At 30.8% G+C, this 72,089-nt stretch overlaps 2 protein-coding genes across 2 annotated transcripts; both read left to right on the forward strand.

Moving 5' to 3' along the window:
- Positions 1-11,418: 11,418 nt before the first annotated feature.
- On the forward strand, positions 11,419-22,018 carry LOC129985125 (uncharacterized). Its single transcript, XM_056095044.1, has 5 exons — positions 11,419-11,576; positions 15,751-15,859; positions 17,040-17,179; positions 18,245-18,395; positions 21,629-22,018. Exons 1-5 carry the CDS (start codon positions 11,537-11,539, stop codon positions 21,861-21,863), a joined length of 675 nt encoding a protein of 224 aa, XP_055951019.1. The 5' UTR covers positions 11,419-11,536; the 3' UTR covers positions 21,864-22,018.
- Positions 22,019-29,330: 7,312 nt separating this feature from the next.
- Positions 29,331-49,472, forward strand: LOC129984761 (uncharacterized). Its single transcript, XM_056094713.1, has 5 exons — positions 29,331-29,454; positions 36,863-36,971; positions 40,371-40,516; positions 42,905-43,055; positions 49,122-49,472. The coding sequence occupies exons 1-5, from the start codon at positions 29,415-29,417 to the stop codon at positions 49,363-49,365; spliced, it is 690 nt and encodes a 229-aa protein (XP_055950688.1). The 5' UTR covers positions 29,331-29,414; the 3' UTR covers positions 49,366-49,472.
- The last annotated feature ends 22,617 nt before the right edge of the window (positions 49,473-72,089 follow it).

The following is a 72,089-nucleotide window of genomic DNA, read 5'->3' on the forward strand; positions in this document are numbered from 1 at the left end:
ATAGAACTTCATAAGCATAATATTTTTGTTCTGATACTGGATTGTGTAAGCAAACTTTATAATAATGTTTAGGATAATAAAGAAAAAAAAAACTCATACTAATGGGAGTAAAATTTATGTTACTGTTATATGAAATGCGAAATACTTTGAAACTATTCATATAAGAGAACTCAAAAGTGCCTGCATAATCTCAAGTTTTAAAGTTTTTTTTTTTTTTGAAGTTTAAAATAAATACATTCTGCTAAACTTTTTTTAGCCTCATGTCAAAATAAAAATAATTACACAAATGTTATTTCAATACCAAAATATAAAAATGTTATTTAATACTTTATTAAACTTCTTTCATAGAAAAATTGTAAATGAAAAGGAAAATTAACTAAGCTAAATAGAATTAAAATCACTTGAATTGTCAGTCTGAAAAAATAATGAGGTTGCCATTAAAAAAATTTATTCAAATTATATAGAAAAATAAAATTTGTACAAAACAAAATTTATGCCTTTCTAATTAAGGCAAATAAGTTTTCAGATAAAAAAAATCAGAAATTAAAATTTACCTACTTGTCATTCAAGCCTATCACATTGCAACATTTTGAAGTTTTACTACATTTTTCACGAAAAGACATTACATATTTTGGCACTTAAACACATACATCTGATAAATCCTTGATTGCTTCCACTGCTCTGAGTAATTGCAACTGACCAGAGAGAAATTTTCTGATTTGGAATATCTTCAATTCTAAACAAGTTCTTAGGATATAAAGTGAATTGGGACATATAATTGTTTTAAATTTCCTTCTGATGTTCCAAGTAGGTAGAAACCATACTCCGTCACATTAATTATAACGTCCAATATTTTGCTCTTTCTTGAAGTCAGGAATAGAAACTTGCACAGTAGTTTCCAAAAAAAATATTGGGAAATTTTTTTTTGTTTATATTTATAGATCAATTTTAAAATTTATTTTATCTTTAATTGCATTTTCAGTTTTGAAACAAAGGTTGCACAAAATTTTTATTTCATTGAATGAGAGATGTATTTCATACTTTGCCAGGTTGTCATTTGGCATTCTATAGAATGCTTAGAAAATGTATGAAATACAAATTGTTTCATACATTACTGGCTTGTTTTAGGCATTATATACAATGCTTGGGCATTCTATAGAATACTGGATTTCAAATTTTGCAGGTAATACATATAAAGAATTATACATATACTTTTCTTCAAGTTCACTCTTCTTTTTGCAGATTTGATGAACCTAAAAAACATATTCCTTAATTAGAATAATGATTGAGCTTTCACTTTTTTTAAAAGTACAAATAAAATATTTGTTGACAATTGGAGATATGTAATTAAGGAGTAAAATAGATATATAGAACTTAATAAGCTTGATAATGTTTTCAATCTGATAAAACTATATAGGCAAATATTATAATAATGTTTAGGACAATAGAGAAAAATAATATAAACTAATGGGTGTAAAATTTATGTTACTATTTTATGAAAGGTGAAATAATTATAAACTATTCACATAAGAGTATTCAAATATAACTACATAATTGCAAGTTTTAAAGATTTTTTTTTTTTGAAATTTACAATAAATATATTCTGCTAATCTATTTTTTTAGCTTTATGTCGAAATAAAAATAATAATACAAATGTTATTGCAAAACCAAAACATAAGAACGTAATTTAATATTTTTTTTAAACTTTTTTCATTAGAAATTGTTGTTAACAAAAGGAAAGGCATTGTAAATGAAATGGAAAAATATCTGCAATAATTTAAGAACAGACACACACACAAAAAAAGATAGGAAATAAAATCACTTGAAAAGAATACAAACAAGAAAAGAAATGATAATCGTAGCTTACGCCTAACGCTAATAATATCACGTGCAACTCCATGTTAAGCAACGAGTTCTTACGGCTACAACAAAAATAATCTTTTTTATTCACTATTTAGAATAAATAATATATTATTTACAAATATATAATAATAAAAACTTTACACTTACCAAGTTTCTTGAAATGACAGTATGCGTTGCTGGTTGAATTTCAAAATCCAATACACGCCAGGTGATTCATGGGAAATTTCTAAAATATGTTCGCATAGCGCCACCTAGGAAAAGCAACTTTCCCGACATCGAGGCGATTATGGGCCGATTGCTTTGAGCCGGTCTTTTTCACTAAGTCGCCGTAGGAGTTCGCCCCGATGAAAAAGCGATCTTGAGAGGCGACAGAAAAAAATATGGTCAAAATCCGATGTCGCGCCAATGCAAAGGTGACATTGGCAAAATACGGGCGGCGTATATCAGATGGCTGCGATGCTTGGCCAATCGTTTAGCGACTTCTCTTGCTGCTTGGGGTACTAACGAACAACAGCACACAAGCAGCAAATCGACAGTAAAAAACTGTAGTAGTACAAAGCGCTCAGGCAGAGCTCCGCAGGAAGGGAGACTTCACACAATTATTTACGTTCCTCTAAAAACGTCTGCAATTCTTCAGTCTACTCGCTTTAGCTGAACACGATTGTCGACTCATCACTAAAGAAATACTCATCTCAACACTAGCTGGTTGTTCACCTCATGATTTAATGTTGTCTCAATAATGTCGTTTCTACTCGACAACACGATTTAGCACACAATCCAATACTCGTCTTACTAATCGCTTCAGCTCAAATCAGTTGATCCAAGTTTACTCTCTTCATTCAAGTAATTCCCTCCAGCTTTCTCTTCCAGTTTTTTATACCTAGTTTTCGAAGCAAGATACAGAAGAATAGATATGTCTTGTTTTGGATTGGCATAATTCTTGACCGTATAGTCCTATCATCAACATTTCGGTCGAATATGGAAATGTCTATTTTATGCCGAAGGAGCAAAATTCGTCGTGAAACTGCCAAATGGTCACCAAGCTCGTCGCTAAATCCGGGGATGATTGAAATCTGATGGTACTCCCCCCCCCTTCCATACATCCATCAGAACTGTCCGTAATTCTGTCTTCTCTATAATGGAGCAAATTGTCCCGAGAAGAAATATTATAAATTCGTAATAGTATGTTTCTTGAATGTAACAACTTTTAATTATTTAAAAAGAGACAAATAGCGCTATAGTGTAATTTTATACATATATTTGCTACTGCAGTTTTAATTACTAGAAGCTAGGAAATATAGGATGCTTATCTATTATTTCGATAAAATGATTTATTTGAAATAACCATTGGGATACCAATATTCAAAAATAGCATACATCACTGCTTTGAAGTGATATCACTCCCCCTCCCCCCATTTTTTGCAATTTATTACAGTTGAACAATATGATGGAAATCCGTCCTAGTACAGTAACAATCACATTATTTCTGCGATTAAATGCAATTAAATGCAGAAAACAGTTTTTTGATTTGTAAATATATCGTCTTACATCTGTAGTAGCTGAAATATTGGTCAGCAATTAATAAATTTAATGCCGATTCTTACTGTAGGTTTTATTTTTATCGCAAATTGACCACCAAGTGGCAATCCTTGTATGGAAGGAAACTGATTAATAGAAAAGTGTAGAAAATTTGCACATTAGGAAATGAATAAAAAATTAATTACAAAATTTCATCCTTGCATACAAGAAACAAGTTAATTAAATAAATAAATGAATTCCAAAACCGCTTGACATGTGAAATATAAATTGACTCCATCAAATATATCATAAATGAGTAAAATCATACGGCGTGGATAAATTATCAATTAAACTAGATTGCCCTATAAGATAGCATGAAATAATTTTCGAGAATTCGCACTTTGAAATATATAGCACGGTCATATTTTGATTCAGTGAGATTCCGAAGATAAGGGAAGAAGGCGATAAAGATTCAAGCATCGAAAGCTATCGATTTAAGTTCTTGTTCCTGGGTTATTTAAAAACCTGCCTCATGCGTTGAGGAGGAATTTCCCAACAGCGAACTGTCAAAATCAATTCCCGCCGGTGTGAGGGGATAAACGCAAAATCGGAAGCAACGGCGGCGAGGAGCAAAAAGCTTTTGACATTCCCGAAAGCTTGTTTACTTCTTTTTTTTCATAATTTAGCTGATTTTGGAAGGGAAACAAGTGAATAAAAAAAAAAAAAAAATAGAAGGCAGGAAACACTTTCGGGTTTTACGTGTAAATATATTTGGGGTGTATCTATTCTGAAACAGCTTCCGAGGCCCAAATATCGATTGAAATCTTACATCAAAAATATTTTTGTTAATGTTTGAAAAGATCGGAAAACGATATCAACCTCTAGAGATAAGGCTTTGAATTCTTTTATTCCAATAAAGCGAAGATTTCTGTGCAAAAAGCTGTCATAAAAAAATTGGATGGTAAATATTTTTAAAGACAGGAGGGGGGGGGGGTTAACGGATACTCCCTCACGAAAGTCAATACTCAAATGCCGGGTTTCGCTCTATGCTGCTATTAAGTATCGATTATTTCCAATAAAATATATTTGGTATATAATTATGATAACTATATATTTTTTGCTTTCATTTAGTGCTTCTAAAGAAGGAAATTTGCAATTGATTTCCCATTCGCTGCTTGTCGTTCCAAATTTCATCTATTTGTGTGCCCCCTATTTTGGTACACGGTTTTTGTATTTTAAGAAGTTAATAATTGATTCATCTTTTTTAAATTTTGATCATTGACTTTTGATGTCATCTGCTAATAAATTGAGTAAAATCGATTTTATGATATTTATAATAATAAATTATAAATTAAAGACTGGTGAGTGGTAAATGATTCAGATAAAAACAATTCTATCCTTTAGTCTCTATTTCTATTCATAATAAAGTTAAACGTGATTGTGTTGCCATTCTAGATTTGATTTAGAGTTACTTCTTTTTTTACCCAGATATACTTTGGAGGGTGGAAATGTGCACCTTCGTGCAATTGTATCTGAAATTTTAATTAGAATTTTAATTATTTAAGAAATAAACTAGATTTTGATGTTTTTTGCGATAGTTTCCGAAAATATACCCACACAAAAATGATTTTTACATTTTTTTCAAGTCCGAATAATTTTCTTTCCAATGATGCCAATTTGGTTGCTGTAAATTTCTCTAATCTAAATTTAATTTTGTGACATTGCTTAATAAACCGATTTAAAAATATCCACATTGAAAGAAAGTAATAAATGAAGTTTAATCAACTATCAAATTGAATGCTTTCAGCGTTATATAAACAATAACCCATTAGTTGATCAGATTATGCTTTAAAGGGGCCCAATTTTGACATGAAATAAATGCAAAATTTTTATTTCAAAATATTTACTAAAATACCTAAAGAAGTATATAATTTAACAGTTGCAAATAATATGCATCAACGCTTATAATAACAGGAAATTTTATGAGACCAATTATATAATAAATGCATGCATGTGTACTTGATATTTTATTTAATTCATGCAGATAATAGAAAGTAGTTAGTTACAATTATTTCTCAACTAAATGTAACTGTCTATTTTGAATCAATAGTTTAAGAAAAATATCTTAACATTCATTTCAAGTTGAATCAAGTAAACAATTCAAAATTTTAAAAAAGTCGTCATCGATCAAGACTTTTTATGCATACATTTATTTAGAGAAAAATAAATTTAAATTTCATCTTCAGAGAGAAAACAAGTTCAGAGGGTTTGCACCGCAGATGGCCACGACATGGGAAAGGGCAATCGTCTTCCAAAAGCACTTGCAAGGCTCAGAGATGAGAGATGCGTGTTTTTATCATCAATGGAGCTTCAGATACACAGCCAGGATATACCTATAACTCAGTCTCAGATCTTCTTCAATCATAATAAGGTCTTCACAATCAGAAAGAATATCTTCCATAAAAAGAAAAATCTCAGTAATTGATATTAAAATCGATAATAAAATAATCGTAATCGATATTAAAATAACATGGCTTTAATGTTTGACAAGTTGAAGAAATCGTGTATCTCAAGTTTTCTCTAAAGAATTTAATTGAAATTAACTATAACCAATATATCCTATAAACCAACTGGCAACTAAAAGCGACTAATACACAAATAAAAACGAACTTTAAAACTATTCTTATTAACTAAATTATACCAGTTAAATAAACAGTTATTGGACTTTTTTCAGTCAGAGAGTGGATTTCTTCTTGTGTTTTTTTTTTTTTTCACTTCCGTGCCATGGCGTGGAAAAATTTCCTTCTTTGAGACCTTACATGTTTAGAATCTTTTTATTTCGATTGTTAAAAATCCTATTTTCTCAAAAAATACTTTTTCTTCGACCCCACTGTTGCCATCTTAAATCACATAGCCTCTAGGATGACCACCTATTGTACTGGACAAGGGTTGCTGCCGAAGCATATGTCTTCATCAAAATGTTCTATAGAGTTCTGCTCCGCAATTAACTTTTAAACACATTCTTAAGTATATTTCACAATAATATTTTGATTGCTGTGAATGAAACCGTTTTCATTGTTTCCTCAAATATTTGATTCCGTGATTATTTTTTTCCATTATTAAAAGACACAAAAGAAGGTTTGTGCTTAATATCTGTGACGCTTACATGATGAATGGAAATGTAATGTTGCAATATCTCTAAATTTAGAAGATAGATGAAGCGGACATAATAGCACTTTGATGTCACGTAGCTATGGAAATGTTCATATGCGCAAGAATACACGCACGTCAATTAAAGTAGCATCGCTTTAATGCTGACGGTTTGACGAAATAATAGACCTGCTTTATTTAAATGATTTAATCGAAAGTTAAATATAACCAATATCTCCGCCGAAGGCAAATAGTTGACAAATAAAAACTACTTAAAATATTATTTTTCTTAAAATCATTTATTCCAATAAAATAAAGAATTAAGTACAAAAAAAGTGCAACAAAAGTTAACATAAACTTTCGTAAATATCTTTAAAAGCAGGACGTAGAAAGCTTAAAGAATTTTTCAATACTTGTATGTAGTATGAAAATCGTCACCTTTACTTCCATGCTACTGTGAAATATGTTGATGGATTTAAAAAAATGGACATATGGGGCACAATTGTTTATATAATGTTTATTTTAAAGGATAATATTTTATTTCCTAGTCTTATCTTTTAGTTTCTATCATTAACATGCAAATTAACTAATTACATATAATTGTAGGAAATGTATTCCAAAAATTCTGAACGTAAGAAAAAATTACATTTCTGTCTAAAATTTTACTTGTACCTTTCTCTGAATAAGTAATTTTACAAAGCCTTTTGAAGAATAAGGTCAATAAATTAAATTTAGCTATTATCTGTTCTGTTTTTTAAAAAAATCAACCATTAGCAGCTATACGAAATTTTTGTTTCAGAAGGGAAAAGATTTTTCTAGTTTATTGTAAGAAAGAAGAAAGAAAAAGCTATTATGAAGTATTTTACAATGCTGTTATATAATTGTGATTTGCATGATAATGCAATAATACTGTGAATCATCTACACTAAATGAATGAAAATCTACAAACTTGCGCTTTCAAAAAATTCTAAATACGGCAAATCTGAAAATTAGAATATTAGTAAAGAATAATTAATCTTTTCAAAGTATCCAAGTTTGCCAGATTAAAAAAATCAATAAACAATAAAACTAAAACTAAAACTGGTTTACTATGTCAATTTCAGATAGAAGTTGCTTTCTGAAATGCTTCGCTTTTTCTAAGAGAAAGAAACTGTGCTAAGTGAAATATTCATAATTCTGTTGGTTCACACGAAACATCTGACACGCTACAATCGTAAATGTATTGTTATTTAGATAAGAAATACCTTGCAATCCAGCACTGTTGAAAACCGCAATTACAAAGGTGTTGGAGTGGAAAGGAATCTCTCTCAGTGATCACGTTCCAAGTAGGATGTTTGAATGGTATAAGATCCTAAATCCATAAGTCTACCCATATGCAACTGATATTAGTAATGATTTTCTTCTGATGGACGACAATGCGCGACAGTAATGAGCTCGATTTATTGAAGATTATCTTGAAATTCACCGTATGAAGGGAATGGAATGGCCAGCTTGCCCCCCCAGACCTGAATCCGATATAGCATCCTTGGAACTACCTTGGGCAACAGGGCTGCTTTAAGGGCTTCTCCAAGATTGTTAGGTTATATGGAACTAAGATTAATCAGTGCCTTGTTTTCACTTCCCATTTCGGTGTCCGACAACTTAATTCTCAGCATGAAAAGTCGATGCCGCCAATGCATTACATCTAGGGGTGGACACATTCATTATTAGAACCCATTTTTGAAATAATCTGCTTTTACACTATCAAAAGAAAACATTGACAGTAAACTACCATGATCAATATTCTATTCAACTCACATTTATAAATATTTTAAAGTCTTTCTTAGCAGCACATTAAAAAACAATGCTTAGTAATGTTTCGCTTCATAGCTAAGAGTCGTGTCAAAGTAATGGCTTTGCTGCAATGTATTAAAAGAAGCTCATTTTTCTAGAAAACAAATTTCTTCATATTAAAATTAAAAAGATGAAAAAAAATGATCAAAATTCAAAATCTTTTATAAAAAAAAAACACCAGAAATAATCTGTAAAGGAACAATTCCTTGTCCGTTCGCTCACCCTTAGCGGTTTTAATGACTTTGAAAAAATACGTTACAGGTGTTGTTAGCATTTTCTCAGAACAAATTTTCATATCTTTGAATGAAACTTTGAAACTTTTTCACACCCTGAGTCAGCATTATTGATAGAATTTTGCAATCTTCTTCAAAACGAAAAGCAGAAATGATTCAAGTGTCCCCTCAAAAAAAATCGAAGCACTGTTTTCCATATTAAAAAGCACAATGAACACTGCACTGTGAAAAGTGCCTGATGTAAGAAATTGAGAAGAGCGCTTGAAGTGGGGTCAAATGAACACATTTCTGCCGTTAGTGCGAAGCGCTTTCTGCGATTTCACAAAACATTAGCTGTGCGGACGACTTTTAGTTCTGGTGAACATTTTGCATTTTTGTATTAAGATTTTTATTAATGAATTGATTTTTTGGAAATGTTTGGAGAAAAATCCAGCAATTCTGGATTTGTGTCAAAAACTATAATTTCAGTGATATTAAATGTGCAAAATACTGTTTAGAACTAAAATAATTATCTCAAAAATTCTGGAAAATTGTTATATATTATATTTTAAGCAAAGCCAGGGAGCGATATGAAATTTTACAATAATTTACTGCATTTCCTTAATTTCTTACAAAAAAAAACCTATAAACTTAGTTACCTATAAACTTTATCGAACATTTTTTTACAGTAATATTCTTATAAAGATTTATAACAATAACTCAGATACTAAAAATTTGGGTTTGATCATCTATTACATTCTTAAATTTATAACTAACCATTAGCAACTTTAATGGGCAACCATATTCTAATGTTTCAAAAGATAAAAGTTTCAATTCTCATCAGATATGTAAATAGAAAGAAAAGTACTGAGGATAACAAATCCTTTTGAGAGAAAAAGAAAACGTTTGTCTTATTTTTATTCAAAAATAAGACGAGGATATCATACCAGATGAGAAAACGTCGTGCGGCAATTTTTACTTTTTTTTTTTTTATGGCTACCGGATGGATCCACACCAGTCCACAAAGAAGTTGGTCAAATTCTGAGAAAGCAAATGTTCTTGTAAATGCATCCGGCCTTTATTTACTGCCTTATTTTTGATGGATTCTTGGCATCTTGCTGTGAAAAATTCAAAAGGTAAAGGTGCTTCACCCAACAGTATATTGATTGTTCCACATGGAAAGTCTTCCATGTAATCGTATTCTGTTTCCCTTTTTTTGTTCCTTTCTCGTTTTATACGTATAACTGCATCCATCTTTTAGGCTTTGTCGAAAAATTCGAAATCGCGACTTTGATGAAACTCCGGTGGGCGGATTTGGACGTTTTCCGAGCATTGGCAGGGCATATTGCATCCCTCTTTCAAATTCAGCTAATTTATTTTTACATTTTTAAGATGGCAAGAAGTTTGATGATGATTCATTTTATTTTTATTCTTTTTTATTTTAGAAATTTTGTGGAAATATATACGATATTATTATATTCACTTGAATATTGAGAAAAAAAAAACGCAAAGTAATACATCTAAGAAATTTAATCTGAGTATTAGTGATTGATCTCTTAACGAACAAATAACAGCATTTTGTTATCATGACATATTATAAGGGCATAATAAACTACAAGCAAACATAAAATTAAAAATTACTGTTTTAAAGTCTTATCAAGTGGCATATAGCATAATCAGTTTAATGAATACTTAATACTGAAATATATTGTATATTTAAGAATGAGTTTAATAAATCAGTATAAACATATATTGTAATCTTTATATAACTTGTATTTTTTACAAATTGGTTAGGCAGTTTGGTTTAAATTTTTTAATCGACCTACAGATCAACGTCTCTATTCATCTAGATACCTAGTTCGAAATCCGTCATTGCATCTCCATGTTTTGGATTTCTTTGAATCTGAAAGAACCATTCTTGAAACTATGTCAGTCTACATTGAATGGAAACATTTGTCTTCACTTGTGACAACTCCAAATATAAAGCTAGTAATTTTATGAGAAATGTTTTTATAAAAAAGAAAAAAAAACATTTCCTGTGTAGTTTTTATTCCTAATATATTGGGAAAACAAAATCTAAGTTTAATAAACCAACGGGGAAAAAATCAAAAGCGTGTTCTTTATTTTCGAGTATACGCAGTATAGAGAAAAGATGGTAATCGTCAAAAAATTTGAACTCTATATTTCGACGCATCTTCACGTTTCAGATATCCCTGAACACACTTTTGTCTGTATGTCCCTAATAGAGATAATTCAAAGCGTTTTGAGCTAGACGGATGAAGTGTGGTATATCGCCTTTACACCAAATTTGTAAATTTTTACAATTTTTGAGTAAAATCTATTTAGACGAAATCTGTCTGCTCGACTGCTCGAATATAAGTTAGCCTGATAACAAAGAAACGAAGAGAACAAAATGAATAAAATTCGACACACAGGTTTAACATCTGTATCGTAGACACCCATCCAATTTTCAGCCAAATCGAACAAGGGATTGATCCTCTGTCGGTCCGTACTTTCAGAAGATTGCATGCGCAATAATTCATAAATAAATGACTGAAATGTATCAAATTTGATGTGTTATTTTGTGGCTGCAACTATAGTTCTGTGTCAAATTTTGATTCCAATCGGGTGGGAAAAAACGCCTTTACATCACAAATTAATCTTTATTGCAGAATATACGAGAAAGTTTTCAGGAGACTATTCCCACTACAGTTTCTTTTCAATGTTTTGTTTTGTTTTTTCCATTGATGTCAACCAACTAATTAGGCAGAACGCGTGCCTATGCTTGATAGTATACCGTATCAGCATTTTCATTCTTATCATCACATGAAAGGAAATCCTTTCGGAAATAATGGCAATTAATTTAATTTGATTTCGAAGTATAAATCAGCGCTAATGCGTGGATTACATTAATTACCAATATATATATCCTAACGAAAAATTGAAAAGCAAGATTCAAGATGTGGATTTTTCTGTTTTATTCTTTCACACTTGCCCAAGGTAAGTATATTTATTATTCCCATGAATTCATATCGTTCATGTTAACATCACCCACGCCTTTGTAATTTCACATTCAAATATCCGTTTTAATATACAATTTCGGCCTAAAAATTTATATATTATCAAAAGTTATTTGAATTTTGAAACAATTCAAGTAATTTTTTTTTTCGAATTCGCCAGCTTTTTTTTTTTTTTTTTTTGAATTAATGAATTTTCATTCGCGAATAATCTATTTTCAATTTTAAAATTAATTTCCGAGATTCATTCTTATGATTTTTTTTTTTATATTTTTCGAAAAAACTTTCGAAAAGTTGTATCGAGCCAATTTAAATTGATAGTTAATTCTGCTTAGTAACAGCAGTTTGAATAACATTTTCCGTAAAATAAATCGGCTAACAGTCCTGTAGTTTTAAGGACTTAATCATCTTTTTTAAATACAGGCTTTGAATGTCATCGTTTTAAAATTGTAAATTATGACCGAAGTCTTCTATTCTATTTTTCAGTTTGTGATTCAATTTTCATTTCATAACTTATTTTTCTATTTTCGGTTTTCTTAAAAATATTTCTTTTTGATACACAAGATAAATTTTTAGCAGTTGTTTAATTATTAATTTTGAACTTTGATCAGATAAAGAAAATAATGTTTTCAGCCGACATTCAGTTTTAAAAATGATCTGATTGAATGTTTAGAAAGCAGGGTAATTTAAATTCTGAAGGTGTTTAATAGTGATCAAATATGGCGCAAAATGAGAAAAAAAAAAGGACAGTTTTTTTCCAGTCTATTCAAGCTCACAAATATGTTGTTTACGATAACAAGATAATTGCTCTTCATTGGCATCCATAAAAATTCTCAAAAAATATTCTCAAGCTCTTTTTTTTAATTGATGGTTTGTCTCCGCTTCCCCAATTTCATGATTTTTTTTGTTTCCTTCAATAATTTTGGAAATTATAATAAAATGCAAACCACGTCTAAACTAATAATAAACTGTTCTGTCCAAAACCTCAACTTATAATCAATAATGCTGCTTTGATTGTCGAATTACTTTTTTCCTCTAATTTCCTAATTTCTTTGAAAATTATTTTTAATAGTTGCCATAATAACTTGAAGATAAATATATTTATTTTTAAAGCTCGGTATATAAAATAGCAAAAATCTTTTAAACAAGCCTAATAATTAAACAAGATACTTAGAACAGAAACTATATCATGTAATGAATATTATCCTCTCTCATATAAAAATCCATTTCTGAGCAGAAAATGCATTATTTAAGCTCATTTGATGTCAATATCATCTAATTCAAATCATAATTATTCTCATTTAATTTATTTTAGTATGAAAACTGACGTCACATAAACAGTATTCCATGTTACCAATTTCAGTTGTTCGATCTGCCAATTCTAATTTTGAAAAACTCTATTTTAGTAATTGAATGAATATTTTTTTTTAAGTTTCCTAATTGAACAAAAGCAAAAAAGACTTTATCTTTCATTTTATTTTTTATAGTTTAAAGAACAATGTTTCTGTAAGATTATAAGTAATACAGTTCATAACAAAATTATGAGGTTTTCAATGAGTAAATTGTTTGGACGCAATTAATAATATCATTGTAGCTTTCTTGTTGTTTTAAATATTTAATAGAAAGGTATAAAATGGATATTCAGCTTGTAATATGCATATATTGCTTACATAAAAAATATCAGAAAAATAACAGTTTGCAGTTAACAGTAAAAAACTGGATGAAAAAAACTGAATCATTTCAATTCAAAATGATTATTTAAAATATGATTATAATTTTATAAACTTGAAATAAAATTATGAAATTATTATAAATTTTGCTCGAAATCCCTTTCTTTCTTTAAAATTCTGTATTCACTGTTATTGAAGTTGCATGTCATTATGAAATCTGCTATATTTATGATTTCCCTTTCACAGATTTTGCTTTTTAAAAAAAAGTTCAAATGAAATAATCTAATAGACTTGTATCTGGAAATCGCGAGGCCTACTCAAAGACCTGCCGTCCCTATGATATTATATCAAAATATATTACAAATGAAAATATTTAACTGAAAAGAGTGTGCATTGGAGACCCATCATGCTGATTTTTAACTATACCATAGGCAAAGAAACTCCTCCAATTATCAGATTATGGACCAGAGAAACATTTAGTATACAAGAAAGTATGATCGAAAAATAATGGTCCAAATAATGTATTCTTCCGAATTTCATAACCAATATTCACAGACCAATGCACGTTTCGCTTATTTGGTTGTCTGCTACCAAGATTTTCTTGCATCTCAAAGAGTTTATATTATTAATTTAATTTTCATTGTTTTTGATGGAAAATATTTATTTATTTTTAAATCATTTTAAATTTAAATTCTTAATTTTTTAATCACAAATATTGTCAGGGGCGAAGGCTGTTCTTCAATTTAAAAAAATTTGTAATTAACTTTTACTTGATTTTAAATGTACTGAATACTTAAAAATTGAAGTTTTTAGTTTTCCAATTTATTTCACACATAAAGAATGGATAAAATGCCATTAATCAAACTATATAAGATTGCAAGACGGTTTCTTGTGTATTGTTACCTTTCTTATGACTATTTTATTGAAAAAATAAGGTTTTCGAAATTTAATCGTTAAATATGTATTTTCAGTTATTTATTTTCAAATATTTATTTTTAATCAATAAAAAAATATCAGTAATTTGCTTTAATTTCATCAAATTCAATTGAATGTATGCTTTACTGCAAATATTCTAATATAATCTTGTACTTAAGTGATAAGTAATCTTAGAACTTCCAGTTAGCTTGACAGATCGTTGGTAAGAATATCTGTTACCTTTAATTTCACAAATAAGCGAAATAGCTATCAAAATTTCTGCGTTTGTTATTTTACAGGATCAGTTTATCAGAGCCTCTCCCCCACCTTCAAAAAATATTTGAAAGTGTTCCAGAGCTATGCCCTACAAAGAGTTGACAAAGTGACTAAAAATATTGTTATTTGAGCATCTAGCACATAATTAAATATTTAAATCTTCCCCAAGCATTACCAATACCTTTTCCTATTAAGTAATGGAGAAAAGAATTAAGCCTATTGGCCCATTAATGCATTATTTCAGTTTGAAACGTTCCCTTATTATTGTTCTCGAAGATATGGAATACAGCTATTAAAATGTCTAAAACATTGATATTTTAATCGTAGAAGAAAACTTTTTTTTTCATTTAAAATTCTAGTGAGAGGAATTATTTTTTTTAATTCTATCATTAATAGAGTCCGGGTATTATGTAAAGATTTAGATGTACTGTTCCAGTATTACATTTATTGATTCAAACAACATGAAATATAACTCTCTGTGTTGTTTAAAACTTTTTTTTCAGCTAGAGGTAATTGCCTATTTCTAATGGATTAGAAATCAACTTTGGACACTCATTATCTGCATCGTCGTGAGTATTTTGTGAAAAAAAAAAAACGAATATTTTTCAATTTAAATACAATTTTTTAAAATGAGAATTCACAAAAATGCGTTTTTATAAATACGGTATTCTTTTGGTCGGATGCATGCGGGATTGTTTCGATTCGTCATTTGAATGCAGTGTCAATGTATCCAACAAATCCTGTCGATACTGCTACGTTCAGTGGTGGCGGGGTGGTCGGCTGTACGCAAGAAGAAGAAATGTCAATGTATCACCAATTACTAGACTTACAATGTAACGTAAGATCAATTATACATTTTTGACTTTGTAAAGATGAAAGTTTTACTCACTTATGAACTCAAAGTGATGTAATTAAAAAAATTATGTACAATTAATAAAATAATGTATTGTGGGTGAATATGCAACATGATTGTCAGCAAATTTAATTTAATTTTTTTTTCTATAATCTACATAATAATGATTTATAACTTAAAGATTAAAAAATAGGGAATAAACAAAATAATAAAAAAACGTTTGTATTTCAACGAATGAATACAAGTTTGTTTTAAATACTGTTTAAGCTTTGATACTTTTTGTAGTAAATAAATAATACTGAATTCAAAATTTTCAAAGTCGGGCTTCTAATTTCTGAAAAGATAACAGAGTATACAAGCTGGGAAAATCAAGTATAATTTTATATATTTTGTTATATATTTAAAAAGCTAAATTTTGTATTCACTTTCACTTTTTTTTCCAGGAATTTTAGCAGAAGTTGACTGCTCTAAAAGCGGTTTCGATGAGTGCGAAACCCCGGCTATGTTTTATTTCATTCCCACTGAAATCTCAACTTACAACAGATTATGCCCGTGAGCACCAAATTCTGTTATTGAATTTATTTATTACACATTTTTCATTGATTTTGGTTTATTTCACAATTGTAAAGATGAAATTTCGTAACTGATTTCAACTCCGCTTCGTGTTGTGGAAGAATGCTTGCATCTTGTATGCTTGACGAAACACTCATTAGACATTTTCTGAACAAAATTATCAGTTAATCGATTCATTTTAATAAGATCTTGATTCAATATTCCATCTGGCAATGAATTTTAGAAAAAATGTTTACAGTATTCCGTTATATTAACAGCAATGAATTACAAAATATATTTGAACAAAGTACACTGCTTTTGTTAAACTTTAAACTAAAATTTTGCCATAAAAAAAGGAGAGTAAGGAGTGAAAAATATCAAAACAAAAAAACATAAAGCTACAGTGAATATTATGAGAAAGAATGTTTAAATATTGATTTCAAAATGCAAGTGAATGTGATTAAAATAACAATTGAATTTGAACACCTTTATCAAAACTTCAGTTTTTTTTTATTTTGTTTTTTTAGAATTTTTGTTTTAAAAATTAGTTTTTACCTGTCAGTGCATTAAAAAAAGTGTATTTTTAAAAGATTTTTCAAAATAAATATGTCATTATTTAAGCACATTTAAAAGTAAATATTAAAGTTTCTTAAATAAATATTAAAGTTTCTTACGTCTCCACTCTTACTTTGATTATATTGCTCTTCATAAATTGAGTCCTGCTTCATAGTTACTCAGGTTAATCACTACAAAGTAAAGTATGAAGTAACTCTCACCACAAAATCACTACTTTGTAGCGAGAAATAGTAAACTTTATAGTATGATTAACTACAATAATCTAGCGTGAATATTTAATGGAAGTCTACATACAAAATTATTAGTTACGTATCCCAAGTATGTGTTCGTTATTATTAAAAATTAAGTACGGATTATCTCACGTCTTATCGCCGGATGGATTTATGTCTATTAAGAATTTCGCCTAAAATTCCATCATGAATCACTTCCAGCAGTCAGTTCATGAACAGTTTATGATACAAACCGGTAAGTTATTTGACCACTTTCACATCTTGGACAATACTTGAAAAAGTCTGAATAAAAGTTATACATATTTCTTATAAGAATTTTGCAATTTGGCCCTTCAGAAATGACGCTTCAATTAAAGTAACTTTCATGTTTTCAGACAGCTGACAGCTTTTTTCAAATGCCTGAAAAGTTTTCAAGACAAATGTGATGAACACATTTTTGATTCCAAGGCAGAGTACGAAGGAATGTACGGCGCATTCAGCGATCTTTGCGAAGAAGGAACCTTCTTGAATACAGGTGAATAGAAGTGTAATAAAAAAAAAATCTTATTTTTAATACCGAATTAATAAAATCTAGATTGTTTACAACAATTAATGCTTGCAGCGTACCAAAATTAAATAAGTTCAATAGCTAAATTAATTTTTTTTTGAAATTCTTACATTTAATTTAATGGACGAAATACATCACCGAAGGCTGCTGCTTTTAATAATGGAGTCATATAAATAAAAAAAATACATATTTCATTATTTAGATATCATTGCAATTTTAGTATTAGCTCTACCTGGCATTAAATTTCAGGGTGAAAAATACAGATTGCAGTTTTAGAAAACCGGAAGGGCAGTTGTTTTTCCATGCATATGTCTCTAATTCTATCCCCAGAACCAGGTTTTGTTGGCACTCGTAAGATCTTATCCGGAGGCTACAGCAACTTTCGCTGCTTTTTCCAGTTTCATGCGAATCCCTAGAAGTTGTTAATTCACCTTTCGTTATCATCAGAATTTCTGGAATCTTTTTTAATTATTCAGACCTAAGCAAAAGCAGAGAATTTTATTTGTGTGAACTTATTTTAATATTTATGTAAAATATTTGATATATAATAAAAGTATAACATGGTTATATGTTTTAGATATTTTTAGTATTTAATAATTCTTATTTAATATTTTTTATTCCTCGTTTTATTTTTATATTATACTTGTATTCCACATTCTCATAGAGATGTCAAAAATGATTTCATTTTGTTAATTTGTAAATAATCGAACACGAATTTGTTTATTATGTTACAACTAAATTTTTTATAAAAAAATGTCACTGATTTTTTTTATAATATATTATCTTAATTTTGTTTCTATTTGCTATAGCATTTGTAATATATTGATGTAATTATTAATATATTGTCTTCATTGGTATTTAAAAGTTTTGAACATCCAGGAAAGACAGCTCAACTCTTTGGTTTTATAATATTAAAGAATCGATTTTTGTCAGAATTCAATGAATTTTATAAAGAAAAGAATTATATATACGTTAATTTTAGCATATGCTTATCCTTTATCTCCAAATAACTCAGTTTTTCTTTCTTTTCAGTTGCGACAGCAAACTTGAGGTGTTTCAACGACACTTTTAGTACAACAGATTGTCCCGAAAATATGAAGGCCATCACAGGTCCGTACCGAAGTTCGATAGATGAGACCGAGAATGAAGATGATTATAGGCTTCCTATTGAAGTTATGTGTTTGTAAGTTCTCGGGTACTTTCTCCTTTTATTTTTTTAACTCATTTCACTTTCACTTTTAAAATATTTACTTTAGAAATATAACAGTGTGCAGAAAGTGTGTCAAAACTTTCGACCTATGATAAATGAATATGCAGCAACGAGGGACTTTAATTGGAACAATTAGAATGAGGATAAATCGCTATTCCCATATTCTTATTAGAATGCAAAAGCACTCCCGATTGACTCCCAGAGAATTCCCAACATCACAGACCTCTAAGATCTAAAAAAAGGGTTGAATCACCAAAAATAAAAGGCTTTGCTAATATTTAAAAATGAGCCGATACATTTCAAACAAACAAACAAAAAATATTTAAATGTGTTGACAACACAGCACTAGAGATTGCGCCATCAAGAATTAAGCTGAAAACATTCTTGCGTCGATCACAAATCCCTTCAGTAACACAGAAAATTTTACCAGCTCAATCCAAGATAAAAAGTTAATCCTACTTATCCTATGCTAAAGTAGCTAGAAAGAATATCTTTTCCCAGACACCAAATTTGACTCATCAATAGCCGCCACTTACATCCATCATCTGCAAAATTATTCCAGCAATTTAAACTCTTTCTAACGCATAAATGAAATGGCAGAAATTTAAAGGACAACTATTAGAATAAGGACTAGTCATCTATTTGAGTACTGTCTTTTTTAACACTTTTTTTTCAATTTTTTACAGTAACTTCCTCGAGAATCTTTCTCTAGACTGGCTATTCCTTCTCCACTCCCCTTCCACTTTTTGCATCTTCGATTTTCTTTCAGTTCAATTCAAACCACATCTCGTCAAGCATTTACCAATTTCTTAATAATGTGTAATGACACTTCGGTTCTAATCATATTTTCATCATTTATAATATTTAGACAGAGCTATACCAGCGAAGAGTGGACATGGACTCTCTTCCCCACATACGCATGCACATAAATTTATTAGTAAATCATTGACTTTGTTAGTAATATTTACGTCTCCACACATATTTTTGTATTTTGTGAATGTAATTAATTTGACTGACTTTTAAAGAGCTAGTTGGTGTCATAAGCTCATACGACAGTAGTAAGCAGCACTTTTAGAAGAACAACTCCTTCCGCACCTCGATAAGCATAGGATAGGTTCTTAATTATAAAGGAAACTTGGGTAATCGAAATTTTTTGCTTCTATAAAATTTGTTCACAAGTTCAAAAATATCTTACAGATAATGATTTTCTAATGCACAGTAGAGATATATCCGTATATCAGCGGTGAAATTGTTTTTGTATGTTTTTGTTTTCATACTCGAAAACCGAAATGGACGATCATTTTATGACAATGGCAAAGATGTTTGAAATCTTTCGCTTTATCAACTGAAATGAATAAATAGGCTGTTATTTTTAAGTTGAGATTAAATTCCAATAAAATTCATTTATTATGATGATAATTTTCTGACTTTTATAAATTTAAATCCTTTTTTTTTTACTTCTTGAATATAAATGATTTTCTTTGGAAGCCTATATAAGTAAATGCACTTTGTTTATAAGTAGCATTTCATCATGAATAACTAGTACGTACCGATGCGGCTTTCTAAAGAATATATTGATTTTCTAGTAAAATAATAAATTCTGATTTATAATTGTACGAAAGGAATGAATTTCATAAATATATGTTATAGTAACAGATCAACATACGTCGGCAACAAATGTCGACATTCTCCCGTGAATGTCAGCGTTCACGCAGTCGTCATTACGGTGATTGTCAACATTCGCCGGATAAGAGCGTCGAGACTTACCGGAAAATGTTGACATTCTCTAATTTCGGTCTTTCACAGTGACATATATATTAATTATTAAGCATACGTTTGCAATTTTAAGATTATGCAAACGTTAAATATTTAGATTTTTTTTCTTTTTACGGATTATTTTCCACAATATTAATCCTCTAACTGGGCATTAAGAGATCTAACTTGAAATTTTACTATCATTAATATCTGCTATAACATTGTCTGTCTATTGGCCCTATATGGAGCAGACTGCTTTATTTATAATTACTAAACTTTGCACAAATTTATTTTGGAACAATGAAATTGTATGCATGGAAGCGATTATTTTTCTTATTTTAATTAGAATTAATTTTTAAAAAATTTGGCATTTCTTGGCGATAAAATTCGAAAATATGAAATTCATTTTTATATAATATTAAAATGCAATATATATATATATATATATATATATATATATATATATATATATATATATATATATATATATATATATATATATATATATATATCTTATCCATAATTTCTTTCAAAATTGCCATTCTTCTTTAATTTCAACAATTTAAAAAAACATTTTTAATTATAATATAATTTTACATATACATCAATAATTTAAACATTGGCAATTTTGTATTATAATAAATTTAAATTCTTCAATTTTTTTTATTTCCTTTGGTAAAATTGTAACCAGTTTTATTCTATTAAATTTTTTGTAGAATTTGAAAATGAAACTCTTTATTATGCATATTAGGAAATATATCAGAATTCTTAATTGTCATTTTTTTGAATATTTCTTAGAATGTTTGAATTAAGTATAGAACTGTGAGACTTAAAATATTTTGGATATCAAATTATACTTAAGAGATGCAGGTGAAATGAAATTCTGTCATTTTTACTTGCAAACAAGTTGCCAACAAAAAGTGAGGTGTACACAAGGTGTGAATAAAGCGTGTTAAAATAAACAATGCTTCATTCAAATCGTATTCTGAATTTAACCTATTCAAGTGATTAAACACACGCACGCACGCACATTCTTGATGGGAAAAAAAGAATTTTAATTTTTTGGAATAACATACATTACGAACGATGTTCCTTTTAGTGAATATCCGGGTAGATGGGGCTTCGGTGGCCTTAATGGTAAGAGCCCGGTTTCGGAATCGGTTTGATACCCGATTTCACCGAAGAACGGTCGTATAAGCGGGCCTAGTGCACGTTCAATCCGTCTGAGCCAAATGTCCTCCCGATGGTGTGATGTGGAGGTTTGGAAAGAAGGGTACTAGCTCATATGATTGCGGTCCAGAATTACAATGTCCGTCCCAAAATAACCATAGTGTTGCTTTAAAACGGGATGTTAATATAATTAAACGAAAAGAAACCGGGTAGATGGTTAAATACATGTTCTTATAGCCACTATGAAATATTTGGTAAATGAATTGTGGATTTCTTTGTAGGCAAGATATCCTTGAATCAGACTGCCTTGCAGCCGATATTGGAAAGAATTGCGGCCAAGCTGCCTTGGAAGCCACGCTGGAATTCTTTCGCAGGACCTTCTACGTCGAAGACACTTGTGGAGTTGAAAACTCCAAACATGTCTTGAAAAGTCTGGATATGTACAAATTGGATGAAGAACAAAAAGAACTCGTCATCGCTACTTTGGAGAAAATTATCATATCCGGTGGAGATTGAAGAACCTGCTGTCTGTTAATATCGTAGTGATGAATGTCTTCCTTGACATTATGGTTCAATAACGAAAAGTTCAATCAAAAATTTCACATCCGATTTTCTTGTACTAACACAATGTGGTATGCTCTTTGATTTCAAATAAAATGAATAAAACCGAATGCTGATTTGGAACCTTCTTTTCTACTGATAGGATTTAAGGTTTGATTCTGATCTTCGATACTGTTTTTATTGTAATCTATGGTTATTATAATCTATGACGACCTCCGATTCCTTCCAGCACACAAGTTCATTGCTTTTTTGAGTTATCGTATCCATATACTTGCAAATATATAGATTTAAAGCCGGTAAATACTGGAATTACCATAATTCAAAATGAGGTAATAGTTGCAATTCTAGTTTCACCATATCCTATCCAAACAATTAAGCTAAGTTAAATTATATTTATTCAGCTAAATTATATTTATTTAAGATGTTTTTTTAAATTATAAATCTTTTTTTTTATCGAAAATTGGCCTTTGAAGACAAATGTATTTTAATATAGCCATATCTCTTTATCTTTCACGCATTTTTCTATAGAATCTATGACTCATTTTAGACACTTTTCGACAGCTAGGATATCGGAAACTTTTTTTAAAATATCACACTCAAGTAAATTTTTAGTTTGCAGAACCAACTAAATAATCTCTTTGGATAAGATTTCTAATTATGAACAGACGACAACATGAATTTTATCAAATCGTTTACTCGATTAGTATGTAGCTTCATGATTTATAAATGGGGTTTCTTAAAATAATCTTATAAAACTGGATTTTATTTTCTTACATTTGTCACCCTCTTGTAACTCAATTCCAGTGTGTGTTGTCGCTTATCCTTTATCATAATCACCCACATGTTTCCTGGGTGACAGAAGAACGAATTTCACTTTATCATAAGATCAATAATTTTTATAATGCCTCATTATAAGAATTGTCCTAATGTCCCATTAGGTAGACTCGACAAGTATGCCTCCAAAACATATTTAGAATATCATCCCACAAACTGATGTCTATGGTTGTGCTGATTTTCTATATATCCATATACAGAAAAAAAATTGGTATTTCGAAAATACTGATTTACGATATCATGATGATGCATCAAGACCTGCGATGAATCACGATTCAGTGAATCAATGAGCGCAATTACTTTTCGTTTTCAATGCTTAAAAGGCATTTACTCGAACTTTTATCATTGGTGCATTTCCAGACTCTTACAATTGTATTTTTCACTTTTACATTGCCGCTCTAAAATCCACTTCGATTTAAATTTCCTGTAAGAAACCAATTCGAAATTATACGTTTTGAAACAATGAAATAAATAAATAAAACAGTGAAATATGGGCGCAAAATTGCATATATGTTTTATTATTTTATTGCGTCATGATAAGTTTGTTGTGCAGCGAAGCAGCTTTCTGCGGCAATCTACACATTTCTCCCTAATGACACTAAAATCCAATAAATTGTTAATTGTTCCTTATTATAAAGTTCCATTCAATATATATCAAGCATTTAAGTGGACGTTTTATACTGATTTTTTATTTGGTTTTAAATTTGTAAAGTTATTTGAGTCAAACATTTTTTTCTGGCTATACTATTGATTGATAAGAATTATTCAAACTGATAAAGTACTTCATTATGGAAGGATATGAAAAAAGATAGAATATTAACGGCTGTAAGGAAAGTCAAAAGAAGTAAGGATATAAAAAGGGAACATCAACAAAACAAAAGTAAAGCCCAAAATAAATCATGTTTTCCATAAAAATGAAGGGAATATGATTTGGAAACCTTCTAGCTGCACTCTAATAGCATTTTTGAACAAAACACTTTTTCAAAGAATACACTAACCTTCAACCTGCTACTCCGACCCGCCCGAAAGCATACGGAATAATCTGAATGACCTGACTGCCGCAACAGCAACACTGGCGGGAACTGTGGTTGAGTCCTAAGGGCCATCACCGGCCACGGTACAACACTTCCCTAAGGAAGTACGTCCCGTCATCGATGGGAGGAGCCAGACACCCACTTCTTCATGTTCTCTCAAGGGTGGCGAGAACCAACCACCAAACCGGAAGCTTTTCATCTTCAATTATGAAGTACTTCACCCCACCCCACCCCCACCTCCCCAGTGAAAGCAAAGAATACAATAAAAAATCTTCAAAACTTGCACAATGTGATTTGGTAGACAACGCAACACATGAATCAAGCGTTACAGAGGAAGGAATATGTCGATTGGAAAAAGTAATTTTCTTTTTATAAATTTAAAATATATGCTGTGTTTGTTTAAATTGAGATTTTCATTAAGTAAAATATTATTATAGATTATTTGGGTATAAAAATTTTTCCATTAAAGTAAAGAGAAAGGCCATCTTACTATTCACAAGATGCTACTATAGTATTAATCCTGAGATATAACAATATGAATATTTATATGTATTGTAAATATTATATATCTAGAACATATATTGCTGAAATGACAATACTTCCCTAATAACTGAGAAAAACCATGAACATTTATCAAAGAGAATATTTCTCAGAACTTAGAGACTAGATTTTCCAAGTAGTTTTTGCAGTTTTCCCTAAAAAGTTGAAATGATGGAGCTGTCTTTTTTGCAAAAAACATCAATTATTAATAATGTAAATATGTAAAAATTTTCCAATGAAACAACATTAAATATAAAATAAAAATAAAAAAATATTCTCAAATCTAAAAGGGAACTATTTAAAAAAAAACATACGCTTATCGTTATATCTATATGAATAGTTAGTGCTGCAATTCGTCATCGGAGTCCTGGAATAGGAAAACCGGTAGACAGACTCATGATATAAATTTTGTAAATATTTGTGTGTTCAATTGAGATTTCTTTTAACAACAGAAGGAATTTTATACCTATGTTTAAATCTGATAAGATTAAGCAAATTAAATAAAGTTAACTGTTAACCATGCTTCTGTAACGAGCATATTTTTATGTCTTAGTAACATGAATAAAATCGTAAAATTAATTTTCTTTTCTCAAATAATGTATTTAATTTAATTTGCAATCTTTTGTTAGCTACAAGGATTGTAGAAAAAGCAGAAATAAAATTTTAACTCTGCAGTAAAAAATTTTAAAAATTCAATCAAAACAAGTGATTTTAAAAATTTCCGAAAAGAATGATTATTTACACAGCTATTTCAACATTTTTTAATTTTTTTCTGAAATAGATATTTGTTCTAAAAAAATTACAGACACCTCTGGAAGGCGTTTGCTATTTTCTATTTATATTTGACTTAAGGATGCTTTCCCGATTTTTTTTTCTTTTTTAATCAAAGATTGAAATACAGTGAAACAAAATATATACAAAAAATAACTTTCTCACAAAATTTACTTTGTGAAGAAAAAGAAAAAGACCTTTTTACCGAGCCTTTTCTTGAAGAAGTTTGAAAACCAATTAAAGATTAAGTCTTCTACTTTGATCAAAAAGAAAGAGATTAGAAATACGCAAGTTTAAAAAAGAAAAAGTGCTTCGCTTTTCTGCAAGCTCAGAGTTGATTTTTTGCTTCTGTTTCAATAACATATAATATGTGGATAAAGAAATAACTTTCTCTTTTTTTTTACACCATTAGAAAAATGTACATCTTCTCAACAAAAGCCTTTGCATCGATAGATAATAAGAATATTTTTTCCAAGTTTCAGAAATCTTTTACAGAAACGTGACTTTTTTCAGTATGAATTTATTTTTCAGCTGTCTTTTTTTTTTTTTTTTTTTTTTTTTTTTTTTTTTTAAGAAATTCAACATTATATATATTAAACATGTTAATAGATAAGCATTTAAAAAAGCTGCTCAAAAAAGTGATGCCAGGCATGCAATTAATTTTTCTTTTGCCTGATGAATATACTTTTAATCCAACCTAATTTTCAAAAAAATATTAAGTTCCCACACTGCTACTTTCTTCCGTTTGCTTTCCCATTTCTCTGTAAACAAAGAATAAAATTTAATGCATATCACAAATGGAATACTTCAACCAGCCTTGGGGCACAAGGAAAATTTAAATTGAATGTATATGTAAAAAGGCACAACAACAACCACAAAAATAAATTTTATTTTAGAATAAATATTGCTGTCTAGCTATCTTATGAAAAATCACAATCGCAATAATTTATTAGAGACTCAATTTACTATAAAAATGTTTAAAAGAAGTTAAGTTTAATTTTAATAAAATCAATGCTTGGCTTTGAAGGAACACAGGGATGGAATTAAGCATCCATCCTCCCTCCAAACTTCTCTCTTCTCCAGCAATTGGGGGTATTTTGGTTTACAATACTGGATTTGGAGCTTACTAAGCTTCCATTTTCGAACGATCATTTCGGAAGTCATATTGTAATCCTTTTCGAACGTGGAACCATCTGATTCTAAGACCAAGCCCACGCTCCACTAGGCAAGAAAGTGGCTGAAAAAAATAATCTAACAAAAAATATTGAGTTGGTTATATCTAATGAACATAATCTATATATGAACGCAAACTCCAAAAGAATATACCCATCAAAACATCTTTAATTTTCTTAAAGATACAGGCATTGATAAATTCATTTGAGTGCTTTTTAGCATTTCTTTAGAAGTTCATTTAAAACATATTTCATACAATTCGTTACTCCTTTTAACTGACAGTTAAAGAATGAAGTGGTTCTATTATCTTGTGTTTGGCGCAGCATGGTAAAATATGGCTCTTGCGACAGAAAAACAACTCAACCAATCAAAAGAATGCTGATGAATTGCATTATTATTCTTTTAACATATTTTTATTAAACTCGTATCTTCTGTAACGGCAGAATTTCGAGAAGATTTTAGAATTTTTCACACTCATATGTTCTCCATGATAAAATATTATCGAAATACTTTTAATAATTAATAATCAGTTATTAAAGTAATATTTTGATCTCATTCGTGTATCTGACGCAAGAGTATGAATTCCAGAAAATGTAGATTTCAAGATTCAATGATTTTTATAATAATGAATTATAAATGAAAGATTTAAATTTAATTGAAAATAATTAAAACTAATTTTTTTCATTTAATGCATTGATAAAAAAAATGGTTTAAAAATGGATTTTATGAGATTCCTTTATCATCCTTTCTTGCTATGATGTGCAGAATCCAATCCTTGTGAAAAGAGCCATCACAGCAGCTTAAGATTTCGAAATTTTTTTATCATAAATGAAACAATGGGCAAATGAATACCTTCAAATAAGGAACACTGCAGCTGGACATGTAACACTAATAGACTTAGTGGTTCTCCGATGAATTAAAAAAAACTTTGAATAAGCTGTAAATGGATGAAAATTATTTTTATTGAAAGGTTTCTTAGAGAAAATAAGAAATATGAAAACTAAGTAAAAAAGAACCGAACCAATGTATAATGTAATAAATTATACCAAATATGCAGTATTTCGCGATTAGGTACTTTTTGAAGTATATTTAAAAAGAACTGCTGAGAAAACGTCCTATTGAAATGTTTTATGCAATCTAGGTAAACACAAAGAGAAATGAAATAGAATATAATAGCACCATTCCGTGTCTTTATTCTAAAGTAAAAATTATTCAGCGTGTCCGCCACAAGGTATTAGTGAAAGTAAGGTGCATCGTTTCGGCTCTTATAGGTGAGTGTATCACATCAGTATTGTTGCCATCGATGGTCCGTCTTTGGCAGCAATGGCATCTTTCACTTTCTGGAGAACTCCTGTACACACGAGATTTTAAGTATCCTCACATCCAAAATGAGTCGAGACCCATTTTGATGACCATGAGGGCCACTTAAACTTACATCCTCGACTTATCACTCTGTTTTCAACGGAATTACCTCCCAGAAACGTTTTGACTTCTCAAGCTAGGTAGGACGATCCACTAGCTTACATGAAGATGACGAAAGATAATGCGCGCCTTTTCAGGCAATACCGACATGATTTGGTCACTCCAAAGTGTAACATATCTTACATCACTGATTGTACAGATTTTCCAGAAGGTACAGGATAATAGTGTACAGATATAGGACAACTGTTTTAAAAAAAGACCGAGAATCGAAAACGTAATAAACCGCACTTAACAGTCACGTTATAGGCGTTGTTTGATATCCACAGGGATTTGGAACCGCCCAGATTTTTTTGAGTTCTAACATTACCGTGCAATGAAAAGTGGACTTCATCCACTTTTTATATTACGCTCGCCGACCACTGTGGATCATGTTTCATTTAAACCTGCGTCCGTCTGGCAGTCTTTAACCTTTATCTGTTAGCAATATATTGATGAAATGCAGATCCAAAATTCCTTGGAAACTACATGAAATCGGCAATTCCGGAATCTTCGTTATTATACCAGCTTCACTGTTACACCCCATTGATGCCTCTGCTGAAAATTTTCCAATATATTTTTTTTACAATATAGGTGAGGTCCGAGTTCAAAGATGGTCGGCCACTTCGTGGACGATCCTCTAAATTCACTGTTTCTTCAAACGCCATGCTAAATTCAGAGTCCTAGTCAATGAAATTGGTTTTGCTTTCATCTTCAATCCTTCCTCTGTGCAAAACTTTCACGATGCGATAGTTGTGGATTCATCCTTCTTGTAGAACAGTTTAACCACAAATGCTCAGCCTGGTAACTAGCATACTAACTAGATCAAATGGCGAATCTATTTCCAGCCAGCTGTTTTATTGCTAGACTGATTTGTATAAAATGCCTTCGTATGACGTATCAGCGCTCTCTGTCGGTTACTTTTAAAATCATTTTTAATGCGTGGAAAAAAATTCTACTGGTCTCAAATCAAAGTGTTTTGGGGGCATTATTTTTGCATTTTGAATTTTGCACAAATTTATGACACACCCTGTACAAGCAAAACTCATAGAGATTATATGTCCCATTTTCACTAAGTTGAATGAGAAATAACTCATACAGAGATATTGTTAATGGTTTAAAGAAACATTTTACTGATTTCAAAAATTAGAGAATACATTGAGTATTGAAATCTTAAGCCTTTCAAAAAAGCTGCAGAATCAACTGCGTTGTTTAATGGATCAGTTAAAGGAGTTTAATCTGATGTTCTAAATTAATTTATTTCTTTTAAAATTCTTTTGAAAAAATATCCCTTGTCTCATCAACTGAACAAGTTCTAATTTACAAAAAAAAAAAAAAAAATGATAGATTGTGAAGCAGGTTGTGAAGTCGTACCAGCTTTTGAGGAAAAGGTAATTATATTCACAATAAAGCAAAAGAGAGGCTTCCTTCTTGGAACTTCTAGATATGATAGCTTTATTTATTTATTTTTCGTTCTTTGACTACCATTTTTTTTTTCAAAGATATCAACCACACCAATTAGAGAGCTTACAGTAGATATAATACCGGATAAAGATATCTGTTATCACTATTCGAAAGGAAATCCTTGAGAGGAAATAAAATTCCTTTAATTAAGAATATAAATTAACACGACAGCGGGAGGATATGCATTAACTTCAATAAATAAAGAATTAAAGAACGGAGTATTAAAATCAAGATGTGGATTTTTGCTTTTTTTATTTTCGGAATAGTTCAAGGTATGTTTGACCTAATTTCTGCCTCTTTGGTTAAATTATACATTTCGTTCAACCTTTATATTAACATTCAGCTTATATGAATCTTTCTTTGAAATCTTTCTCTCCAACTGGAAGATAATTTTTGAAGTATTTTTCGATTTCACAGACACAATTTCGGCTTGAAAATCGAAGCATCTATATAATTAGACTCCTTCTTAGCTGTGTCTTAAGTATAAGAGAGAAAACATCCATAATCTATACTTATATAAAGCTCAATATGTGTGTGTGTGTGTGTATGTTTGTTTGTTTGTTTTTTTTTTTTTTTGTGTGTGTGTGTGTGTGTGTGTGTGTGTGTGTGTGTGTGTGTGTGTGTGTGTTGGCGCTCCACAGGCCAGATCGTTTGACCTACAGCTACGAAATTTGGTACATGTATACATACAGATATTAATTTTGGAAATATTAATTTTTATAATCCATCGTATATTTGTAATCATCATCTATATCTATACTTATAATAAAGATCAATGTGTGTGTGTGTGTGTGTGTGTGTGTTGGCGCTCTACAGGCCAGGTCATTTGACATACAGCTACCAAATTTGGTACATGCATACCTTAGAGGTCGGGAATGTGCACCTGGGGTCCCTTTTTTTGAAATTTTAATTAGAATTTTAATTATTAATTAAAAACTAACTTTCCCGCCAAAAAAATCTTCTATTTTCCCCACCGCCAAATTTTTCGCCAAAAAAATCTTCTATTTTCCCCACCGCCAAATGAGTACAGCTTTAATTTTTTTTTCTCCCAACAGTAAAGAGGCTAGGGTTAACATTTTTCGGCGGATTATTTCAAACGATTCTGTTTATTTTCTTAATGTTTGATGCATTTAAAATTAAACATTGTTAATTAATCCATGTTTCAGATTCATTCTGAAGTACTTTTGAATTAAAATAACACAGAATAAAGGAAATTAAAAATGTATAATCTGCATAGCGTTACCCCAACTGGCGTAGAAAAATTCACGCATTTGCGTTAGCGTAACTGGCGAAGAAAATTCACGCATGCGCATTGCGTTGCCATGACAACCATTATCAACGGATGATTTAAATTATTTTTAGGTTAGTTGCATGCTTTTGTAAGTAAATTGTATTTATGTTAGTTATATATTTTTTTGTATATGCTTATAGTTTTAAGTACATCGTTTTTTAAGTAGTTTTTTTTAACCTGTTTTCAATGATTTAAATTATTTTTAGGTTAGTTGCATGCTTTTGTAATTAAATTGTATTTATGTTAGTTATATATCTTTTTGTATATGCTTATAGTTTGAAGTACATCATTTTTTAAGTAGTTTTTTAAACCTGTTTTCGACCGATTATTTTAAACGATTCATTTTATTTTCTTAGTGTTTGATGCATTTAAAATGAAACATTGTTAATGAATCGATCTGTTCATGAAGAATCTGAGAAAATTTTGTTGACAAATTCTTGAGATATTACATAAATTAAGAAAGATATTCTTTAGTGCTCATAAAGTTTAAACGCTCAGTGACTCTATTATCGGTAATCATATTATTAAAAAAAATGCTTTGTTTCAGTAAAAAATATTATTATATTAATTGCAGATTAATCATTTACACTTTAATTTAAACCATAAATTCTACGAGGGGTAACAGAAAATGAGAGAGATACATATCACGTTATGACTGAAGGCCTTTATAATATTATGAAGGAATTATATCACTATCAAAATTTGAAGTTTTAAAATATTTTGCTGAAGAATCTATTAAAGTTGGAATTGCGTAAAATATTTAATGGTACGACCGGAGTTTAAGCCCCTGCTTTGTGCAATTTTTAAAAATCGCCAATAACGGCCTTGCGAAATGTTCAAAAGCAAAGGAGCAGATGTTCAATTATAGTGCATAATAAAGATTGCCAGCTTTGGTGCGTTATCGCAACTTGGCGAAGAAGGGGGTTAAACTCCGGTTCAACCTATTTAATTATTAAAATTTAAACGAACATTAAGATTGGCGAACCGGTTGGTCGCCAAAGGCGGCTAGTACTTATATAAAGCTCAATGTGTGTGTGTGTGTGTTGGCGCTCTACAGACCAGACCGTTTGATCTACATCTACCAAATTTGGTACATGTATACCTTGGAGGTCGGTAATGTGCACCTGGGGTCCTTTTTTTAAAATTTTTTAATTAGAATTTTAATTATTAATTAAAAACTAACTTTCCCGCCAATAAAATCTTTTTATTTTCCCCAACCGCCAAATGAGTAAGGCTTCATTTTTTTTTTTTTCTTTTTTTTCCACGCTAATCAGGCTAGGCTTAAGATTTTTCGGGCGATTATTTCAAACGATTCTGTTTATTTTTTAATGTTTGATTAATTTAAAATTAAACATTGTTAATTAATCGATCTTTCAGATTCATTTTGAAGTACTTTATAATTAAAATAAAACAGAATAAAGGAAAGTAAAAATTTCTAATCTGCATAGCATTACCCCAACTGGCTTAGAAAAATTCACGCGTTTGCGTTACCATAATTGGCATTGAAAATTCACGCATGCGCATTGTGTTCTGATAGTTGACAACTATTTTCAAAGGATGCGGACTTTATTTAAATTATCTTTAGGTAAGTTGTAAGCTTTTGTAATTAAATTGTATTTATGTTCGTTATATATTTTTTTGTATATATAGTTTTAAGTACATCGTTTTTTAAGTATTTTTTTAACCTGTTTTCGGCCGATTATTCTAAACGATTCTGTTTGTTTTCTTAGTGTTTGATGTATTTAAAATTAAACGTTGTTAATTAATCGATCTGCTCATGATGAATCTGAGAAAATTTTGTTGACAAATTCTTCAGATATTACACAAATTAAGATAGATATTCTTTATTGCCCATAAAGTTTAAACGCTCAGTGACTCTGTTTTCAGTAATAATATTATAAAAAAAGGCTTTGTTTTAGTAAATAATATAATTATATTAATTGCAAATTAATCCTTTCTACTTTAATTTAAAGCATAAATTCAACGGGAACTAAAAGAAAATTAGAGAGCTACATATTACGTTATGACTGAAGGCCTCTATAATATTATGAGTGAATTAATTATATGACTATCAAAATTTGAAATTTTAAAATGTTTTGATGAAGAAGCTATTAAAGTAGAAATTACATAAAATATTTAATTATTAAAATTTTAACAAACATTAGGATAGCCGCCAAAGGCGGCTAGTATTAAATAAAATATAGGGAATCTTAAGAAATGTATATTCATATTTAATAGCTACTATATGGACAGTTATAACATGCAATATGGCTTTATCAATTAAATGAATATAAAACAGATGATGAATATTTTTAGCTACCAAAAATTTCATGATTCTTCTTAATCTGAAATAATATATATATATAGTCAAAATGGGGAGAGAGGAAAGATAAAAGTACGAGATATTTGCATTGACAATTAGGTTAATTAGGGTTATACGCGGATGTAGGAGGTGTAAAAACTACAGGTAATAGTGTCGAAAAAAGATACTAATTTACAATAAAATAACTTTAGAGCAATTTTTATTTCTTGTTAGAGGTTTGAACACTAAATTATAATGAATAAATGAAGTTATGGTTATTAAAAATTAGAAATTCACTTTTTTACCAAGTAATAATAATTTTTTAGGTTAAAACACTTTTTTTATTTGTTATTGAATTTTTTGTAAATATTGAATTTAACAACGGTTGATAATCTCGATCACATGTAATGATAATAAAATATTTTTTACGCCAGCTCTGAATTTTTTTTTGTCACTTGACCTAGTCATATATGCAACCAATACTAAATTTTGATTTAAAATAAATAAATATGATTATGAATATGATTTTAAATAAATAAATTAAATTATTTGATTTAAAATAAATAAATTAATAAATGAATATGATTAATCCGTGTCAGAAATGACATAACACTCACACAAACGCGAAGAAGAAAAAAAAGAACGAAAAATTTTCTAAAGGATATCAAACAATGTAGAAGAATTCCGGAAATGCGCTCCGTCTTCAACATCTTACCCCTTAGCAAGGTAGAATCATCGAGAAATGATGGCCTCGGGATTCTGAAATCGGATATTTTCTTTTATTTGGATGCAACAAGTAAAAGAGTGTAAGAATGATTTTAAAACATGATAGCAAATTTTTAATTCAGAATTGTTCAAAAACGCATTCAAAATTTAAATAACTGTTACAAAAATAATTAATACCATAAATAATAAAGAAAATTGGAAAATTATTGTCTATAGACCAAAATCGTGAAACTCATGCGTTCAATTATTTTCCGATATATTTTTTCACATTTCAATTTTTCTGTCATTCCTTTTGAATTTTAATATTATTTCATATGTGCCACAAATACAATGTTATACAATGCCCTCAATTATTGAGTCAATGAACCGAAACAAATAGTGAAACGGAGGAATGGGGTTTCAGATTTTAATAGAAAAAGCTTCTGGATCATATGTAATATCAGAAAACCAACAAGCTTTTTCTTCTATCACTCTTTGGTCTCTTTACGCGGCGTTTGGTGGAAGATTTCGATATCATTAAATTCGCTGAACTCTCATCATCGACACACAGCGGCCGCCAGATTAAAGTAAGTTCAGCAGAATGAAACAACATTACATATTCAATTGAATTAATATGATTTGATGAAGACTTCAAAATTCGTTATGTAAGTGCCCTTCAAACAATTTGTCGGCAGTGGCTCTTTAGGTTTGTCATCCCATTAGGGTTTCAGAATTGAAATATCCCTTGAAATTACTTTGAAAACTCTTTTTTGGATTTAAATCCTTTTTGTTTGAAATCATTCATTAAAAAGGATAAGGCAATTATTTTCTGAAATAAAATTTATCACGGCTATTTAGATCTAAAAATGTTTTTTTAAACATTCTATTCTTGGTTTAATTCTTGGTTTGCTTAATTTGAATTTTAAAAAAATTGTAATCCACGTGAAATGTTTGATTAGTTTTACAAGCTAGCCTTCTCTTTTAGTTCCCATTTGTAGAGCCTTGTTCTTAGCAATTTAATGCCTTTATCATATTTAATATTCTACTTTCAATATCGCTTAAGATTTTTCTTTTTTTATTCAAAGATTTTTAAGGCAATAATGAGAATTGAATTTGACATGAGAATTGAATAAGGCAATCATGAGAATTGATCTTGAGTTTGAAGCGATTGCACAGTTACCCTTTTGTTGTTCGATAATAAATTTAGCTTTTAACCAAACATAACTTTTTATCAATTTGGAAAGCAAATTATATTTTCCGGTTAAAGACGAGACGGACATTTTAAGGCTGTTTCAAGAGGTGTTTCCCTTTTTTTTTTAAATTCTTGTAAAAACGTTCGGCGTTCACCCCATGACACAACGTTGACCCGGTACTGGTTTTGTGCATCTTCATTGGCGACGATACAGCTTACTGAAATTCTTATGTCTAAGTTGTTGCGTTTTCGAGTGACTGCTTTCATACTGACGCAAGTAATATAGAGGAACATAGGATATTGATCCTGTTCAGATTTCATATAGATCCGTTGAAAGATCCATCGACTTCATTTCATCCACTTTATTTTTTTAATTATATTCGAATAGACATGGGTAGACGAATAGACAACCTTTCCCTAGACGTATTTCGTGCAAAATTCTATAGATATCTATAAATTCGATGATTGAGGAGATAGCATCTTTTTATGCTTTCAACTAGCGACATTTGGGAGTTATTCTGTTCACACAGTGGGAAACAAATACGATTCGTGGAGATTTCTCAAAGTTGTATATTTTGAAGGTACAATACTTTTTCTTTGTATACGAAAAAGTAAAAATAAAAAATAAAATAAACAATAGCAGAAAGATTTTGGAAACAATATGAGGTAGAAAAAGTGATTAAAATGGAAATAGAACTGTTTTCTCTATTTTTCAAAAAAAAAAAAAAAAAAAAAAAAGAAGAAGAAGAATAGGTTAGGAAGAAACGATTTGCAATATTTTACGATCCGAACTTGCATGAAATATGTCAAGTCTGATGGTAATTTCTACGCTATATGTGACATATTACCAATGAGTTAAGCGTTACTTTATCAAATAAATTAATAGATTCCTTGGTCATTCTATCAATTGGATTTCTAATTTTGGACCATAGGAATGTTTATATACCAGCTTGAATTCTGGGGTGCTATTTTACACCCCAAAAAATAGTTCGATTCTAAAAAAGAGGACGAGTTCCTTTTTCTTCCTTACATCTTTTAAATTCGAAGATATAAATGCTATTCTCAAAATGAAAATCGAAGCGAGTTATGGAATTTTTATTGTTTAAAAATTTATATAAACTAAATTTTTAAATGTCGTGATGCAGACGCATATTGCGACTCATTCAGTTTATTTTAATGAAAAGGGCAAATTAATATAGCCTTTCGCAACCTTTTCACATTTAAAATATAACTTTGCAAATCATTTTTCTGACGTAATTTTTCAGTAATTATTGTTAAATTTTACCATCTCCTCAATATATTTTTTAACATTTATATAGTACTTCTTGCAGTGCGCAGTGAACCTGCAGAGATCATATTGTACATTTCCCCAATCACTTCAAAGATGATCTGGGAAAGATGGTCTGCCTGGTTGCGGTCCATAATATGTGTGTCTAATTTCTTCTTTTAAACCAAATTGTGTACAGTTTTTACCTAGCATGGGGTTAATCTTTTATCATGATTTTGGCATAGTTTCCCTGTTCAGATAAAACAGCGTTATGAGCTCACCGAGCATTGTAAGTATCCCTGTATGCGTCAGCTTGTTGGCAAGTTCAAACACCTGTATGAAGAAGCAACATTCCGACGTTGCTTACTAAAGGTCCTCCACAAACTATGTTTTGCACATAGTGTTTTATGATTGGTGTCTCTACTTTCTATGCTGAGAATGATGCAAAGTATGCCAATGTATCTCCTCTTGATATTGCCATTTATCCTTCACAATGACCTTTGAAAAAGTTTTACGTCACCAATTTTCATCATGTGTATATCGTTCCAACGCCATGTATGGCTTTTCAATGCGCTGATCAGTTTTCTCAGGAAAAATATGGGTATAGTCATTTCAAAATTTAGAGATTTTTTTCATTGTGAACTCAGCAGTGAGGGTTCTAATGTTTTAAATCATTACAATATCAAAAGTAAATCTTCAAATAACAGTATCTGTCTTTCTTTTAACTTTTTGAACAGATAGGCTACCACGGGCTTATATATCGAGAAAATTTTTGACCATACCCTGTATTTAGAGTAAGATGAAGAACCAGTGTTTGACTGTTATGTTTCATATTTTTGGCGAACTTAAAATAGGATAACGAGAAGTATATATAGAGAGAGGATAACGAGAAATTAAAAACTTGAATTTTCTTTTTCTTACAGGTACTTTTGCGGAGGTGGACTGCTCGACAGAGCCATTCTTGGAATGCGATCGCCCGAAATTGCTTTCTTACATTCCCCAAGAAATTTCAGAATACAATAGGCTATGCCCGTAAGTATTTCTAATGAAATATAAATTTCTTTTTTGATAGATATTCGTTTAAGTTTCTAGTAAGTTTCCTATTCCTTCTTATTTAAAAGATACCATTAACCTTTACATTAAATTATCAAAATGATATTGAAATAAATAATAGAAGTTAAGGCAAAAGGATTTCAGAACTTTGTTTTGAAACACCTAACAAATGAATTTATTTAAAGTATTTAAGCTTCATTTATATATAATATGAAATGAAAGCAAGTATTGATACTCAAAAAACTTATTTCCTAACGTGGATACATTAATTCTACAACTCTTATTAGACCTTCCGTACCCTACTTTTGTCGGTGCTTGTAAAAATTACATTGCATACGCTTTTAAGTTCTCAGTTGACAAGAATAGTACCTCACGTATAATAATATCGTCCAACTCGTTATTCAAATAGTTAACTCATATTTTTAAACATCAGTTTCTACATATCTAATGGATAAAATATGAAAAAGCAGCAAAACCGAATCATTAGTGAAAGTAGGGCTACAATTATGTCCTTTTTTCTCGAAATAGTTTGTTCTACTGAATTCAATTTTACCAAAACTTTATTTTAATAATGCAGATGTTTCATGAGCTTTTAAGGATAAAATTAAAATCAGAAATTTTTAGAAGCATAGGCGCTTAAACGTGCAAAGTCAAAATGTTCAAGAAAGATTAGTGACAATTTGCTTTCTCATTAATCTTACAGGTTTTTCCATCATGTGTACAGAAACAATCCCATCTAATATAACAAATAATTCATCGAGTAAAAAAAGTTATTAATTGTAAATATAACCGAATAAAAAACTTTATTCTCCTAATTAGATAGTAGTCTTTTGGAAAGTTCATTCTTTCTTCGATTCACGTCAGAAAGGAATTGACATCCAACATACTTAAACGCATCCAAGTAAATTTTTGTGTTTCATGTAAATTGCTCTTTTGACCTGATTACAGATTGAACACAAAACCTCCGTAGAAGCTTTCAAGTCAAACATCCATCCCAGGAACGCAACAAAGGAACACATTAACCAAGATGGATGTCACTGATGATGACATAGGAGCGGAAGGAGTCTAAAGCACATTTTTGCTGTCCTTAGAGGAATTAGATTTATTTTTGTTATTAGTAATGACATTCCAAAATTAATCGTAAAACTTCTAGAAAGTAAAATACAATACATTTTTTTTTGATCTTATACAAATGCTAAATGCTGTACGATTCAATTCACAAATCTTCTAGAGTGCCAACGTCCTTAATAGAAAAAATTCCACAATAGTTATCATTTCATAAATAGGTAAATGCTGGACAGGATAATCCAAATTAACTATGTCTGATCCATTTTATGCTTTCAAATACACATTAAAAATAAAATTGGATGGATCTTTAAAAAAACCTTTAAAAAACCATGCATCACTAACCACCACATCCCCAAACCACTGTTGCACCTTACAAAAGCTAACATGATTGTCAGAGTTTCCCCTTGGTGCTCTCGACTTTAAAATAATATGTCCGGACATCTTTACTCTCTGCAGCAATAAAAGTGAATCTATAATTGGTTTGGCAATCACTAGCGATGTTCCTTATGCATAGATAATAAAAAAATTCCTTGAATTATAAAACATTTGTCTTCAAATCAAAGTCATGTTCAAAAGGAACAGCCGATTGAACGAAACTATCTAAATTCAGGATTGCAAGGAATTCAAGAGCAACCTATATATGATTGAATGGTCTCTCTTCCAAATAGAATCTGATAATAAAATAGATACTGAAATAAGCAGATTATTCAGAAGTTAAAAGCATTTTTCAAACCCGCTTTGAAATAAATTAATTCTCTAAAATCAGAACCAAGAAACCATCATAATCAGCTCTACCAAGGAATGCTTCAGTTTGAACAAGATTTGGCAAGCCAATAGATCCGAGCAATAAAAGGCTATTTAACAATTGTTGATAGAGCTGTCAATAACATGTGACAATAATTGTATTAGAAAGCGCCAGTTATTGAATTACTGACACTCCTCATTGTGTTCAGCACCTCATATTCTGAGCAGAACCAGTTACTGATAACTGTAAAGATATATTAGACACGTTCAGCACAAATCACCCGAAGGAATTAATACCTCATTACCAAGCCTCTTCAAGAGATCACTTACTTGGATTAAGCTTCATGAAAGACCATCAAGAAACATAACAGAGAAGTTTTGCCAAGCTTAGTCGCTCCAAATGAGCATAAAAATTATCTTAAAAAGAAGATCGAAAATAAAACAGTTAAAATATGAAAGAAACAAAAGCAAGAGGAACAGAGCGAGTTCAAGAAAAAGTAGAAAATACAGAGGACTAAAATACAAAAAGCAGCAGAGAAAGAGGAAAAAAAGGCAAAGTCATAAGAAAGCCAAGAAATCGAAGAAATTACCTCCAAACTCCAGAGAGGAGTGGAAATCACAAGATCATTCCGATGAGAACAGCGAGATGGAATATAATCATAAAGAGAGCAACACTGAAGAAGCACATAGACAAAAAAGCATGAAAGAAGCCGAAATTTCAACAGAAATGAACACAGATCGAGCAGCAATAAATTCTGACATCCTAATATCTTTTGCCTTTTTCACCTTTGCCTTTTTTACAGGTAAAAAAGCCAACCGAGACTGAGAATGAACCGGATTTTGAGGATTTCAGAATGAAAGGCGGCTGCTAACGTTTTCTCAAAGTTTGCAACAGACAGTAGTTTATTTTTTCAAATTAATGTGGATGAGATAGCAGTCAAAGAGCAGAACCTAGTTACCAAATTATCAAAGCCTATAGTATTTGGGAATAAGAAAAGCCAAACTCTTATTTTTTATTCTTAAAATATAGGTTGAAATGAGTGAAAATGTGATTATCAGTTTAAAAATTGGGTAGGTAATTTTCTTTCTTAGACCATGTTAAAATATCTATATACTGGAAGTAGCTTTTAAATTGTTGAAAAATTTTTGCTTGAAAATTTTGTACCAATAAATAAAGATATTTTGATTAAAATAAATTTATTTGATGGATGAATAAGATATCAATAACTAGTTCCTTTCCCGGTCGATACTTAGTTTCTGCATAACAATAATTTGAATATAAACTTGGCATCCATTTCGGCACAAAAAAAAAAATAGAAAACTAGTATTTTGGCTAAAATTATAAACGAAATCTATTAAAAAAAGACATGGAAAATGATGAAAAACTTCAAAGGGAAGGAAGGAGGAAAGTTCAGAGGAAAATAATACAAACATTTCGTTACAGTGTAAATAACTGGTGCCTTTACCCTATCAATCGAAGAAAGAGACTATTTTGCACTGTATTTTCAGGCTTCTGTGCTTAAATGCCTTATTATTATGGTTTCAATTAGAGCAATTTTTTTTCAGGAAGGTGCCAGCCTTTTTGAGGTGTCTGAAAGAGTTTCAAGACGAATGTGCAGGAATGGCACATATTTTTGAATCACAAGAGTATTACGATGGAATATATGGTGCATTCAGTGACCTTTGTGAAAAAGGAACATTGTTTAACACTGGTAAATATTATATTTATTAAACAAGTTCCTCGCTTGCTTTCTTTAGTATGCGGTGTTGATTCAGTTTTTCTCCCATCTAAATTTCTTTTAGTTGAATTCTAAGTATGTAAATACTTGAATGCTTGTGTTTATTTTAGCTTATTATAAGCTCATAGTATTTATTAGAATAATTAGCATGAAAATGCATAAAAAATAATAGCATAAATAATTAAAATGACTAAATTTTTAGCATCACATATTTTATTAAACATATTTGTATCAAACTACATTCAGACGAGTTCTGATCGTAACCAATAATAAACTCTCATTCCAAGTTTATTATATATTTGTAAAATAAGGAAATTTCTGATATGGTTCGCAATACAGTAAGCAAAACAGACTACATAATTTGAATTTATTTTGACAAACCAATTCACAAAGTGCATAAGTTCATACAGATTTACAGTTTTGATATCCATAATCATATAGAATATTTATTTTACTTTGCTTGTAACGCTTTCGAGCTATCAAGCTCATGTTACACGAAGAGATTCAAAAATACAGATAGATTCTGTCCAAAATTAAATATCCAAATAGATATAAAACCTATATACTTAAAAATTTGCTTCCAGCTTGCTGCATCTTTAATATGCACACAGATTTATGGATCGACTTACTGTTGGCAAATATATGGAATGCCGAGTGAAAACAAATTTTGAATCATTTAGTTTGGCATTTTTTAGCAATATTTACAGACAATTATTATTTTTCTTCTAATTCAAGAAACTGAGATATGTAGAATCAGGGCAATCTCACAGTGGTTTCATGTGCAGGAAACTCATTCGTTCAGTGAAATCTGCTCTTCCTTTGCACCAGCGTCCTTCTTGCCGGAGGCTTTTCATTCCCAGATCTGAGGGAGGGCATTCAATTTGCCATCATTTTTCAAAATGCTTTGCAGTTTCTGAACTATAGAATGGCAATGTTTATAATTATTCTATAATTGTTTTAAGGCCTCATAAGGGAAAAGGTAGATATAAAAAAAATTCATATTTTTAATCAATCAAACTCCTATACTTAGTTAGAAATACAGCTTAATTTTTTCTGCAGCAACTAGGGGATGTATTTCTTAAGTTAACTGCAATTTGATAAACCTTTAAATTGGACAATTTTGCCTTTGTATCTCTTTGTAGTCATAACCTCTTTTTTACAAATTTTTGTAAAACTTTTGGTATTTAAGTGACATATTTTGTTGTCAAAGATATTTTTTCAATCTATTTAAAGTAAAAATTTAAAAATATAATCGTTTTATTGAAATTTTAAAAAATCATACCGAATGTAATCACATACCTCAGGACATAAGACTGCTTTTGTATGTTATTTTTATCTTTAGCGCCAATTTCTTTTTTCAGTTGTTGTTGTTGTACCTGTAAATTGTAGATAGCGATATCGTAAAAATGTTACGATTAATATTTCGTAGATGAAATGAAAAATGAAGTACGCCCTCATTCATTTTGAAAACCGACTTCTAATATTTCTCTCTACTTTCTCAAAATTTTAAATATTATATATTCATATAGTTATTAATAATTCTTCTGATTAAGGCTATTCCCAAAATTTTTAAGAATCCTTAATGAACTGCATGCTTATAAAGATAGTAGTGCTAGATATTGTCTGAAATCTTCTGAAATGTCCACTTGCGTCTTCTGTATAACAGTGCCTTATCTTCATGTCTTTAAATGAATAATTTGATTCAATTTTTATTCCATACGAGCGTCCGCACTTGATTATAAATTTAAGAAACAACTGATTTCGAAAGTCCGTAATTATAATGAAGTAGGAATCAAATATAATAAATGATTAATTAAAGTCTAAAATATAAAAAAAAAAAATTCAAATTTTAAAAAACTATTCTTAGCACTCTAATTAATGAATATTTTTAAAAACTGCTTTTGTCAAATTTGGATACTTTTTTATAAAGAAGGATACTTTTATACAACTATGGATATACAATTATGGATACTATACAACTATGGATATACAATTATGGATACTATACAACTATGGATATACAATTATGGATACTATACAACTATGGATATACAATTATATATACCCGGAATACAGGATATACCACTATGAATATAGGATATACAACTATGGATATTTAATTAAAGGATATACAACTAATTAAAATTAAATAATAAACTAATAAAAAATAAAGGATATACAACTAACTAATTAAAGGATATACATGGATACTGTTTTATAATAACGTTATTTAAAAACATTGCAATAAAGTGTAAATACTAGCACGAAAGAAACAGTTATAACTAGCTGTCTCGTTAAATTTATTCGTGAAGGAATTACCGTTTTATCAGTTGTTATTTACGTCTTCTTTTTTTCCAACAGTTGCAATTGAACACCTGAGGTGTTTCAATGAAACATTTACCAAAACGTCTTGCCCTGAGAAAATGAAGGCAATCACAGGTCCCTACAGGACGGTAGAAAAAAGTACCGTAGATGAATACGAGTATTCTTTACCGATTGAAATCATGTGTCTGTAAGTGTGCATTATCTTTTCATGATGACCTTTCCTTTCTGAATTCACTACTTTTTGAGCTCGGTGATTTAGTATAAACATAACAATCTCGTGTCTACTCATTCTCTCAAACGAAATGTCTTAATATTTCATCTTTGCTGCTCTCTGTAACTGCTATTCACCTTCATAATGAGCAACCAGTTGCTAAGTAATTGAAGTGTTATATTAATATCTTTATTATCTTTTATATCTGGAGGTTAAGAACTTTGAGTTCAAGTACTCCGTGACTCATCCTTCAAATAAAAAATGAGGATGAGAAGCTTTCGGCTTGGTGGTTGGTTCTAGCCATCCTGGAGGGTACACGAAAAGGTGGGGGGGGGTCTGGCTCATTCCATCGAAGACGGGACGTATTTCCTTAGGGAAGGATTGTACCGTGACCGGTGATGGCCCTAAGGACTCAACTACAGTTCCCGCCAGTGCTGCTATTGCTGTGGTCCGGTCTTCAGTTTTTTCCGTGTACCTTCGAGCTGGTCGGAGAGTCAGTGATATGACTTATGAAATCAGTAAATCGATATCTACGGAAGTTCAGCTTCTTTCATAATTTTTCAACCTAATCGTGGAATTTTTTACATTTGAGATATAACTCTATTATTAACATCACAATTTTTCTTTCCAGGCTAGAGTAAATCGCTAAATGCATATTTTGAAAATTTCAATTTCTTAGTAGATCTTTTGGTAGTAAAATTGAAATGTAGTGAAATAAATATTCTACTCATAATTTCTGGTGTTCTTGATAAGGTACTTTATATAGACTTTATATCATTTTACTTATAAGGTATTTTATTTCATTTTAATCAAAATAGCAATTACTTTATACAATGTTTGGTCTTTAATTCGATGCAGTTTCTAAAATAATATTTGTTTTCAATACAAACTAAAGTTTTAATGGTTCAAACTTGATTATTTCATTTCATTCGTTTTGATTATTTAATAACGCATCAAATATTTAAAGTATTAGATTCTTATTTTGTTAGAAATTCTATAAGTTTCACAATTATCATTTATTATTACAGAATGCGGATGCAAGTAAATTTCAAACTACCAACTAACCAATGAAAATCATGGAAGTTTTTATTTAAATTATTATCCAATGTTTGGTTTTTAATTTATAATTCAATATTATAAATATAATGGCAACCTGAAATCAATTTATCTCAAATACATTAACAGGTGTCACTACTCAACAGGAATCAAAATTTAATTAAACTAATGAATTATCTCACAGTTATGCATGGGAAATATTAAAATTGTTTATTATCGTGGAGAAAATCCAAGTGTACAGTATTTTACAACTCTAGCATATTATAAAATGATAATAATATCAATTACGTGATTCTATTTTTACAGATATGAAGCAAATCAAGTTAAATAGAAAATGAATCAGAAAAGAGCTCACAAATATTTTATGTGAATTATTATGTTTCTTAAACTGTAATTCGTGACCCAAGCGAAATCAGAGAAAAAAATTTATCTTCATTTAGAATACATTTTAACAATACATTGTTAACATTGATAACCAAAAAGTAATTTTAAAAAATCACCTTGGCTTTAAAAGATATTACTGTCAAGAAAATTTCCAATTCTTTTTATATATTTTACTTAATTTTTCTCTTTGTACGAAAGTAATCTTTTATTTGATTTTTCACTCATTTCTTGAACTGGCCATTCTTGTGACAATGCATTACATTAATATTTTCTGGGTGTAATAATTATTTATTGATTCCTTTATTAAATTTTAATTTTGTACAAGTATTGCCTCCTAGCAATGCATTGAAAACATCTGATATTAATAATCCATAATATTTATAACATAAATTGAAAATTAAAAACAAAAAACACTTCAAATAAAAAAGTTATTTCTCATAAGAAATTTCCTTTAAAAGTGCTCTTTAAAGAATTGCCTTGAATTTGTTGAAATTAGATTCCATGGAAAAAATCTTTTAATGGTGAAAGAGTCAAAGGAATTTTCCTTCCCAAAGGGAATGAAGTTTAAAAATTATATAGTGTAGCAATATATATATATATATATATATTACAGTGAAAACCCTAAATCAGTCAAAACGCGAATTAACTAGGGAAAACGTGTTTTTATTGACAACTCTAGGGAGAACTTGAATTAATTAGAAAACACGCGTTCTAATAACGCTAACGCTAAGGACGTTTTATTCGTGTTTTGACTGATCTGTTATGCAATATAAATTAATCCAAATTATTGTATTAAATTATACTTACTAATACAGTTTTTATGGAAAGAACCCATCATTAAAGAAAAAAAACTTAACTTGAATATTATTTAATACAGTATCGTTATAACAAAATACTTATTTGGACAGGTCAAACTGCTGTGACACAGCAAAGAAAACCTTTTTTCATACAGAAACATCTCTTTGAAAAAAACATATTTTTTACAAGAATAGTGAGTACGATCCCTTGTCCAATTCTTACAGTTCCTTTTCTTGCTGCTGTACTCATCGAAATGTCCTGATTCGGCACTCGTTCTTGATTCAAGAAAATTTGAGATGATGCATAGAATTCAAATCTGAAAATCAGTAAATATATTAAATTTTTGTATTAAACTTGTACGCTGGTTAGCTGTAATCTACTGTATAAATACTTAAAAAAATAATATAATTACCATTTATTTATTGAATAAATACTGAACTAATTAAGTTTAAATATCATTTCTTACTTCGAATATATTTTGTTCAGAACTCTGTCTTTCGTGCTAATTTTGCACAGGTAATCTTAATTTTTTTCAAGCACTCCACCGGTGAGATTTCGCAAATCAGCTTATACTCTATCAACATCTGGAATGGGAACAACGACATTACCTCCCATTTCAATTTCAGGATGCGTTGTATCGTAGATCTTTTTCATTCGTTTGGCTTACTTTATTAACATTTCTTTGGATTCCTCTCTAATTAGAAAAATGTTGGTCGACTTACTATTAAGCATATGCTCCCCTGATAGTGCTTAGTCAGTTTCTTGCTCTTCTGCATTCATGTCCTCGAAAATTTTCTGAAGTTCATCCTCGTCTTCGATATTTTTTATAATATCTGAAGGCAGGGTAGTGGTTGTCATTCCTTTTGGTTCAATCCCAAACATAGATTTCTTTGGTGATTGTTTTAATTCTTGGATGTAGAGCTCTGTTTCTTATGAATTGGACAAAATGAAGATCATCGAACCACGTTGTAGTTTGATTATCCTTCATCCATGAAGCCAATATATTTTCTACGTCTTTGTTGACCCTCTCAGCCGAACCCTGCGACTGGCTGTAACGAGATTTCCCATGAAAAATCTTCAGTTCTGCCCAATACGTACATAACTGCTCTATAACGGAATTTACAAACTCTCTTCCATTATCAAATTGCAATATATAAGGGGCCTCTAATATCAAAAAGATATCAAGTACTTGCTAAGCAACCTCTTTCGTTACTTTGCTCTGAAGCGGTCGTAGTAACACAAACTTTGTTAAATGTTCCTGGTAAATCATAATAAACCTAAATTCATTATCCGCTTCAGATTGCATGTCAGTCAAATCCACTTGGCAACGTCTATTCATTTCTGAGTGAATAATAGATTTAGAAACCAAATCTTTCCTTTATTTATTGATTTTTTTTACATGTTTCATTCATCGATAAAAAAAAAATTTGTATCCTCTCAGTAGTTATGTTAGCAAATTTTCTTGAGTTTTCAATTTTAATCCTCTCTTCATCCCCATGTCCGATGATCACATGTGCAAATTCGATAGCATCAAAGATTTCTCCAACTGGTAGACAATATTTTATGGGCTCATTTGAAGAAACCAACTTTTTTACTCCACTGATTTTAAGAATGTCAAATATTTTTAATCTTCTGTACTGAAATGAAGTCTTGCTAATGGCAGATTTTGCTTCTTCAACCTCAGGTAAGAGCATTGTATTTATCAAGTGTAATAGCTTTAAAGTTATATTATTTTTATATAAAAAAACTGTAAGTGTCTAAGAAATTTATTTTTCAAATTTTTGGCTCAAATTTGTTCTTCACTCATCGTAAATAAATCAACAGCACAAAACGTTCCAGCATAAATAAAATTAGACGACTGCACATGCTTTGAAAATTTCACAAGTAAGAAATCTCGATTCATAGGGTTTTAACTGGATAACACCTGAAATAACTGGAAAAAACATGTTCTCCTTAGAATTGTCAGTTAATTCGCGCTTTCATTGTAACATATATACAAATCCGTACGGTTGCTTTCCAGTACTATTAGTTCAATCACTACAATGGCTGTCTTACGATCAGCTTTGTTGGATGCTAATTGGATGCCGAATGAGTGATCTCAGGATTGGTGACAAATTTGGCAATCATTTGGCGACTTTGGCGATAAAATAGACAAATACTGGAATTTATATATATATACACTCATGTCCAAAATTAAGGTCACAAACATAAAATCTGCGAAAAATGAAAAACTATTCACTGTGTTGCCACGAAATTCGGCACAAAGGTACACCACAATGGAAGAAAGAACATAAACACATAACAACATGGAAAAGATTTTAATTGAGAATTAAGAAATAGGATATATCAAAAAGTGTTATATTATGAATCAGAGATTAAGCATTTATCTCGGGAAAAGCCAGTCTAATATGGAATGTGACCACCGTGCACTGCTGTAGAGGCTTCAAAACGAGCTTTCATACTGTTTATGATGATGTCAATAAATTCTTGGAGCAACAAAGCCCATTCTTCCAAAAGCGAGGCTTTTAACTCTTGGAGGGTATTAGGAGGGGGGTTACGCTGTGCAATGGCTCTTCCGAGACCATCCCAAACATGTTCAATAGGATTGTGATCCGGAGTCCTCGAGGGCCAGTCCATACGTCGAATATCCTCTTCCTCAAGAAAATCATCAACGATCTGGTTTCTGTGTGGAAGCGCGTTTTCATCCATAAACATGAATTCTCGTACAAAAGTACTCCGGAACAACCCCACATAGGCTTCAAGGATCTCATCCTTATAGCAATGTGCATTGACAGTACCCGCATCGAAGACGTGCAGTGGTGTACGACTGTTAACATTATGCCACCCCAGATAAGGATTCCTCTGCCACCAAATCTGTCGATTTCTTTTACGTAGGAGGGATGATAGTGAGCTTCTAGCTCTCTCCATATGAAGATTCGACGAGTGTCACTCTGTGTGATAAATCTCGACTCATCACTGAAAAGAACACGTCCCTATTCTTGCTGTGCCCAAGACTGATGTGTTATGCACCACAACAGCCGGGCTTTTCTATTGGATGCAGTCAAAGGTACGCACTCAACTGGTCGCCGGGCATAAAGGGCCCCTCTCTGCTAGATGTCTGTATACTTTTTGTCTGGAAATTCTTATTCCAGACGCAGCAGCAAGGTCACGACCAAGTTGAGGAGCCGTTGTCAGCCTATGCCGTCGTGCGCTTAATGCTAAATAGCGATCCTGTGCAGGCATCTTTGCTCCGTGACGGCCTTGAACAGCCTTCCTGGTTACAGTACCACTTGTTTGGAATTGATTCCACAACCTAGATACCACTTTCGGTGCCACTTGTAACTATCGAGCCACCTCCGCTTGAGACTGCCCAGCTTCAAGCCTACCAACGGTTCTCCATCTCAAGACATCGTCTAAACGATTATGAGAGCTCATTCTCACTGGAAACAGATAAAATGTTATGTTTTAATGCAATATTCACAAAATTGCAGGCAAAAATCCCAGGTGCCTTAACGGTCTAATTTCAGTAGTTCCCCAAAAACCAATGCTAAACAACATTTCTTCCCACAAAAAAGGTTAATATCGTATTAGCGGTCCTTCACAATATATAAAATATAATTTGTTTAAATTTTACTGGTAGCCATTTAGAATTACTTTGAAAAACATTTTTGTGACCTTAATTTTGGACATGAGTGTATATATATATTCTCATAAAAAGGTGCAAAAACTATAATATTATTTCCTGATCTTAAACTCTCCTATTCATAACTATTTACAATCGCATCAAACTTGGTTTCTTTCTAGACAAGATATCCTCGAATCTAGTTGCATTGCAGCCGAAATAGGACGGAACTGTGGTCAAGTCGCCCTGGAGGCCACTCTAGAATTCCTTCGCAGGACCTTCTACGTAGAAGAAATTTGTGGAACAAAGAGTGCTGAGTACCTCTTAACTAATTTAGATGAATTTACTTTGGATAAAGAGCAAAGAGAGCTCGTCATTGCCACTTTAGGAAACATTATCATTGCGCGCGGGAAGGATACCATGTAATGCTTCTATATATCGTTCTGTCGTTCTATCCTTCCTCAGAATTCGTTGTAATCATTCCTCAAGGATTAAGGAACTATTACATTGTAACAATAAAAAAATGCATTTTATTTCTCATGTGGCGTGTAAGTTAATTAATAAAAATACGAGTCTGAATATGTTGCCTGCGGATTTTATTGAAAATGAAAGATTAATATTTTTGCATTAGGTTTCATTTTCATCGATGCTACTAATTATAGATAACTTTAACATCATTGCACTTAAAATCATGATTCCCAATCAGTAGGTATATTCAAAGGTAGGAGAGAAAAAAATAAATCGTATCTTTTTGAGAAATTAGAAATATTTACAACTGAAGAAGACTAGAAACAGAAAAACACGTCAGTACTATGGCTTTGCAAAAAAAATAATAATAGTAAGCGAAAAACCTAAAAACAAATTCTAGTTACAAAATGAGTTAAGATCTAAAATTGGAACTAAAATAGTAATTAAAATATAGAACTAAAAAATTAACAAAGAACAAAACGTAGCAAAACAAAAGTAATACAGCTGTCAAGGACTAAGTACCGACATAAATAAGAAATAATGCTAATAAAAAAATTCCATAAATTTAGATCTGTAAAAATGACATTGCATATATCTAGACAATTTGCACTAGACATATGCAAGTGCAAATTGTCTAGCACGAGAAAGAAAAAAATATCTAAATATGGAAATATGCGTATAAAAAAAAACAGTATGTTGAAAAAGAAACAGTCCCTGAAAGTGCACCTGACTTTCTATTGATTAGATAGATGACCCTTTTACGATTCATTTTTAGTGAGGATGGGTTTCAATTAGAGCACTCAATTAAACTATAATTTGGATGGTGAGTAGTGTGAAAAAAAAAATCAAAAATGTGTCACTATCGTTGCTGTTTATCCTCTTTAAATTGTTATATCTTTTTATTTAATATTTATTCTTTTTTTAAAACAATTTGTTTCCATTTTGAAATTTCTGAAGATAATATGACAAGTTAGGTAATGTTGCCAATTTCCATTTCTACTGCATTTTTCTCAATTAATCAAAGAAACAATGATAAGCGAGCAAAACTTTATTTTTATGAAGAGAATTTATTTTATTTGAAATAAATCGATTGTAAATGAAAATATTTTTTAAAAAATTTAATTTCTTTTAAAACTTTAAACAAAAATCTTCACCAAATGACGCAAAGTGAGAGAATAATAAATTTTGTCGACAAATAATTCAATTTTAGGGAAACAACAAGATACTTATGGTAAATGGTCTTATTTTTTTCACAAGTTTATGAAATCTCTTGTAATTCAAGTAAAAATCTTAAATGTAAAATAAAAATTTATCACATATTAAAAATTCTATTATATTTAATAACTTATTGCATTTCTTTCTTCCAATAAATGGAATTTCTTTATCCACATTTCCAAATTTCTTTATCCACATGAAAAAGTTATAGGCCATATTGGCACGCTATACTAATATCTTCTTACTTTTCTTTTCAGTGGGCCATTTATTACTAAAAATTTAATCTGAAACTATCAGTTGGCCATATTACTCTCAAATATTGCAGCTTAGTCCCGAAGTATCTGTAACCGTTTTTTTAAATTGGCTTGCCAAAAATATGATTACGTAAAAACGATAAAAGTAGTTTTCATGAAGAGTCCAGATTCAATGATTTAACAAAACATTTTCAAATCATTATCCTGATTCATTCATTCGATTGTTATTCAAATTTATTCTATTGAAAAATCTAAATTCAACGTATTTCTCTTTTTTTATATGAATTCACACATATTTTTCGTCTACTGAATACTTTAGAAAATTTTACATAGTATGCATAATAAGAAATAGTAGTAGCGAAGCAATTATTCTGAGACTTGGACTTAACAAAAAATTATATTTTAGAAACACAAATTAACAGAATTTCATGAATTTTTTTAAAGAAAAAGCAGTAAAAGCTCCCGTTTCGCTTAATAGATTTCTGAGTTATGAGAAAATTTTCTTAATTCTTTTCAAAACATGTGTTCTTGTTGAAATACTGTGCATCTTTGATTGCACCAAAAAAATCCAGGTTCATTTCGTTATCCATACATCGCAGATTACCGAAAAAGAAACACAGTTCACAGAAAAGCGGAGCACTTGTCTCTTTGTTGAACTTACGTATTTATAATCTTTTTCGCTTTTGATCAGAGCCGAAGGTTTAACCTTTAATTGGTTTTCGAACTTCTTCAAGAAAAGACTCGATGAAAGATCTTTTCTTTTTCTTCATCAGAAAGAGAGTGTTTTGGGAGAAAGTACTTTTTTGTGTGTATTTTGTATTTATTTATTGTTTCCTTTTCTTCAGTTCCTGTGTTATTTGAGTCGCTGGTATAGAATGTAAAAACAACTTTCAGGGCAAACAATGAATAGAAAATAAAAATCGCCTTTTCAATGGCTTCGCTATCTTTTTAAAACGAATATATTTATCTTAGAAAAAATAATGAAATGTTGAATCAGCTGAGTAAATAAAAAGACTTCTTTTCAGAAAACATTTTTTAATTACTTATTTTAATCGAATTCTTTTAATTTTCTTCTGAATGGTCTAAAACTACATTTTTGGTTCTCTTATTGCTCTTGTAGCCAACAAAGGATTGAGAAACGAATATTAATTTTTTGACAAAGAAAAAAACTAATTTTCTTGATGTTAGAATTCATACTGTCTGTCGTTCAAATTACATTAGTAAAAGGTAAACTTTATTTTGTAACACAACTCTGAAATAATTTTTATGAAAATGTCGGTTTCATTTCATTCTTGTGAGTTCGAATGCATATTGAAATAAACCTCTTTCATTTTCGCAGATTTTTGGCTGTTATTTTGAATTTGATTTTGTTTCATTGAAAACAAGAAGCATACTTACAACTCCTGTTAATAGAATCACGGAAATGATGGCATATCAGAAAATACTTAGCGAATGTTTCTTATACAAATTTAATTAAGATTTGAAATTGAAAATTTGATGCATTCTTTGAAAGGAAATTTTTTCGTCTTTACATTTCGCATTGTGATGTTTATAGATTATTATTTATAGACAAATAGATTTTTTTTCCAAATCATTTATTTCATCTTTACGAGAAAATAGTTTAATGATAATGATGCGTTTTTGGCTTGTTGTTCGTTTGCTTTTCCTATACTTACTTTCATTAGAAAAAAATTTATTTTGGCAAAGTTAGGCAGACTGGGTTCTTAATTTGGCAATTGCCTAGATATTTCTACTCAAAATAATGAAAGAAATTTAACTAAAAGTGTGTGGGGGGGGGATTATTATTTTATTATTTAAGATTACTTTCAGTGAAATTAAATCTTGTGCTTTCATTTAATTTATCAGTCTTTTGAACTCGAGTTCAAATTAAATCAAGAATCCTTGAACTTTTGGATGATTATTTAAACAATATTTCTAATTTATTACTTTTTTCAAGTTTTATATAATGTTGCTTTTTATTCTAGAAAAATAAACTACTTAACTATTGTCCAATTTTCTATAATATTAAGATTAGAAATTTTTAAAAGTTTGATTAAAATTACTTTTGATTTTTAACTTTTATAATTAATTGAATTTTATAATTAAGAATTTATTTATTAAAAATTTTAGAATTAATTTTTATAATTGATTTAATAATTAATTGAATTAAAATCCTGGTGTTTCTGTTTATCAAAATTGGTTATTTAACAACTCTGCTTTAAGTAATTCACTTATACACTCCATGTTTCATATAAAGATAATCGTTTCGACAAAAATCAATTGATAAGATTGCATTTCTGTTGTCTTAGAGCAGCTCTATTAATTTTACGAATAAATAATGAAGTGTTAAAATGATTTTGAAATACAAAACTATTTTCAGAAAAAAAAATTTAAGTTATTTATTTTAAGTAAATTCTCTGCATGGTAGCTAAATAATTAGTTTTTAATTCTCTAACTACTTTCGGAACATTCAAAAGATTATGAAACAATAAACATTAATTCTTTTTATAAAAAAACTTGCTATTACCCACGACTTCGTTCGCGTGGAATTTTTGATGTATATGTATGATCTAGAAATCTTGCGCCTCAATCGTTACCTAAGCTCCGTTAACGATTAGGTCATTGTGAGTGCCATCCAGCCTATGCACGATATCTTCTGATAAAGAGTCCTTGCATTTATCCCACAGCTGGAGGGAGTTTGATAGTCCACAAGTGCACACTAAAATTGCAAACAGGTCATTGTGACCAAAACGACAAGGCTGCCCATCACCGTCTGGTTGCCGTGCATGTCCTGCAGGCTGCGGTTTAACGCCTGCTTGTGCGACATTGTGCATTCATCTCATACTATTAACTTGCACTGCTGCAAAAGGACTCCCCGGCCGCTATTTTTGGTGACGTTGCATGTTGGGGTATCTTTGCTTGCAAGATTAATTTGAAAACGGAATGTGTAGTCCGGCCACCGTTAAGCAAAGTTGCAGCAATGCCCGAGGACGCTACAGCCAGAGCTACAGTGCGCGAAAAAAGTATAAGGACAGCATGTAATTGCATGAAAATATGCTTTATTTCCATTTCACCTAAATGAACTTTTTGTATTTCTTACTTCTGCTGCATAATTTTGTGATAACACTTATACCACATAAAAAACATAATTTAGCTTCAAAATATTGATTTTACAAAATTTAACATTAAAGGAAATACGGAAAAAATTATAAGAACATGTTGTAAAATACTTAAAAAATGTTTCAATAATCAAGAAAACTACCTTTTTTTTCAATCACTTGAATAAGCCGAGAGGTCATAGATCCTGAAAGATCTTTTAAAATGTCCACAGATATTTTTTCCCAATCGTCCTTGACAGCGACGACAAGATCTTGTGTACTTTTATACTGTGTGCCGTTTTTATAAATTTCTCGGGCTAGAAGTCCCATAAGTTTTCGATTGGATTAAGATCGGGATTTCTCGCCGGAAAATCAAGTAAATTTACAGAATTAGCTTCAAACCAGTGTTTTGCACTCGTAGAAACATGTATCGAAGCATTATCCTACTAAAAAATATAGTCCCCTGAAGTAATTAGTGGCGCTTCAGGTAACAAACTTTCTCCTAACATATCAACATACCTGTCTGAATTCATTTTACGGTTGATAAATACAATTGGAGTGGTTCCATTTGCCGCAAAAGTGTCCCATACCATAACCGAGCCACCACCATATTGACGCCTGGAAAACACTTCCTTGGTCTTTCGCAGATCATACCAAAAATAACGAAACCCATCAAGATCAGGTCCATCAAGATTGAACTTTTTTTCGTCCAAAAAAATTACATCAGCTCATTTTCGACCAAGAGAAATGTATTTTTTGGCAAAGTTAACTCTTCTTTTCTTATGATGATTTGTAAGAGGGGGGCGTGACACTAATTTCCCATAAGAAACTTGAGGATGTTTACTCAAAACATTTTGAACAGTCCTTGTTGAGCATGGTAAACTCAAATTTTGTCTAACTTCATTTGCAGTTTCTCTTTTCTCGCAAGCTCTCCTTACAATCATTCTTTTTTGTCGACGAGTGAGAATTTCTGGTCTCCCAGTTCGCTTTTTCATACCATACATCCCAGGATTTTTTAGAAAATTATAAACCACCGTTTTAGATCTCTTGATTCTTTTTGAAATTTTACATCCACTTAATCCACATTCTCGAAAAGCAACAATTTTTCCTTTTTCAGAGTCAGAAAGTTGAGTTCCTTTGGGCATCGTTTAAAAATTCACACTGAAAGTCGCCGAGTGGGAAATTCTTTTTGCAAATGAATCGTTTAACTCGGAATTGTCATTTTATGCTTTCAAATATGCAAATTTTTAAATAATTACTGGAGAAAAAGCAATGTCCTTATACTTTTTTCCGTTTTCATTTAGGTTTAAAAATCAAAATTTAAATTTTAGCAGATTTAAAATTGAAAATTTTAATTACTTTATGCATAAAATATTTTAGTTTTACTTCTATTTTTTCTAAAAAAATTTGCATACGATTCTGTAAACAAGGCTTCTAGATTTGGCGATTTTTCGCGTGTCCTTATAATTTTTTCGGGCACTGTATATTGCTGTCCTTGCAGAGTTGGACTAGCAGAAGATTCAAATCAAGTCCGTATTTTTTTAAAATCAAGTCTATTTTATTAATCGATTCAAATAGCTACAACAGTATAATACACGTAATTTTTAAACTTTTAATTAAAATGAAAATACAGTTGTCAACAATAATTACAAGCTGCGCATGCGTGAATTTTCAACGCCAATTGGAGTAATGCAAATGCGTGAATTTCTACGCCAATTGGGCTAACGCAATGCAGATTAGAAATTTTTAATTTCTTTTATTCTATTTTATTTTTATTTAAAAGTACTTCAGAAGGAATCCGAAAGATCGATTCATTAACAATGTTTAATTTTAAATGCATCAAACACTAAGAAAATAAACAGAATCATTTGAAATAATCGGCCGAAAAAATGTTAAGCTTAACCTCGTTAGCGTGGGAAAAAAGACTGAAGCCTTACTCATTTGGGGGGGGGAGAAATGAAAAGAATTTTGGCGGGAAAGTTAGTTTTTAATTAATAAAAAATTTGGGCGGAATAAATAGTAGCCTGTGTCTTACTCCAGACTATAATCTATCTCTGTGCTCAATTTCATCCAATTCCGTTCAGCCGTTCTGACGTGATTGACTAACAAACAGAGGTAAACAAAGACATGTATTGCCTATACATACCACAGCTCTTGCTATTTGCACATGCGCAGTTTGACGCTTTCACGCATGCGCGGAATAATTAAAATCGCAATTTTAAAACTCCTTTTTTTTATTTTGATATGGCTTTAATATACTAAAACCTTTCCCAATAAATGGTCTACAAAATGGTATAAATATCTCCAATATCCATTAACTGTTTCTCGAGTTTTCTTTCAGGAAACTTCATTTTATACTATGTTTAAAATATAAATATGATTTCTATGAGCAGATAAGTAATATTCTAATTCAAACAGCTTTGGTTTCAGATTTTTGAAATAATTAGCAGATAAGAATATTTTAGTGTCATTCTAATAATCAAGTCGTGCAATGTTGATAGTGGTTCACAAGGAAAGAAAGCAATACGAGAAATAATTCATTCCCACAAATAATATTCGTTGGTTGAATGTTGGTACCACTTTTGCCAATGAAAATTGGATTACAGCGCGTTGAACGAATTCGGAAACGTCCGGGGCTCGATGAGATTCTTTTCATCAAGTTTATCTAATTACAAAAAAAGGTAAGCAGCGAAGTTAATTGTTTATATTGATTTCTGTTTCTACATATCACAGAAATCTCTATGACTTTAATAATATAATTAAAACCAAAATAGTCATTCATTCATAGAAATCTTATATTTCGAATTTAGTTACTTTTAATATACCATTAATTAGTGTTTCTTGTTATAGATATATATATGCGTGTGTGTAATGATATCGCTTAATCTAATTTAAATCCTAATTAATTTCTTAGCTTCTCTCCTAACAAATATTAACTTCATTCTAAAATGTTCTCTTATTTCCTGATCCAATTCCACTTCTTTTATTTAATTGACTCTACTCGAGTTCTGTAAAACTGCTTTAATCAGAACTTTCACTCGCTCCAAATGAAGGGATAAAATTCTTGTACATATTATGGATAAAAATCTTTGGAAATTCTTTTAAAAGATGTGTAAATTCCTTTTCCTAAATCGACATGTGTCAAAGAAATCCTTATCAGAATTTCATAGTATAAAACCACGTGGAAAAATATGTCGCTCTCTTTTGCTCTTGTGTCGCGCTGTAGAATGACGTCGCTTCTTTCTTGTACATATTAAGCCTTCGGGGATGGAATAAATCAAGTTTAAAAAGTCAAAAGTGTTTTCTCTCTTCGGCCATGAAACTGTTTAAAAAATATGTGTTTACATTATAGAGAGGGGGGGGGGAGATAGGGATAGAGACGGACAGATGGATGGAAATTTTTGTCTTTACATTTCTGTGGATATATGTGTATAACTAATGCAAAATAAAACATCAGACGACTTTAGACATCTTATTTGTAAGAAAAAAAAATTAGTTGAAATCTTAAAACAATTGTCAACTATAACAATCGCGAGGGTCATTAACGTCATTTGTTCAGGGAACAGAAAACATTCATAAGCAAATTGCGGTTATAACCGATGAGAGTTTTTATGAGAGAATTGCAAGAAAAATGTGACAATTTTCACTACTAAACATTTTACTAACGTTGTAATCTCAATGTACCCACACACACAAAATATGCGCTTGTGGGACGTGATTTTAAAGCTATTCCTCTTGCTTCTGTGTTCTATTAAACAAAGCAAAATAATTTGCTTCTAAGCTTGAATATTACTTTTCTCCAAAATCTAGTTTTCCTTATTTGTTTTTTTTCGCTGGCAGGTGTGAATGAAAGAAACCTCGGTCGAGGGAGGCTCTGCGGGGATTTTCTGCCCGATTGGCCGCTTCCATTTTACAGAACCCACGAGGAGATATCGAGGAACAAAGCGGAAAAAACCCGCTTCCGAAAGATTTGAAATCGAAGAGAACTTGAGCGAGAAAATCTCCCGCTTTTTGAATGAGAAATCCGCACTTTAGCCACAAGAAAATGATACAAATAAAAACCGGAGAGAGAAACGCCATGAGCCTCATGACTGCAAAAGCAAAGGCCCCGGCGGCTGCTACAGAAAGAAAAAAAAAGAGGAGAGAAAAAGATAGGATAAAATTCTTTCCTTTTCAATTTCGCCTTAGTTTTTATTCCTTTTTTCGGAGGCTACTTACGCTCTTTTGTTGTTAGAGAAGACGCCTTATTCCGAAGAAGAAATCTTTCTTTAGTCAAGAAAATGGTAGCTGCGCGTTAAAGTCTTTAGGGATTCTTTTTTTCCTTCTATGAAATGAATGGCGAATTCAGAGGTTGCGGGGCTTCACTTTTACCCTCCAACCAATTAAATGGGCTATTCTAAAATTCCAAAAACGTGCTTTTAGGACGGAGTTTTAGTCTTCCTTAAAAAAAATCCAAATTGGAAAGCTCATTGTTATTGCTTTTCAAAGACGGTAAATTCGAAGAAATTTCTGTGAGTGTTACTCTCAATATGAGATTAAAAAAAGTTTTTTTTCGCTTCTATTTGTTTGGAAAAGCTGAATTTACGCTTACAGCGACTGGTAAATTTTAAAAAAAAATATATTATTACAAGATAAACAGAATAGATTTACTAAGTTAATTATTAATACGAATTTATAATTTTTAAAGAAAACTTTTGAATTAAAAAAAACATTTTTTTAAAGCCACATTTTTAATAGGGTACTAAAATGCATATATTATTTGATTCATTTCAACTTTTTAGTTTTGATTTCGTTAAATTAATTATATATTTAAAATAATTTGCAAAACAAAACCCCAATACCTTAGTTCCAACCACTTATCCGATTTCGTCAATTGTTATTTCCTATGAAAGTATATGATCTCCAGATAAGTCATGAAGGGTTGCCTCTCATCCACCATCCTCCATTTTTAAGATATGTCGGTAAATAAATGGCAAAATAATGGCATCGATCTTATAATTTTGTTATTTTGTAAACTTTGTTAACTAATCAAATTATTTTGCAAATATAAGTTTAAAAATGCTGTCTCTTTTGCGATAAGTGTGTATAAGGTTTAAATAAAATTCGTTATTCAAATCACTCACTTATTATGATAATATGTAAAACGGCATCACGAAATTAAAACTATTTATACGATGAGTAGCTAGTTAACTACATACAGAGCCACCCCTCACCCTGAGAAAAAAATTGGAACTAGCACTCTCTTCTTTAAAAATGTCGATTTATTTCGATGACACCTACTTCTGATTGATTGCAAAGTCTCATTAAACTTTAACAACTTTAAAATGAAACCAAGAGAAATGATGGAGAAAGAGACAGAAACGAAGTAAAAAAGTTGAAAACGAAGGCAAGTTTTATATAGGAGAGAGAAATAAAAAGAGCATCGCTCAGTTGGACTTGGGCAAAAACCAGGCAGACATGCTATTGCTAAACTCAAAAACAAAAAACTTCGGACATTGGCTTTTAATATGCCTGTCGCTTTGCCACTGCCCAGCTAACGAATTTCAATGCTTTTGATATGCTTTTTGATTATGTTTTCCCCCTTAGTTTTCATTGCATGTGTGTGTGTAAGTTTTCATTTGTCGATTTCGCATGTGCGAGTGTAGGTTTTCGATTTTCGCTTTCACATGTGCGTGTGTGTGTTTCTCAAAATAACATAAAAAAAAGAGAATTTTTAAAATAATTTCAGTAGGTGTGCACTAATTCGCCACTGTCTATATTTGGAGTCATGTCCTTCTGCTGTTCCTCACTTCATTTGAATTATCAAATCAGAATCACACAATGTCATTTTGGAATACCTTTCTCAATATTTCCTCGAACCCCAGGCAACTGCTGTCCATATAACTACTTAGCTTCTTGTTTCATTACAGTCTCATTCATTACACTTGTCTTAATTTCTCCAACAATCTTCTTAAAACGATACATAAAAGTTTCAACTATAAATCTGACTTAGCAATTTCCTCTCAGGTTGTTGAAAATAATATCGGAATTCGGCATCATTAAGGGAAATTAATCTCTTTTTCCCTCGGAGCTTACACAATAAACAACTATTCAGGATTTTGAATTCTTCGTTAAGTGTTAAATGGGAGGCTAATAGGATGTTCCCTCGTCAGAAGAAGGCGATTGATTCCCCTTCGAAAAGCTCCAGAGACCAGGAAATAGAAATTCCAACTAGGAAACCGCTAATTAGTTTAATGGTCTGAGTAATTAAACGGAATGTCCTGTCCTTACTGACTGAAGTGAGACGGGAGCTATCCTCTTTTACATTTGAAAACCATCCATTAGGGTTGTGAAAGATATTTTATTTCTTCGGCTGTTTGGTCAATGGGTGAATTATTCTTAGTGATACTTGTAGTATACAATATATATATATATATATATATATATATATATATATATATATATATATATATATATATATATTATTATGAACGTTATCAATGTTTTGTTGTCTGACTTCCTTCTTTGCGAAGGCTTCTTTTTTGTAACATAGTCAAAGCAAGGGACCAACCAGACATTTTACATCAAGAAGCTAACACACTCTCAAGAATGCACTGATTCACTGAAAGCAACGTCAGCATCGGGCATTTAGAGCATTACAGCAGCATTGTAGTACGTCGAAGACTGTTAATTTTTCATAAGAGAGTTCATTGACTTAAAGAAACATTCTAGAACAATCTTGCCATTTAGGAACGTTCTATTCTCCAACTCATGGGCCAACTTAAGGGTGTAGATATATCTGAATTTACATCAAATGAATATGCAGCGCACTGCATTGGAGACATATGAGAAGAATGTAAGTTGTCCCAGATATTGATCTTCTTGTTTTACTTATTTCTCTTATTCCAAATGACATGAATGCCCTCGTTATTGGTAGAGGATACAAGTAGCGTCAAAGATAAATTCTGTAATTCTAAAGATCTGCGGAGTCCCAATTTTGTGAGGATTGAAAAAAAAAAACTTTTTCTGCATAGTATAGCAAAGTTTGGTAAAAAAGGCAAAGTAACTGAAAACTGAAATTGCTGAGCCTCAACGAATACTTGCAAACTAGTCCTAATCAACTGCAATTGTAATGCTATTTATGATGGTATCGAAAGTGACGGAGGATGATGCCCTTTATGGTAACAACATGAGGAAAGGAGAAAGCAACTCGAATAAAATTACTTTAATAAACAGATAGATCAAGCAAATGTTGCTTTTGCTCTTTCCAAGTTTCATCCAACAGTAGTAGCTCCACATCAATGATCTAGTCTTACATTCCTACAAATGTTAACACAGGAGGTTAGTTGGCGTCCACTAACAATTCAAATAATATCTCTAATTTAAGAAATCTTACAGAGGCACAAAATTTAATTAATTTTATTGCAAAAGGTTTGCATATGAAATTATATACTTACTATGCAATTTCAAAAATATTATTTATTTTTCTGCATAGCATAAAAATATTTTATGATTGTGAAATTCAAAATTTTAATTTTGAAATATTTTTATAAACATATATACAATTTATAAATCGTTAATCGTTTTAATAAAATTTACTTATTAAAATTATTTTTGAAAAACCAAATAAACGTCACTGAAATGGATATTGTATATTCACAAAGAAATTAATTTATAAAAAATCGACGAATTAATTTTATTTCTCCTTCAACACAGAGCTTTTTTCTTAGGATTTTGAAATTGCTTTATTGGTACTCTTCAACCTCCAGCCATTATATTCGCATGCCAGCTTCTTTATAACCTTTTTCCCAGGCGTTTTGCATTTCGGTTACATCTCAAACTCTGGTTTTCACTTTCTAAGAGTTTCAAGAAATTATTCAAGATGGGTTTCAAGCCCATATATTTTCAAGCTCATGTCTGTAATCGAATTCATTTAAATTTTGCAACAATTTTTCTAGTAACATTGCATAATTAGGATCCAATGGATATTATGAATGTTACGATTTATTCCTGTATCTACAAACAATCAATTTAAGTTATACACATAAGGGTCATTTGTGTTATTAGATTCACTGTGTGTATTTTTAAAAAGTATTGTTTTAAGTTAGATAATTTCAATTCAGTTTTTCAAGCCTAAGTTGATAGAAATTTAATTTAATTACAAGTTTGGACAATTTCCGACTCTATTTATAAGATCAAAAATAACATCTTAGTTTGGGCGGCTGGTGAACATTAACTGGATTGAAGCACATGTCAGAAACTGAGTAATAACGACGAGGATTAATGTGCCAAAATAACGAACATTACCGAAAAAGAGTGGGTCTCCTGTTTATCTATTTTTATATAAAATTCATATTAAAAGAAATATCTTGGAAGAGTGGGAAAAAAAGAGTTCAGTGATGACTCAGAATTCGGGGGGGGGGGGGTGAAAGGATTCGTCGATGTAAAATAATTAACTGAAATTAAATTCTTAATATGTTTTTTTAACTGTGCATGATCCAGTTCCTAATTACCCGAAGCGCTTTAAGATTCTTGATCAGCCGCTATGTTTCTGTGTTGCAGATCGTTATGTTTTTGATTGTGTTCACATTGAAAAACTTCATCAAAATAAACATTCAGGTAATTTTTAAAAAGGAAGGCTCAAAAATGTATTCGTTGATAATTTTTTTTGATCGAAAACGTTTTTCGAAGTCAGTAATCGCTTATGCAAACAATTCCCTAATAATTAAAGCTCTTAATGTTCATCTTTCATTTGAAACACATAACCTTCATTTTTACCTAGTTCCTCTTTCCAAAATTTTATTATGCACATAATCTTGCTTTTTTTTCCTTCTTAAACTAATTCAGACACTTCGGTGGTTTTTTTTTCTTCATATGTTTAGTATATTTTTTTCTTCGGCTTTGGAGGGTGAGAATTTACTTTCATAATTTTGCATCGGCATATGACATTTCTCATTACATACTTCAAAAACTGTAAATGTGTTTATCAATTTTATTTATAAGTTTATGAATTTCTTATTTCTTCATTATAATATGCAGGTATTATTCATGTTCTTTTTTATGTTTTTAATATTCCTTTTACATTGTGTATATATTTTGTTATTTCAGTTCTCTTCACCCTTGAAGGGTATTGTATGTACCCTCTGAAGTTTCTTATCTGCCGTCACCGTCTCATTACACTATTTGGGTAAGTAAAGTCATCGAGGGAAAGAAAAAGACTCTTATGATTATTTTATGCACTACCAATTTCTACAAATTCTAGAAGGAAGGGGCAGTTCGTCCGTCAATTGTGGAAATTTTTCGGCTTTGCTTCCTTGATTTCAAAGTACACTGTCATTGTTTAAATACATGCATATTTCTGTTTGATCATTTTTTATCTGATTGTAATTGGCTAGATATACAAAAAAATTTGATCACCTGCTAGAAATGACAAATTTTTTTGGAGTCGAGTGAAACCACTGCCGGTCTTTGTAGCGAGAATAAAATATTGCATCTTATGAAATAATCCAAATATCGTTACCATTCCGATAATAAATTTCCACATGTCTTTGTACCTCTTATATTAATTGCACCAGGGGTCTGTAAATTTCAGATCCTTTTATCTTTTGCTTATCTATGATGCCAATGTACGACCAAATATGGGGAGAATGACTTCTTGGTAACATTTGATAAAATATTACTTCTCCAGCAAGAAACGAATACCGTTAGACTCATCTATCAAATTCCACCGATTCTAATGTCAGCGGAATAAAATAACCCTACAAATTCAAGATATGCAACGGAATCTGCCGCTTTGTTTCCGAACTTGTGTAATATCTTCTGGAAAAATTATTTTTAGTTTCAGTTGAAGTTTTCGTGAGCTGCATAAAACATGAATACACAGGAGAATTAGAATACTTCCTGCCCCCCTTGACTTATTTTGCATCCCCCCCTTGACTTATTTTGCAGGGGGGGGATCCATTTTGTCGGATCAGAAGACGTGTAATATTTGTGGTGTAGTCAAGTCGATCGCATCATCCATCAAGCAGCGCCCCCGAAAACCATTCTGGAAGTCAGCCAGGGCAAATCTCAGCGCCACTGAAACGCGTTTGGTGGCTTCAGACTATTACTCATTCATTCTTTTTCCAATAACATTCTCTTTTCATTGAATTCCCAAAGATTTTGAGAATTAGGATACTCCATAATTATTGAATGAACAATTCATTGTACAATAGCAATCCGTAAAGGGTTTTACTAATACAATTTATTCGATGAAAGATGGAACACATTTGACCAAAGACTATCACTCATTCTTTTCTTTTCTTTTTTTTTGGGGGGGGGGGATATTCTCTTTTCATACAATTTCAAGCTACTCTGAGAGCATTATTAATGAATGATCATTTCTTTGTCGAATAGAGATTCGAAAATGGTTTTATGAGTGTAATTATTTCTTTGATACTGTATTTCTTGGGAAAACAAGCAATTTAACGCATTTCCTTTTGAGAAGTTTTTTTTAAAGAAGATCATAGTTAGTAATAGTTAAAGGTTCTGCACTGTTTAATGAAGAATTAAAGGAAATGTTTGAATGAAGTACTGTGTGTATTAAAATATAATTATTGGGAATTTAGTATTAGCTGACAAATATCTATTTCGTTCGGATTTGTCCAGTTGCGAATAATCTCTTTTCCCATTAATGCATAAATAGATCTTATGAAATATAATATAAATTAAAATTATAAAATGAGTTTTTATAAAGAATTATCCTTTTCTGAAAAGAAACTTTTCAACAACTATGGAATTTTTCGAAAGGACAAATCCCTAGGAGTAGTGAGAGATTCCTTTCTTAGGAGGTGGCAAATCGCATGATACTGCCCGAACACATGTCAAAGATTACTGTTCAACCGATTCTCTTTCAAGTACAGCAATAGCGACTTCTTTCGCACTTTCATTTAAATCTGTTCATTTCATTGTTATCCTCTAGGTAACACACCCAACTCTTAAGCCAATTCAAATTTAGTAATAATTTTTTTCAATCAATTCTTTGACACATGCCCTTTTCGCAAGCTTTCCAAACATCAATATAGACAGCGCAGCTAAAGTGTTATGGTTCTGATAAAACAGTTTGATCAGTAAAGATATATCTTTCTTCTCTAAAGACCTGGTAAACATGATTTTACAGCACTGAATTCTAGCTTTTTTAAATATCTCTAATTTTAAAAAAAAGCGCCATCTGATGGTCAAATTTTAAATTCTTTTTTTTTCTTTTGTTGTTGCCTGCATAGCGCAGAAACTAAATTTTAATGAAGTATATAAGCCAACCAGAAATGACTCTACGTAGGTTAGAGCATGATCATTTTAATTATAACCACCGTGTATAAACTGTGTTAAATTTCTTTACAGTTTTTAATTATAAATAAAAGCAGGGGCAGTTTCTTAAATTCTGCTCAGCTAAATATTCAACAAAATTTTATTTAGTGTTCTTGAAATGAAGAAAGTTTAAAAGATGTTCCAAAAAGATTGAACATAAATAGATATAGTAATTTGAAAAAGTGCTCAAATAGTTTTTGGCAACGGAATAAATTTGCTATAATTTTTTAATGTTATACTGTCTGCATTTTTATACTACCCCACTAGACAAAATTAGACAATTAGAAAAAAAAAATTTCCTTGACTGCATCTTTATAAAAAAAAATTACATACTGTGTTTTTAAAACTGACTAAGCTAAGATGTATGAAAATGATGGAAAGCTACAAACAAAAATATCTCAAAAATGGAAGTAACGATAATACGATATAAGACAAAAGCTAGTGAATTCTGCTAAATTTCACAAGGCATTTCCGAATTTTCTTACTTTCATATTGAAGCATGGCATTTTTCTTTTTAATCTGAAGAAGTGCTTGTTTGCATTTAAGTTGAAAACCATCGAAGTTCGTATTGATTATAAAAAAGTATAGGAAATTTGGGGGGAAGGGGAAACCGAAACAAACTTTTTCAATATAAAGAAATAAAAAAAAAATTAATCTTTCAGTGACTTATAATAAATTAATTCTGTACTTATGATGCACAAATAAGCTATAAAGCTTTCGCGGCACATAACAATCTGCAGCTGGCTGTTAAACCAGCAGGGAAGATATTCGAATTTCGATTAAAACACCATTCTTGAAAAATATCAAAACAGGATGGATCAAAACCCAAGCAGATCATTACTAAAATATCACGAATATGCTTTTCCTTTCAAATATGCCATCAAAAGGTTATTTTCCGTTTCCTTGTAGTGCGAAACTTGAAATAATAACAGTATTAATCTATTAATTTATGGAATGCAATTTTATAGCTGAAAAAAAAGATGTGATATTAACACCGTTGAGAGCCTGGCATCTGGATGCAAACGCAACAAGCAATCAGAACAACAGCATCGAGTATACATTTGAAAGGAATTACAAAATGCAATTCTCAAACCTCCTGATTTAACTCTCTTTATATTTATTTACGGCGTTAATATTAAAAATTGACAAATATTACTGATACGTTTAAAAAGCTTGCAAATATTACTCCTCGAAAGACAGTGACATAATCCATAACATTTAAAGACAAAATTTAAAAGAAAGTTATGCGCAAGGCTGAAAATACTTTCTGAATTGCTTTCTTTACCTCTTGTCTTTGGGTTCTTAGATTATTTTTGGCCCTTTACACGGCCTGTAACGTTACGTAGTGCTTCATTTTGATCTATACAATTTTTTCATTCATATACTCTTCTTATTTTTATTATTTTAAATAATAAGAAAAAGTGGTTTAAGTCATCGTTTCTTCCTTCGTTATTTTTCTAGTAATTTTCGAGATATAAGAGGGGAATTTCTTCATTCGATTGAGTCGCAAGAAAAGGAAAAAAATTCTTTATTGATCAGTTTTCTGTAAAGGGATCGTGAAATGACTGAAAGTGCAACATTCTGAAGATTAATAATAGACCTGATTCATTAACATAAACTAATTCTCTATTTTATTTTGAACACTTTTGCAACTAACAATACTTATTTATCTCCGACGGGCGAAAAAATGAAAATCTATTTCAATCTTTTAGGAATGTTCTACAAAATTTGTTAGCGATGCGCAAAAAAAACCCTTTTTTAAGAACGCTAAAAGTTACTAATGTCTAAATAAGTTCTCAATAATTAAGAAATCTTTCACTTGACACTAACAAAAAATATATACCCTGATTAAACACACACAAACACATACACACGCACACATATATTCATTTCAAAAAATCTTATTGCGAAAAAAATTTTCGATCGGAAAAGTGCAAAAAGTATAAACTGCTTTCTTTTATAGTATAGTTAAAAACTTTATCGAGCCAAATTCCATTTAAGACTAAATCTTCGTCAGTTCTTGATCGAAAATGAGAGAGTTTCGCCTCCCCTTGAAATCTATCTCAAGAAGCAGCCTTACTTCATTACCGAAAGTTAAAATAAGTCTTAAAAAAACTATCGCAACACGTGACTCTTAATGAAAGGAAGAAGATTTTGCAAGAAGGTTTCCCGAAATAAAAAGACCTTATTTTAAGACTGACAAGATAGAGGAGTAGGGGGAAAAAATCTCAAATCAACCGGAATCTTGGAAAAGTAAGAATAAGACCCGAGTGTATATATAACATCCCATTTCCCACCAACACATCTGAGAGAGCCTTCTCGTCTTTTCCCCAATCGTTAATGAGAAGAGTGTCTTTTTTTACCCTCCTCGCAATGAGAGCGGGTGTTTAGGGAAAGGGGGTCTGGTGACAGGGCAAGAGTGATGTGCCGGAGTGAAGAGCAGAGATGAAATCTCCGTTTCTCAGAAATGGAGACTTGCATCAGAACAGGAAAAGGTGAATGGGTCGCGCTGATGGAATGAGAAGCAATAGATTTTTCACTATAAAATGTTGTGTTTGTCGATAACAGGAAGAGTTCCATCCAAAAATATCAGGGAATTCTTCATTGCTGTAGAAGAACAGCAGGAAATCCCCCGCCCCTTTGACTTTTAATATATATCATTCAACATAACATGTGCCTCTTCAATTCGCTTTATATGTGTCTACATCCCTCAAATGTAACGCGAAGTGAAGAAAAGATGTCTCAGAGCCTTCAAAATCACTGGGAAGTCTATAAGAAGGAGAATCCCACTCAACTCCTCTCTCCATGACTTGCCCCTTCCCGTAAGTTGGCGCGTTTTGTGTTTTGAAATGAGCATTGAATATGAATTTGAGGTAAACCACATCTTCTATATTAGTATTTATTGAAGAAGCTGTGTTTTTGAGTTATCCTATTCACACGGGCATAAATCTATACGCAGACAATTCTTTGACGGATACAATTAGGACAACTCTAATGTTAAAACTGGGTATTAAACCTTTTTAATCTAGTTATTTTCAATTTTTAATTATTGGTTGCACATGCACTTGGGCATATTGACAAACTTCTACGAAATATAGACAAAATCTGAAAGAAATCCACAAATTTATTATTGGGATCACATGCACTATAAAATAAAACAGTTCTGGAAAATCATTGTTCCTGACCCACTGTGCCTGCAGTTTCCCACCCTTATGCTCGATTTGCTTGATTTTATTTTTATTTATTTAATTATTTATTGATGATGCAATGTATATGATATATGTAAAATTTTTATAGCTACTCAGACATGAAACCCATTCATTTTAAATTTTGATTAATTCATTTGTACTTTCATTAACCATTCACTTTCAGTTCAAAGCTTATAGTAAGATTTTAGAGTCTAAGCGCTACCAAAGCTCTCCCCCCCCCCTCCTCAATTAGCATGTTCGTAGCGATAGATGCCAGTGCATTTTCTGTGTGTTTCTTCAGCAACTTTCTTGGTCATTGTTGATCAGTAGGATGCACATAAGGAATCTAGAGTTAATACAGAGAATATTTTAAATAAGATTATGCAAAATGTGTAATTTTGCATTTGGTCCATCTAAAACTTCTAATATCACTTTTCGGGTTTTCACTTTATTGGGATATGCTGAAGACTCAGGCATATCACAATGTCATGCAATCCAAGACTTTGTCTCAAAGCCTCTTTTGCCTGCAAAACAGAGCGGTCCTCTTTCAGCGTCATGTGAGATGTTACCGATGGCCATATTAAAGTGAAATGGATTACAGCTTGGATGTCCGTGCGCCCGCCAATAGTTATCTATACGCATGCAAACTAAACTTTGGACTGCTTTCTATTTTTACTCATTTTTTAAAAATCATTTACTAGAAAATAATAGACATTTGTCATCAATTCAATCCTTTGAATCATCCTGCCTATAAATTACATGCGGAATAAATTTTGAAAAAAAAAAGTAAATTCTTCTATTATTCTTCTATGAGATGAAACCGGGAAAAGGGAAAAAAATTGCTGCTAGCATAAAAAAAATCGCTACTTCGGAGCATGTTTTTTTTTTTTTTTTTTTTTTCCAGAGACAAAAGAGAATCTTCATGATTGTGGTGAAGTATTTACGTGCAAGCACCGCCGGTATTTACTCTTCCAAAATATTGATTAAACGTTTTAGATCGGCTTCTAAATTGATATATTGCCCTTATTTATATCCTTATTATTATTTTATAGAGGGTATTAAGTGCTATACATAGATATTTTTTTTCATGAACTAGTAAATATAAATGAGATCATAAATATTTGCTAAGCTCTTACAAAACATTTTCAAATAATTAAAGGAACGTAACTTCTTAAATCTGGTGACGAAAATTTCGTCAGCCAGAAAACTCATTAATAACTCATGTGGGAAAAAAATTTCAATTCTTTAGATTTAAAGTAAAAATGCAAAGCAAGATAAATCTAAGGTAAAATAAATTTATCCGAATTTTACGTCATGATTTTCCAAAACGAAGTGAAGAGATAAAAGACATATCTTCAATGTGAGGGTGAAAATAGCCAAATTTTATTTATTTATCTTGGCACATCTCGCAGTCATCATGCACAGACACACCTCTTACAAAATTTCATCGAAATTTACAATTTTGATACATAAGTTACTTATTAAATTTCATCTACCAAGCGCTTCGTGTTTTTGATTAATTTTTACACAAACAGATATAGCTTCAACTTTTTCTTCGGTCTGAGGGTTACCTCAAACATATATATTCATCAAAATATTATTTTCGATTTTTTTAATTTTTTTTTATGATGATGAAAAAGTTTTTCATCACGCACTAGATATGCAGAAAAGGTACAACAGTTTTTGAATACAGGGAGGAGGGAGGGGAACTGATGCGATGTCGAAATTCTCTTCTTCAAGCTCTACATCAAACCACAGTCACTCCACAGTATGAAAGCAAAGGGATTGCAATTTTTGCCATCCCCAAAGACCAATCCAGACACAGGTCACAGGCTAGCCGAGTTCAATAGACATTTATTTCCTCTTGTAGCCACCCGGGTTCTGTTTCATTTTTATGGGTTGAGGAAGGTGAAATAATGAAACTTATTGCCGTCCGGAGAGACAGACAATAAAAGCGGATAACTCTGCAGAAAAACTGCGAAGAAGAAGAGGGGGGGGGGAACAAGGAGGAAAATGAATCGATCCACGATATTTTTTTCAACAGTATGGAATTTGAATCAGTCTTTTTATTTGAAAAGTCTACACCAATTGCATGCAACCACACGTTCTTTAATTGTGTATTCTAAACAAAATATTTTACTTTATTTGTTCAGTAGAGTTTCTATACTTGATTTTGGGGTATACTACATACAATCCCTCGGGGGCGGGGACACCTCCTAATTGAAGATGAGAAGCTTCCGGTATGGTGGTTGGTTCTCGCCACCCTTGTGGGTACATGAAGAAGAGGGGTGATGACGGGAAGTACTTCCTTAGGGAAGGTTTGTACCGTGGCCGGTGATGGCCCTTAGGACTCAACCACTGTTCCCACCAGAGTTGCTGTTGCGGCGGTCCGGTCATTCAAGTTTTTCCGTGTGCCTTCGGGCGGGTCGGAGTAGTCAGTCTATGATAATACTACATTGGCATGATAGCTAATAAAAATAAAATCATAGATACAGCCTAAAGCATTGTTGCAATTTCGTTGAAATTTAAAACAAAGTCTTATTCAATAGTTAATTAGTTTAAAGCAATGGCGATTTTTCAATCAGCATTCATATGATTTAAAAGCGAGTTTTCGCGAGTGAATAATTTATTCTTCAATCTTTCGCAATATATCATCGTAGAAAATTTTATTCGATTTTTTTAATGTCCAATGCTTGCTAAATAAGACAAATGCTTTTGTAATACAACGTGTTAGAGCTTTCAAATGATAAAAAAAATCACGTGATCTGGCCCCATAATAAACGCGAAATGTCTCGAAATGCAGCTACCATAATTGGTGGAAGCAGTTTTAAAGAAATGAAAATATAATGGAGAAATGTTAAATTGAATAATATGAAAAAAGGAATGAAAATGATAAATTTAAAATATAGTATGTTGCATTGAAAATATGATATATCTGCAATTTTGACCATTTTTATCACATCTTCAGAAAAATGGTGTCTATGTCTAGAGGGAAAAGATGTTTTGTAAACAACAAGCAGGTTGACTGCGTTATTCCAATAATTAATAATTAACTGTTATCTCGAATTCCATTTGATATGGAATCCAGAATTGGTTATATATGTTAATTCTATATGTGCATTAAACATTAGAGACTGAAACAAAACAAAACATTAGAGACTGAAACAAAACAAAACATTAGAGACTGAAAATAAACCAGGGAAATATTTTAGTCAGATCAATGCTATAAATAAATTTTAAATGTGTAATGATTTTTTTGTAAAAAAATGTTTAATTGTCGGATTTAAATTATGGAAATAAGTGTTAACTTCCAGTTAAAAATTCAGCTTATCTGGACGAAGGAGCTGATTGCAGGTTATGTCTACGATTCTGAAAACAATATTTAATGTAAACACTTTTTTTTTACTTTTCTGCATACAAAATACACAAGAGAAAGCACTGTAGTCGTCAAATAATATGAATTCGAAATTTTAATGTATCTGCGCCTTTTTTGATCATCCCCAACCGAAACAACCATTTCTACAATTTCGTCATCTTTCTACAAATAATGTTTATAGACTGGCATGAGAATTGTGTTTAGTGTCATGCAAAAATCATTTATT

This window comes from Argiope bruennichi, chromosome 9 (assembly GCF_947563725.1).
Source record: "Argiope bruennichi chromosome 9, qqArgBrue1.1, whole genome shotgun sequence".
Lineage (NCBI taxonomy): Eukaryota > Metazoa > Arthropoda > Arachnida > Araneae > Araneidae > Argiope > Argiope bruennichi.

Bases quoted from the DNA above. Each gene is read 5' to 3' on its own strand.
- LOC129985125 (XM_056095044.1), top strand. From the start codon at position 11,537: ATGTGGATTTTTCTGTTTTATTCTTTCACACTTGCCCAAG. The intron at 11,577-15,750 runs GTAAGTATATTT...TTTTTTTTCCAG, and splicing joins TTCTTTCACACTTGCCCAAG to GAATTTTAGCAGAAGTTGAC. The intron at 17,180-18,244 runs GTGAATAGAAGT...CTTTCTTTTCAG, and splicing joins AGGAACCTTCTTGAATACAG to TTGCGACAGCAAACTTGAGG.
- LOC129984761 (XM_056094713.1), top strand. From the start codon at position 29,415: ATGTGGATTTTTGCTTTTTTTATTTTCGGAATAGTTCAAG. The intron at 29,455-36,862 runs GTATGTTTGACC...TTTTTCTTACAG, and splicing joins TATTTTCGGAATAGTTCAAG to GTACTTTTGCGGAGGTGGAC. The intron at 40,517-42,904 runs GTAAATATTATA...TTTTTCCAACAG, and splicing joins AGGAACATTGTTTAACACTG to TTGCAATTGAACACCTGAGG.